We start from the raw sequence: 72,089 nt of genomic DNA on the forward strand, positions 1-72,089 counted from the left end.
ATGAGAAAATAATTTGGGAGAATTCGATATTAGTTTTTATGACAGAATACCAAAGACATCATTTTACCACTACAAGGAAATTTTGAAAATGGTGTGCGCGAATATGTGCATGGGAACACATGTACATTGAGAAGGAGACTTCAACCTACTAGTTTAGCAAGAGCATTGCTAAATGAGTTTGTATATAACAACTCTTAGAAGATGCCACATAGAAGTAAAACACTTCTAGATGGCTCAAGAGAGACTCAGTTAGTGATTCCATCAACATAAAAACACATAGGTAGTTTAAGCGAAATCAACACGACACTTGACCAAATGGGCTATGAGAAGAAGTTATCCCAGTATTCTTTGGTAGAATTTGGAACAAAGAATACCCACACGTCACTTTAACAAAGACAAGTGATTCTCTAAGTGAAATATTTATAGTTCAATTAAAGCAAGGTTAGAAGCTAAACCTTCTCTTCAAGAGAGATCTCTTCTCTTCAGAGAGAAAGAAATTCACATGGCACAACAAAAGAGTTGTAGAAGCTTATATTATGCATGACGCATGTCATAAAATCTAATATCTATCGAACCCAAATGATTTTCTCATATTAAACTGATCATTTAATGTGGGAGAATAGACGAAAACAAGGGTTAGAGTATTGACGTGTGCTTACGGGTCTATCTCAACACGGGGCCAATGGTAAAGGGGTCCAAATGAGAGATGATCTGTCAAAGATCAAGGTTAGTTAATGGAGCTTAAAGACCTTAGGGTTAGCTTCATTAGAGACCTCCAATGGTTAGTGTTACAAGTCCTTTGATGAAACCGGCACGTGGTGGGGCGGTAGGCGTTGGCTTTCACCCGAAATTGTTTACTTCACACACACAGAGCACTTTGCAAAAAGAACCTACGACGGGAATTAACACTTGAATACACACACGGCTCTGAAGATAAAATGCTCCGAGCAGACGCCGACAACTTGTAGGCCCCAAAATTGGCGCCCCTTTCGGTATTTCTTTATTCTTTGAGAGGGTAACTTACAAAGTAAGGTCCTGGGAACCCTTTACCTATATCACACTAGATACCACATGATTTGGCCAAATTTCGGCAGCATAACAGCCCCAAAAATTGCACGAAATCAATTCCCCCGCTGGATCTCACTTTCACTGGCATAAACCCTCTGATTCCTGCCCAAAAACAGTAAATTCAACATGCTGTTTTTAGTGGTTTTTGCCCTTTTTTCAACCCCAAACAGTCCCCTAAGTGTCCTCTGCCAATGGGGCACTATTCCCAATGGTTCTGGAATCCGTATGGCTGAAAAACAGTCAATATACAATGCATACACAGCGCTGAAAACACACCTGTACGGTGAGGTTATGACCCTCACTAGTGCCTGCTTTGGAGTAGCAGTTAGCTACCCCTGTTCCTGCTGATGGAGGCTCTTGCCTCAGCACAAAAGCATGAAACCACACAGTTGTACATTAGTAAAATGAAAATCCCTCTTGTGGGGCATCACATGACTGCACGTAGGGGAGAGAGAGAGAGTAGTGTGTAGTGTGTAGGGCATCACTCCTAGCACCACACTCTATATAGAGAGGAAAGCAAGCACTCCATAGCTCTTAACCAGCTGACAGGTTCTCAATGAAGCATCTTCCCAGCATAAATCCAGCACCCTCTCTTCTGTCCTTGACCTGTAATGCATCTGTGAACAAATAGATGGAAAAAGGGAAAGATTTCCATGGCTGCCAAAACTTGCATATCGTTGAAAACGCAGTAAAACAGCCCTGTAAACACGCATCTAATGCCTTCGAATGTTGAAAATGAGCTCCTTGGACCTAGGTAAAGTCATGGGAAGCTCAAAAATGGAGAGAAATGTCTGAAAATTAGAGTTAATAGCCTCCAAAACTGCTCGAAAGAGTCAGTTACGAGTTCTATTCTCCCAAACTTGGTAAATTGACCAAAAAGTGCCACTTGGCACTCATACATGCAATTTCCTCGCATTGGACTTCTTGCTTAAAAATCTCTCAACTGGTGCATCAGTTGACTTTGCAGCAGAGTACTAAAATGTTCCCCTTGTCATACCGGAGGTAATGACACGAACACATTCCACGACCCAAAATAGCAGTTCCCTAAATTTTAGGAGATGCTTCCGTTGGGCTCCCAGTGGTCATCTGACCATCTATCCTCATTGGGACCGCATCCAAAAGTGCAATGTGACCCAACTGTCGGATAATTTCTGTTGGTGATCCCACCTTGACTTTATGCCTGTATTGAGTTCACTTCCTAGTATCCACCAACTTGCTAAGCGCAACGGGGGGACCTAAATGATCTTGCTCTGAGCCTAGACATCCTCTTACTATTTGAATTCCAGTGCCGACCAACTTCCCGTCTGCGGGTGAAACTATTGTTCACATTGTCCATACAATGTCCGACCATTTGCAACTTCGGGTCTCAAAAATTAAACAAAAATCATTGGAAAGAAACCAACAACTAAGGTTAGCAGTTGCCATGTCCTCATGACATACCCCCCCTCTTGAAATCGCAAATGCCCTCGATTGCATACCATAAATACATTCCATAGATGATCTTGTGTTGTTAGCACTCTTTTAGCATTGCATCTATCCGCAAGAAAGACTGTGAAAACATGTGTACAAATGACTTAATGAGAACTTCATACTTTTGTCAAACTGTACACTGCTATTGCACTGAATCCATGAGTACATTTGATGTGATAGCTCTATCATTACCCCGCCTTTGCAGACATTGGGTTGAGGCATACATAGGCTGTAACCCAAAGGCCTCAAGGTAAAGCTGCAATAAATTTGGTTACTCTGACAGTTCATGCTCTTCCATCCACTCTGCATCCATAAGTGGATAGTTCGTGAACTTCACCACATAGCATCTTGCAACCTGTCCCTTAACTTTTAAGTGTGAAAAAGGCTCTTGCCTCTGCAAACGAGCATAATTCCACAACACTCACGTACCACCCACGACCAAGTAAGCTCAAATTTCAAGATGATTTACCAATGCGTCATAGAATCCAAGCAATCGCCTCAGAGAATCGACAAGCAGCGTGTCACCTGGCAAACCCACATCACTCCCGCAGGAGATCTAGTGGCCAATCTACCACCGTGAGACCTCACCCTATCTCATCTTGGTTCATACTTGAAAACCCTAAAAACGCACCAGAAAATGAGCCCTAATTTGACCACTTTTTGGCAGGGTGAACATGTTGAATTTCTTGTTTGTCCTGTGAAGAGGAACCCTCTTCCATAATGCCCTTCCCTTTGTCGGCCATAGTGTAATCCCGCGTTCATGTATTCTATGTCTTTACTCAAAACGACCGAGGCTCACTCTTTGAGGAGAAAGTGACTAATATCCCGGCGATGGAACCATGAAACCGGCCCGTGGTGGGGCGGTAGGCGTTGGCTTTCACCCGAAATTCTTTACTTTAGATACACACACAGAGCACTTTGCAAAAAGAACCTACGACGGGAATTAACACTTAAAATACACACACGACTCTGAAGCTAAAATGCTCCGAGCAGATGCCGACAACCTGTAGGCCCCAAAATTGGCGCCCCTTTCGGTATTTCTTTATTCTTTAAGAGGGTAAATTACAAAGTAAGGTCCTCGGAATCCTTTACCTGTATCACACTAGATACCACCTTATTTGGCCAAATTTTGGCAGCATAACAGCTTCAAAACTTGTGCGAAATCAATTCCCTTGTTGGATCTCACTTGCACTGGCATAAACCCTCTGATTCCTACTCAAAAACAGTAAATTCAGCACGCTGTATTTACTATTTTTTGCCCTGTTTTCAGCCCCAAACAGTCCCCTAACTGTCCTTTGCTAGTGGGGCACTATTCCCAATGGTTCTAACGTTCGTATGACTGAAAAACAATCAATTTACAGCACATACACAATGCTGAAAACGCACCTGTACGGTGAGGTTATGACCCTCACCAGTGCCTGCTTTGGAGTAGCAGTTAGCTACCCCTGTTGCTGCTCAAGGAGGCTCTTGCCTTAGCACAAAAGCATGAAACCACACAGCTGTACATCAGTCAAATGAAAAGCCCTCTTGTGGGGCATCACATGACTGCACGTAGGGGAGAGAGAGAGAGCAGTGTGTAGTGTGCAGGGCATCACTCCTAGCACCACACTGTACATAGAGAGGAAGCAAGCACTCCATAGCTCTTAACCTGTGAGGTTCTCAATCAAGCATCCTTCCAGCATACATCGAGCGCCCCCTCTTCTGCCCTTGACTTGTAATGCATCTGTGAACAAATAGATGCAGAAAGGGCAAGATTTCCATGGTTGCCAAAACCTGCGTATCGCTGAAAACGCAGTAAAACAACCCTATAATAAACACGCATCTAATGCTTTCCAATGCTGAAAATGAGCTCCTTGGACCTAGGTAAAGTCATGGGAAGCTCAAAAATGGAGAGAAATGGATGAAAATTAGTTAACAGTCTCCAAAACTGCTCCAAAGAGTTAGTTACGAGTTCTATTCTCCCAAACTTGGTAAATTGACCAAAAAGTGCCACTTGGCACCCATACATGCAATTTCCTCGCATTGGAATTCTTGCTTAAAAATCTCTCAACTGGTGCATCAGTTGACTTTGCAGCAGAGTCCTAAAATGTTCCCCTTGTCATACGGAGGTAATGACGCGAACACATTTCACGGCCCAAAATAGTAGTTTCCTAAATTTTAGGAGATGCTTCCGTTGGGCTCCCAGTGGTCATCTGACCATCTATCCTCATTGGGACCGCATCCAAAAGTGCAATGTGACCCAACTGTCGGATAATTTCTGTTGGTGATCCCACCTTGACTTTATGCCTGTATTGAGTTCACTTCCTAGTATCCACCAACTTGCTAAGTGCGACGGGGGGACCTAAATGATCTTTCTCTGAGCCTAGACATCCTCTTACTACTTGAATTCTAGTGCCGAACAACTTCCCGTCTGCAGGTGAAACTACCGTTCACATTGTCCATACAATGTACGACCATTTGCAACTTTAAAAAGAGGGTCTCAAAAATTAAACAAAAATCATTGGAAAGAAACCAACAACTAAGGTTAGCAGTTGCCACGTCCTCATGACATTTAACCTTAGGTAAGCTAGGGTTGTGCTTGAGGTGGAAACCCGGCCCAAGCTTGAGGTGCTTGTTGTGCTTGCTGACTAAGGTACTTGAGGTGCTTGCTGACTGAGGTGCTTGAGGTGCTTAATGACTAAGGTGCTAAGGTGATCCATGACTAATGTGCTTGAGAGGCTTGAGGTGTTCCACATAGTCAACATGATCCCTACTCTAGGGGGGACGAGCACTCATTGTAGGGGCTAGAGAGAGAATACACACACTCACACAAGGCAAGCTTGGTACAAAGAAAGCATCTAGGAAACTTGTCAAGCTTCTACTCATGTTTCTCTCATGGTGTGCCTAAATCTTATTGGTTGGCCTCCCAAGTGGTCCAATGATAATTTAGTTAATTACATTAATTGTTTATGCATTTATCAAGTCCTCTCTCTCAAAAGGGAAAGGGGGACACTTGTTCCAAGGCTATCCTTGTCGCTTGACATGCACTAAGCATGTGATTGGCCAAGCTTGAGGAGGTCCAATCAAGTGCAAGTGTGTTCCAGAAGAGGGGGTCCACCAAGGCAAGGAGGGGGCTAGCTTGAGGGGTATACTCTCCCCCCCCCCCCCCCCCCCCCCCCCCACACACACACACACACTCTCTCTCTCTCTCATTGTGTGAAGTGGAAAGTGTAAGAGCTCCATCTCCTTCTCCAAGCTAGTAGAGAAGTTGAGAGCCTACACCAACACTCTTGGATATGGAATGCAAATCCAACCAAGAGCCATGCTTCGATGCTTAAGCTTTCCAACTTCTCCATCTTCATTACTATGCTATTTTGTATGCTAGCATGAAGAGTGATGATAAGTGAGGAACTACTTCTTTCTCGTATAAATGTTTCTTCTTCCTCTTCCCTACCCTCATTCTCCGCTATCTCTCTCGACCTTTGAAGGTGTTTGAGGCCTTGGGACTGAGGCTGGGGATAGTTAATGCTTTTTGAAAAGTCTATGTTATGCTCGTGATGCATGAAGCTTTCCAACTTCATTGCATCACCTAGGTCACAAGGAACACATAGATTATATTGTACCAAGTCTCTCTTGATAGAAGAACCTAGTCCTCAACTGTTGTCAAGTTCTCTAAACTCTCTCCTCCATTGCAAAAGTATTGTTTATGCCAAGTTAATCAAGTATTATGGTTAATTTGCTACCGCTAAATAAGTTCACCCTCTATGTTATCAAAAAAATGCTTTCTCTAATTCTCCTAATTCCGCTATTCTCAAAGTTCATAGGCCATTTACATTACATTGGTATCAGAGCTATTGGTTTCTCTTTTCTTGCTTAAGAAGAGAGGTCCTTAAGTTGTCCATCAAAGGTTGGGCTTGTTTATTGAAATAGGGTAAGTGGGACAGGGATCTATTATCTTGGTTGAGAAGGACTTAGTTCGAGGTATACCGTTGGGAACTATAGTCTTAGTAATGGAGCCTCTCGGGGCTTGCCTTTGGCTTTACCATTATTGAGATACAAAAAAGCTCAACAGGAACCATAATCAAATGTGCAATGTGTTCTTTTTGACCTAGGTGATCCAATGAAGATGGAAAGTTTCATGCATCACGAGCATAACATAGAATTTGCAAAAAGAATTAAGAATCCCTAGGCTCAATCCCAAGGCCTCAAACACCTATAAAGGTGGAGAGAGCTAGTGGGGAATGAGGGTATGGAAGAGGAAGAGGAAACATTCATAGGAGAAAGAAGTAGTTCCTCACTTATCATCATTCTTCTTGGTAGCATACATAATAGCATAGTAATAAAGATGAAGAAGATGGAAAGCTTAAGCATTGAAGCATGGCTCTTGGTTGGATTTTCATTCCATAGCCAAGAGTGTTGGTGTAGGCTCTCAACTCCTACTAGTTTGGAGAAGAGATGGAGCTCTTGCACTTTGCACTTCACACGATGAGTGAGTGTGTGTGTGTGTGTGTGTGTGTGTGTGTGTGTGTGTGTGTGTGGGTGGGTGGGTGGGTGGGAGACTATACCCCAACAAGCTAGCCCCGTTCTTGATTTCGTCGACCCCCTCTTCTAGCACTTTCTAGCATTTGATTTGACCTCCTCAAGCTTGGCCAATCACAGGCTTAGTGCATATCAAGCAACAAGGGTAGCCCTGGGACAAGTGTCCCCCTTTCCCCTTTGAGAGAGAGGACTTGATAAATGCCAATAGACAATTAATTTTATTAACTAAATTATCACTGGATCGTTTGGGAGGCTAACCAATAGGCTTTAGACACACCATGAGGGCAACATGAAGAGGAGCTTGACAAGTGTCCTATTTTCCTTCTTGGTACCAAGATTGCCTTGTGTGAGGGTGTGTTTGTTTTCTCTCTAGCCCCTAGAATGAGGTCTAGTCCCCCCTTGAGTAGGGATCATGTTGACTTTGTGGAACACCTTACCCCCTCAAGCACCTTAGTCATGGAGCACCTTAGCACCTTAGTCATCAAGCACCTCAAGCACTTTAGTCAACAAGCACGACAAGCACCTCAAGCTTAGGCTAGGTTCCCACCTCAAGCACAAACCCTAGCTTACCTAAGGTCAAAGGACTTTTAACACTAAGCTTTGGAGGTCTTAAATGAAGCTAGCCCTAAGGTCTTTAAGCTCCATTGGTTAGCCTTGATATTTGATAGACCATCTCTCATTTGGACCCCTTTACCATTGGCCCCATGTTGAGATAGATCTGTAAGAAGATGTCTATATTCGAACCCTTTTTCCTGTTTATTCTCGCACATTAAATGATCAGTTTAATATGAGAAAATCATTTGGGTTGGTTAGATATTAGATTTTATGACATTACCTGAGGTACAAGAGATAAAGCCTTAGTCATTAGTCAATGTTTCTTAGCGGGTAGAGGATCCATTTTTACCCTACAACATCATTCCAAGATGGATGAATAATCCATTTGGTGCTTTGGAGACATAGCTGCCACAAGCACATCTGCTCTTTAGTCCATTTCATTCTCCCAAGTAGAGTGACAAATTGTCCTTGGTGTTTGAGAGACGTCGTCATCACAAACATGATTCTAAGTATGCATACTAGTTAAATTTGTGCACAATAAAAAGAAAATTAGTCTTATACGACAAAAACACCGGTCATTTAAAATAAATTTGTACATTTGCTTACTCTAATGTAGAATTGTAAGCAATGACAAGGTTCATACTATCCTTAAGTTGTATTCCTTGCATCCATCTAGCATCTTGAAAAAGTAATTATTGAACTTAATAAGATACCGTCGGATAATCTTACCATGTTGTAGTACCTTGTCTTTATGCAGAAGGATTGCTTGGGGTTGTAACACCTCTTCTTGGTCTTCAATTTTGGGAGGGTCTTCAATAATTGGTTCACTTGGTGGCTCTTCTTTGTAGGGCTCAAGTAGGTTCACATGAAAAGCATTGTGTATAGTCCAACGGTTGGGCAACTTGAGTTGATAATCCATCTCATTGATTGGCTTCAAAATTTGAAAAGGATCATAGTATCTTTTTGCTAGTTTAGCATAATACTTTTGTTAGTCCGTAGGATTTTTTCCCATCGTTTGCTTCAATCGAGCCTTGGGAAACTTATGTAAGACCCAATATTTTCTTTGAATGTAAAGGTCCTTCTGTGCTTGTCAGTAGTAGCATTTTTCCTTTGTTGAGAGATGGATATGGCCTCCTTAATCTTTTGAAAAGATTCTTGTAGATCACGGCTATACTCAGCGGCATCGAAGATCTTTCCATGTACTTTAAGTAGCAAGGGACTTTCAAAAGGGGATTTTCTCGTAGAAGTATGGACAAGGTTATTGTACGCATACTCTACAAGAGGTAAATACTTTTCCATTGTGAGCATTGATCTACTTCTGTAACATAAGTCTTTAGTAGATTGAGTATTGTAAGAGTGGCTATCTCACTTTGGCCATCCGTTTGTGGGTGATAGGCCGAGGAGAAATTTAATCTTGTACCTAGATTCTCCAAGAGACGTTTCCAAAAATTACTGGTCATTCTAAGATTTCTATCTAACACGATGGATGTTGACAATCAATGGTGTTTGAAAATATGAGATATGAAGAGAGTTTCCATTTGGTGTGACTTAATAGTCTTTTTGACATGAATAAAGTGTACTTGCTTGCTAAACCTATCGACTGGTGTCCATATTTTCGTATTCCCAAGGATAGACTTGGATAATCCAAAGATAAAATCCATGGATATACTCTCTGATGGTGAATTAGGGATTGGCTATGACTGGAGTAATCCAGGTTGCTTCCCTCTATCATACTTAGTCTTTTGGCATACCACACATTTTGAAACATAATCTCGTATGGCCACTTTCATGGTAGGCCAATAGAAGTATGTCTCTACTCCTCGAAGAGTAGGTTGAATGCCGCTATGCCCCGCATAGGGAGGAGCATGAGATTCATACATGAATTTCTCACGAAGGGAGTGGGTAACACATAGCCTATTTCCATGGAGAAGATGACCATCCTGCAAGGTGAATGGTTCCTCTTTCTTCCCCAAAGCAAGAGCTGACATTATTTCTTTAAAGTTAGGGTTAGTAGCATACTCATCTATCATAGAAGATAGATCATTGTGAGTTGCTATAGACACCGCATTAACTTTTGGTCGTCGTGAAAGTGCAATATGCAAATAAAATTGCGAAAAAAAAAATTCCCACCTCATTTGTTTGTCAAAAAACTTGGTTTTCATCATGAAGGACTTGAGACTTTGGTGGTTTGTTCATAAAATAAATGGAGTCCCCAATAGATAGTGCTTCCATGTGTCTAGGACATGTAGAACAGCTAAAAGCTCTTTCTCATAAATGTCTAAGACCCGTTCATCCGTATTGAGCCCTTCAACTCTCATATGCTATGGCATGCCCTTCTTGAAGCAAGACTGTTCCAAGGCAATCACCACAGGCTTCACATTTGACCTCAATTGGATTTGAGAGATCCGAAAGCATAAGGAATGGTTAGGAGGTAACCTTCTCTTTGAGCTTGTCAAAAGCATCTTTCTCCTTAGCAGTCCATGAGCTTAACGTTCTTCTTTGTTAAGTCATGTAATGGCCCTGCTATTTGAGAAAATTTTGCTATGAAGCATCTATAGTATGCACACATACCAATAAGGCTTCTTAGCTCATGTAGATTCCTTATTAGGCCATGCTTTTATTACGTCTAACTTCGATGGATCCATATGGACACAATCTTGAGAGATAATATGACCTAAGTATTGAATCTCTTGAAGAAAAAAATTGCTTTTATTTTGATTGAGAAAAAGCTTATTCTCCCTCAATGCGTGAATAATCACTTGGAGATGTTGCTTGTGTTCTTCCAAGGACTTGGATTAGATGATGATATCATCAAAGAACACTCCAGTGAATTTGCAATAGGGTCTAAAGAGTTTTTCCATTAAATGATTGAACGTGGCTGGTGTATTAGTCAAGCCAAAAGGCATGACTAGATATTCATAAAGACCAAACATTGTACGAAACGCGGTCTTTAGGATATCTTCATTCACTATCCTTATTTGATGATAGACACTTTTAAGGTCAATCCTACTGAAGTAGGTAGAGCCTTGTAGCTTATCAAACAAATATTCTACCTGAGGCACATAAATTTTCTTTTTGATAGTGATATGTTTTATGCTCGATAGTACACACACATACGGTATGTACCATCTTTCTTTTGCACTAAAAGAACTGGAGAACAAAAGGGAGAGGGGATAGGCCTCACCATCCCTTTGTCTACCAATTCTTGTACTTGCCTCATGATCTCCTCTTGTTGAGCTTGGGAAACTCAATAAGGAGGTTTGTTAGGCGATGAGCTTTGTGGTAGGATCTCAATTCGATGGTCATCATCCCCTCGTTTTGGAGGTAAGTCCATAGGGATATCCACCCATCGATGAACACATCCTAAAATCATTTTAGAAAATTAGACAAGTCTAACTCTTCTTGATTCCTACCATTTCCATTTGATCAAATATTAGGATCTTTAGGGACTCTTTGACAAAAATCATGTACGCAACAACTCAGCTCTTCCTTGATTTATCAAAAGCAGGAGGATTTACAAGTGGTATAGTATGACCAAACTTCCTAGCATCTATATACATGCTCTTTTCCCTATAGGTGAAGTAGATTCTCCTTTCAGGGAACTTCATGTTGGCAGCCATATGGTTGAACCATGGTGCCCTTAGGATAGCATCCTCATGCTGGAGAGGAGAGATGAAAAAGTCTTCTTTGTCAACATAGCTTTGGACATGAAGTCTCAACTTCCCAATCAAGGAAGTCACGGAGGCTTGCTGTCCCTTGAAAGCGGTATCGGCAGTTACAATATCTCCCATCTCAAAAGCTTGAATGTCCAACTTGGTGGCCAACTCCGTTGATATGAAGTTGTGAGTAGAGCCAAGGTCAAACAAGATGAAGGCATCATTCTCCCTTACCTTTCCCCAAGCATAGGAGCGAGGTGATCCTTTGCAATGAGCATCCTCTTTTGGAGCTTCGATAGTGAAAGCTCTAGAAGTTTCATTGTGGGCATTTCTCTTGGGGCAAGAACGATAGCCATGTCCTTGCTCCCTACACTTAAAACATTTATGGTCCTTGCGAAAAGCCTCAAGCTCTTCAAGAGAGAGTTTATTTTTACCTTTGTGAACTCACTTATCCTTGAACCGATTATTGTTGTTTTTTTTGTTGTTAGAATTGCCTTGGGAATAATTTTGGGCATTGGTTTTTCCCTTTGCATCACTTTTGTCTGCTTTCCATGGGCTTGACATTCGTTCTAGCCCCTTGTTGGAAATTGATGCGCGCAACCATAGTGTGGTTGATTAATTTGGTGATAGAACCAAGCCGTTGGGAGTTGACGTACTCGGCCATCTCTTCAGGTAATCCTGCACAGAATTGTTGCTTTTGCTCGGCGAAGTCTATCTTTTGAAAGACAATAACCTTGAGATGTAAATCCCAAAACTTGTGTACATATTTGTGGATAGACTCATGGAGAGAAGCTTTAAACTCTGCTATTTGGTAAGCACTTTGTCCTTTGCATCACTTGCAAGGAATTGCTTCATGATGGAAACTCGTAGAGGTTTCCATGTCTTTGGGGCTTCGTCATTGCCACGAAGGCTAGCCCACCATTGAGGAGCCGGTTTTTAAAAGTGCATAGCTACATGGTGTAGCTTGGAGAACTCTGTGAAGCCCTCATCTCCAAAGGCCACATCAAATTTCTCGATGAAGGCCAATACTTCAATGGCACCAAAGGTGCCATCATAGGTGAGAAAAGAGATACCCTTTCCTCCCTCTTTGAACTTCTTGAGCTTTTGGGACCTTCGCCATGCATGCTAAAATTTGCGATGTATTTCCCTCTTGTATTCTCTAGGAGAATAGCCATAGCTTTCTTTGGAAGAGGAAGAAGGTGAAGAAGAAGGAGAAGAGGGTGACCTCTTTCTTGCCCTTTTCTTCCTTTGTTTTCTCTCTTACCTTTTGGAGTGTTTCCTCTTGGGAGGAGTTGGCGATCGTCTGGAACGCCGTCTTTATGGAGCCACATCTTTAGAGGAACTTAGGGATTTATTACTTTCTTGCTCTGTGGATTCCTCCTGTCGCATGGGAGATAGTCTTTTTTTGGGGGTCTCATCAAGAGGCTCTCTCTCCTCTTTGAGAGGAAGAGAAATCCCATAAGCACGAAGTTGTTGAGTAACTTTGGCTTGCAAAGCAGGGTTTCCCATAGCTTGCTGCAACCTAGTAACAAGATAATTGAAAAACATGGGGGCATCATCATTAGCACCTTCATGTGCAAAATCATAGTTATCAATGTTCATTCTACTCTCTTGGTTATTGTCATCCATGCTTATCAAACTTATGTGTATAGATTAATTTGTGCTTTGGTACCCTCAAAAACCTTAGTTTCTACTGCTCTTTACCTTTGAAAATTAGTCCTCAAGCAGCCACACCCGTGGTTTAGACAATGTTGATTGCAAAGAATAGTGGAGAGGGTCTAACATTGCTCGGTTGATTATGGTTCTTGTTGAGCTTGCTCGTAGCTCAATAATGGTAAAGCCAAAGGGAAGCCCCGAGAGGCTCCATTATTAAGACTAACACTAAGTAATGCACTCTCTATTGTGTGCCTTGAGCTTCCTTCGTCTTCTCCAAGCTGTGTGTGTTTTCTTGCAACCCTAATTCCAACAATTGGTATCAAAGCAGGTTGAATCCTCCCGGGCTTAGTTGCCAGTAGCTCTAGCACACGCCTGCTCATTTTCTCCAATTTCACCCTTATTTCGACCTCCGTTTCTACTATAGCCAAGATTGCACATACAATTTCATCATTTTGTGTATAATTTTTGTCAGTGCCAAATACTGCATAATAGGTCCCATACAGTCTATTGCGGGTTGTGCTATATATCACGTGTTGGTCTCACTCAGTTTCTCCTTAAGTTCGGGCAGTTTTCACATCAAGTGCATGCATTTTCCATGGCTGACAACAACACAGATGTGTTCAAGATGTTTGCTACTGCGGACAGATTGCATGGGGACAATTACCCTATGTGGTCTTACATGATGCAACATGTTTTTGTGTCAAAGGGTGTCTGGAATATTGTGCAGGACATTGATGTACGCCCTGGTTTTGAGGATATAGGCGATGTTGAGGATGTGGTAGGTCTTGTTGCAAGGATTGCCGTTGTTAGAGTTGTTTTGCCTATGGGGGCAGAACTAGCTCGTTGGGATGTAAAGGATACATAGGCTCATGCATAAATTGTGTTGTTTGTGAAGCGCACCATTACTCCTCAAATTCGTTCAGCAAAATTTACAAAACAGGCTTGGGATATTTTGCATGGTCTTTATGCAAGCCGCAATGAGGCAAAAATTGCATTGCTGCATAAAGAGTTGAAGTCGAAGATTATGCATGAGAAAGATGATATGGACACTTTCCTTTTGCTGAAGTCAAGGATATCAATGAGCAACTTATTTCTGCAGGTGAAGTCATTTAAGATAGTTCCCTTGTGCAGACTGTTCTTGATGCCTTACCAGATTCTTATTAGACTTTTGCTAGTACTTGGAGACTTATGACCCAAGGAAATCTTGAAGTTGTGAAGTTTGATGCATTGTGCACATTGTTGTTGCAAGAGTCACTTTCCACAAAAAACAGGACTAGACAGAGTGAACTTGAACAGGTTTTTATTGCTTCTCAAAGAAAGGGTGGCAATAGAAATGCAAACACTTCTTATGGTTCTTCTGTGAGTGAAAAATCACTTGTTCCTAATGCTTTTTCTGACAAAAATTTGTGTTGATGCAGAATGGGCTTTAAGTGCAGAGTGCACTTACAATCCTGTTGTCCATGATGCATGCATGTCAGTTGCTACAGATTCACATGTGTTGTATTCGATAGTGGTGCTACAAAGCACCTTACCTCACAACGTGAATTGTTCACCTCTCTCAAGTGTGTCCCTCATGGGAATTCAGTCACTTGTGCCAACAATGCCTCTTATCCTGTTCACGGAGTTGGAAAGATTGTGCTTACCGATGCAAATGGCAGTTCTTTCAGACTTGTTGATGCACTCTATGTACCTAGGATCAAGAAGAATATTTTGTCTGTATCTGCACTTGCTAGACTTGGACTTGTAGTCAAATTTATGGATGACAGATGTACATCCAATTTTGGTGATGAAATTATTGCATCTGGCCTTTTGTGCCGTGGGCTATATAAGCTCACTTTCTATGACAAGTGTGGATAAAATTTTGCAAATGCAGTTGCAGATTAAACGGCTACTTCAGATGCAAAACTTTGGCATGCATGTTTTGGTCATCTGAATTTTGCCAATTTGCTGCGTTTGCAGAAATCCGTTATGGTTGCTTCTTTGCCGCCTCTCTTGAGGCACCTGTCAAACATGTTTGTGAAGGCTGTATTTTGGGTAAGATACAGTGTTCGAAGTTTCCAAAGGTTGGTTCAGTTAGGGCCACATGCAGGTTGCAGCTTGTGCATAGTGATATTAGTGGGCCCATGCAAACTCCGTCCTTGGGCAATTACCTTTACTTTGAGACTTTCATTGATGATTACTCCAAGTATGCATGGGTATTTCCGCTTAAAGTGAAGTTCAAAATTTCTGGCTATGGCTGAAAATGTCTCAAAATGTACTATGGGCACCCTCCGTTCCGATCGAGGGGGGGAGTATATGTCTCATGAATTTAATGCATTTCTGGCTAGTTGTGGGATAAAACACCAATGTACAGTGCCTTATACGCTTCAGCAAAATGGTGTTGCTGAGAGGAAAAACAGGTCACTTACGGAAATGGCATGATGTATGGTCAAAAGTAAAGCTTTGCTGCATTCTTTTTGGCTTGAGGTCATCATGTGTACCACTTATGTACTTAGCAGGTGTCCTATGAAAGCTTTGTAGTCTATTACTCCTTATGAAGCATTGCATGATAGAAAGCCTTCTATTGAGCACATGCGTGTTTTTGGCTGTTTGGCATATGCTTTGGTGCCACAAATACAACCCAGAAAATCAGACGATAAGGCTGTCAAATGTATTTTTGTTGGTTATAGTGCTAAAAGCAAAGGTTATAGGTTGTATCATCCGCAAACAAAGCGTATTCTGGTTTCACAAGATGCAGTGTTTGTGGAAGATTTTGTTCAGCCCTTGCTGTCAGAGATAGTAATGTAAGCTCACAGGACATTTATGACACTTTGTTGCCTCTTTTTACTGGTGGAAGTCTTAATGTAAATTCCAATGAGGCAAATGTACAACCTATGGCGGTTTCCAAAAATGTTAAAGATCAGCCTATTACTGATGCAGATGTACATGATGTTCTTGATGAGGAAAGGGTTGAAAATGAGCAGGCTAGAGGTATGCCAAAATGGCTGGTGTATACATTGAGTGATAGTAAATTGGATGCACCTTTGTCTAGTCGTACTCATTCAGGCTCTCACCATGCATCTTATGCATCAGATTGTTATGCTTTGGCTATGTCTAGCTTACATGATGTTGAGAAATCTTTGTCTTTTGATGAAGCACAGAATTCAAAAAATTGGATGGCTGCCATGCAATCAGAATATGATGCACTTATAGAAAATGACACATGGACTTTATGTGATTTGCCTCTTGGAAAAAAGGCCATTGGTACGAAGTGGGTTTACAAGTTGAAACGCAAGCCGGATGGTGAGATCAATCGCCATAAGGCTCAACTTGTTGCAAAGGGTTATGCCCAAGAAAAAGGCATAGATTATGAAGAGACTTTTGCTCCCACTTGTTGTATGATTACTGTGCGTTTTCTATGTGCATTGGAAGCTCATTTTGGCTGGGATGTACATCAATCAGACATTGTTACTGCTTTCTTGAATAGTGACATATTTGGGGAAGTTTACGTAACGCAGTCTTGCGGTTTTGTCAAGAGAGGACCAGAGGACAAAGTGTGCAGATGTAAGAAGTCTTTGTATGGGTGGAAGAAATCCCCTCGTGCTTGGTATGAGAAAGCTAACACTCATTTGGTCAAACCAGGCTTTCGTGATAGTCCAACATAAAGCACATTGTATGTAAAGCGTGAGGGTGATGTACTTCTCATTGTGGTTCTTTATGTAGATGATTTGCTGATCATACTGGACCAAATGAAAGACATATTGTTGAATTTAATAATGATTTAAATGCTACTTTCAAGATGAAAGATTTGGGACTGTTGCATCATTACTTGGGTATACAATTTAAGCAGTGTACCATGTACATGTGGTAGTGATATGTGTGAACACACTAGGACCTCCGGGGCATTTTTTTCCCTCTTTAGGAGGTTTTTCTCCCCTTGCATTGTATATACGCCCATCACTCTAGGGCTATCCATCTTTTCATAGCACACTAAGTAATACACTCTCTGTTGTGTGCCTTGAGCTTCCTTCGTCTTCTCCAAGCTATGTGTGTTTTCTTGCAACCCTAATTCCAACAATTCCCCACACTATGGTTGCTTCATGCATCAATTTCCAACAAGGGGCTAGAAGGAATGACAAGCCCATGGAAAGCAAAGACAAAAGTGATGCAGATGGGAAAACCAATGCCCAAAATTCTTCTCAAGGCAATTCCAACAACAACAACAATAACAATCGGTCTAAGGAGAAGGGAGTTTACAAAGGTAAACATAAACTCTCTCCTGAAGAAGAGCTTGAAGCGTTTTTCAAGGAACACAAATGTTTTACATGTGGGGAGCAAGAACATGGCTATCGTTCTTGCCCCAAGAGAAATGCCCGCAATGAGACTCCTAGATCTTCCACTATCGAAGCTCCAAAAGAGGATGTTGATTGCAAAGGATCACCTGTCTCCTATGCTTGGGGAAAGGTAAGGGAGCCTGATGCCTTCACCTTGGCTCTACTCACAACTTCATATCAACGGAGTTGGCCACCGAATTTGACATTCAAGCTTTTGAGATACGAGAAATTGTAACTGGCTGATACCGCTTTCAAGGGACAACAAGCCTCCGTTACTTCCTTAATTGGGAAGTTGAGACTTCATGTCCAAAGCTATGTCGACAAAGAAGACTTTTATATCTCTCCTCTCTAGCACGAGGATGCTATTATAGGGGCACCATGGTTTAACCGCATGGCTGTCAACATGAAGTTCCCTAAAACAAGAATCTACTTCACCTACAAAGAAAAGAACATGTATATAGATGCTAATGAGTCTTACCACTTGTAAATCCTCCTACTTTTGATGAATCAATGAAGAGGTCAATTTTTGCGTACATGATTTTTGTCAAAGAGTCCCTAAAAAATCCTAATTTTTCATCAAATATAAATGGTAGGAATCAAGAAGAGTTAGAATTGTCTAATTTTCTAAAAGGACTCAAGATGTGTTCATCAATGATATCCCTATAGACATACGTCCAAAATGAGGGGATGATGGCCATCGAATTGAGCTCCTACCATGAAGCTCACAAGCTCAACAAGAGGAGATCATGAGGCAAGTAAAATAATTGGTAGACAAAGAGATCGTGAGGCCTACCTCCTCTTCCTTTTGTTCTCCAGTCCTTTTAGTGAAAAAGAAAGATGGTACAAACTGTATGTGTGTGGACTATCAAGCACTAAACCATATCACTATCAAAAACAGATTTCCTGTGTCTCAGGTAGAAGATCTGTTGGATAAGCTACAAGGCTCTACCTACTTCAATAGGATTGACCTTAAAAGTGGCTATCATCAATTAAGGACAGTGGATGAAGTTATCCTAAAGACCACATTTTGTACAACTTTGGTCTTTATGAATATCTAGTCATACCTTTTGGCTTGACTAATACACCAGCCACGTTCAATCGTTTAATGAAGAAAATCTTTAGACCCTACCACAAATTCATTGGAGTGCTCTTTGATGATATCATCATCTACTCCAAGTCCTTGGAGGAACACAAGCAAAATCTCCAGGTGATTTTTCAAGCATCGAGGAAGAACAAGCTTTTGATCAATCAAAATAAAAGCAAATTTTTCCTTCAAGAGATTCAATACTTAGGTCATATTATCTCTCAAGATGGTATCCATATAGATCCATCGAAGTTAGAGGTAATAAAAGCATGGCCTAATCCAAGGAATCTACATGAGCTAAGAATCTTTATTGGTATGTGTGCGTACTATAGACACTTCATAGCAAAATTCTCTCAAATAGCAGGACCATTACATGACTTAACAAAGAAGAACGTTAAGTACTCATGGACTAATAAGGAACTCAAAGAAAAGCTTATCTCCCAAATAGTCCTTATGCTTTCCAATCTCTCAAAGCCATTTGAGGTCGAATGTGATGCTTGTGGTGATTGCCTTGGAGGAATTTTTCTTCAAGAAGGACATGCCATAGCATATGAGAGCCGAAGGCTCAATATGGGTGAGCGGGTCTTGGACATTTATGAGAAAGAGATTTAAGCTGTTCTATATGTCCTAGACACATGGAAGAACTTTCTATATTGGGGACTCCATTTAGTTTGCAAAAAGACCACCAAAATCTCAAGTACTTCATGACGTAAACCAAGCTTTCATACAAACAAATGAGGTGGGAAATTTTCTTTTGCAATTTTATTTTCATATTGCTCACATTGTTGGTAAGCACAATCAAGTGGCTGATGCACTTTCACAATGACCAAAAGTTAATGCGGTGTCTATAGAAACTCACAATGATCTATCTTCTATATTACATGAGTATGCTACTGACCCTGACTTTAAGGACATAATGTCAGCCCTTGATAGAGGAACCATTCACCTTGCAACATGGTTATCTTCTCCATGGAAATGGGCTATGTGTTACCCACTCCCTTCGTGAGGAAGTTATGTATGAATCCCAAAGTGCTTAAGCTAATGATTGTTACCCACTCCCATCTATGCGAGGCATAGAGGCATTAAACCTACTCTTTGAGGAGGAGAGACATACTTCTATTGGACTACCATGAAAGTGGACATATAAGAGTATGTTTCAAAATGTGTGGTATGCCAAGTATGATAGAGGGAAGCAGCTTGGATTAATCGATCCATTGCCAATCCCTAATTCACCATGGGAGAGTATATCCATGGATTTTATCTTTGGATTACCCAAGTCTATCCATGGGAATACGTGAATATGGACAATAGTCTACAGGTTTAGCAAGAAAGCACACTTTAGTCCTGTAAAAAAGACTATTAAGGCACACCAAATGTAAACTCTCTTCATATCTTAGATTTTCAAATACCATGGATTGCCAACATCCATCGTGTCAGATACACATCCTAGAATGATCAGTAATTTCAGGAAAGGTCTCTTTGAAAATCTAGGTACAAGATTGAATTTCTCCTCGGTCTATCACCCACAAACGGATGGCCAAAGTGAGATAGCCAATCTTACAATAATTGATCTATTAAAGACTTATGTTATAGAAGTAGATCAATGCTCACAATGGAAAAAATACTTATCTCTTGTAGAGTATGTGTACAATAATACTATCCATACTTCTACGAAAAAAGCACCTTTAGAAATCATTGAGGGAATACCTAAAAGTCCCTTACTACTTAAAGTACATGGGAAGATCTTCGTTGTTGCTGATGAGTATAGCCGTGACCTACAAGAATCTTTCAAAAGATTAAGGAGGCTATATCCATCTCTCAATAAAGGCAAAAAGCTGCTGCTAACAAGCACAGAAGGGTCTCAATGTTCAAAGAAAATGCTTGTGTCTTACTTAAGTTTCCCAAGGCTTGATTGAGGGAAACAACTGGAAAAAATCCTATGGGACATCAAAAGTATTATGCTAAACTAGCAAAAAGATACTATGATCCTTTTCAAATTTTGAAGACAATAAAATGAGATGACTTATCAACTCAAGCTGCCCACCCATTGGCTCAGACACAATGATTTTCATGTGAGCCTACTTAAATCTTACAAAGAAGATCCACCAAGTGAACCAATTATTGAAGACCCTCCCAAAATCAAAGACCAAGAAGAGGTACTACAACCCGAAGCTATCCTTTGGCATGAAGACAAGGTATTACGACATGGTAAGATTATCCAACGGTATCTTATTAAGTTCAAAAACTATCCTTTTGAAGATTCTAGATAGATGCAAGGAATAGGATAGTATGAACCTTGTCAATGCTTACAATGCTACATTAGAGTAAGAAAATGTACATGTTTCTTTTAAATGACCAATGCTTTTCTCTTATAAAAGTAATTATCTTTTTATTGTGCAAAAATTTAAATAATATGCATGCTTTCAATCATGTTTGTGATGATGACGTCTCTCAAACACCAAGTAGAATTTGTCACTCTACTATGGGAATATGAAATGGATTCAAGAGCATACATGCTTGCGGCAGCTACATCTCCCAAGCACCAAATGGATTAGTCATCCATCTTGGAATGATGTCATAGGATGTCATAAAATCTAATATCTATCCAACCCAAATGATTTTATCATATTAAACTGATCATTTAATGTGGGAATATAGACGGGAACAAGGGTTAGAATATAGACATGTGCTTACGGGTCTATTCTCAACATGGGGCCAAAGGGAAAGGCATCCAAATGAGAGATGATCTATCAAAGAGCAAGGCTAGATAATGGAGCTTAAATACCTTAGGGTTATCTTCATTAAAGACCTCCAATGGTTAGTGTTAAAAGTCCTTTGACCTTGGGTAAGCTAGGGATGTGCTTGAGGGGGGAACCTGGCCCAAGCTTGAGGTGCTTGTCGTGCTTGCTGAATAAGGTGCTTGAGGTGCTTAATGACTAAGGTGATTGAGGTGCTTAATGACTAAGGTGCTAAGGTGCTCCATGACTGAGTTGCTTGAGGGGCTTGAGGTGTTCCACAAAGTCAACATGATCCCTACTCAAGGGGGGGCGAGCCCTCATTGTAGGGACTAGAGAGAGAACACACACACCCTCACACAAGGCAAGCTTGGTACAAAGAAAGCATCTAGGACACTTGTCAAGCTCCTCCTCTTGTTGCCCTCATGGTGTGCCTAAAGTCTATTGATTGGCCACCCAAGGGGTCCAATGATAACTTAGTTAATTATATTAATTATTTATGCATTTATCAAGTCCTCTCACTCAAAGGGGAAAGGGGGACACTTGTCCCAAGACTACCCTTGTTGCTTGATATGCACTAAGCTTGTGATTAGCCAAGCTTGAGGAGGTTCAATCAAGTGCAAGTGAGTGCTAGAAGAGGGGGTCGATCAAGGAAAGAAGGGGGCTAGCTTGGGGGGTATACTCTCCGCCCCCCACTCTCTCTCTCTCTCTCTCTCTCTCTCTCTCTCTCTCTCTCTCTCTCTCTCTCTCTCTCTCTCTCTCATTGTGTGAAGTGCAAAGTGCAAGAGCTCCATCTCCTTCTCCAAGCTAGTAGAGTAGTTGAGAGCCTACACCAACACTCTTGGCTATGGAATGCAAATCCAACCAAGAGCCATGTTTCAATGCTTAATCTTGCCATCTTCTCCATCTTCATTACTATGCTATTATGTATGATAGCAAAAAGAGTGATGATAAGTGAGGAACTAGTTCTTTCTCCTCTGAATGTTTCTTCTTCCTCTTTCCTACCTTCCCCGCCATCTCTCTCCACCTGTAAAGGTGTTTGAGGCCTTAGGACTAAGGCCGGGGATAGTTAATGCTTTTTGCAAATTCTATGTTATGCTCGTGATGCATGAATCTTTCCATCTTCATTGCATCACCTAGGTCACAAGGAGCACAAAGATTGAATTCTACCAAGTCTCTCTTGATGGGAGAATCTATAAAACAGAAGCCTATTGGAGCCGGCTCCACATAAATCTAGTCCTCAACTGTTGTCAAGCTCTCTAAGCTCTCTCTCTTGCAAAAGTATTGTTCATGCCAAGTTAATTAAGTATCATGGTTAAGTTGCTACCGCTAAATAAGTTTACCCTCTATGTGCTTAAAGTAGCCTCACAAAAATTCTCTCTCTAATTCTCCTAATTTCGCTATTCTCAGAGTTCATAGGCCATTTACATTACAATGCACATATTTAGAATCAACCACAAAAATACGTGTGTATAATTCATGATAAGATGTATCAAAAGAAGACTGCCATTCCTCAATTACATATTGTTCCTTAGGGTGTAATTTGAGAATACAATTTGCAGGTGGCATTAATAGGTATGATAACTCATGCACATGGAGAAGGTCATTAACGATCACTTTGTCTTGCACAGCTGATCCAAATCTTACAATTGGTTCAATTGCTAATTGTTTACATAACCTAGAAAGGATAGATAAGAATCCTCTTGGTGATCCAGTAACAAATGGACTTCCAAGAAGCAGTGTTTCACTATTACATTCTTTGAACTCAAGGGATGTTTTGGAGTACCACAATTTGTGTGATGGAAAAGAGCCAATTGTGCAACCATCAAAAAACTGCAGAAGAGGAGTTAAGGTCAACATTTTGAAAGCTATCGAAGAACTTGCTACTACAGCTAGCAGAGGAAAACAAAAATCGATATCTATTTGCCTATTTGTCAATGCTTGTTGCAAGAGGGGTTTTCAAAACCATCCAACTAGGATTTTTTATGGTTGGGCATACGCATGAGGACAATAGATTCCATGTTCAGTAGGTTGTCAGAGAAGTTGAGAGTTACCTAAACATATACTTTGATGTATTTGATGGATACATTATGAAATATCTTATCTTCATCTCCAACTCTTTTCTGCTTTCAAAGGTCCCTTATTTCAAGAAATATTGTGATGGTTATCGTTATGATGGACAAGACATAGTTGTTGGCCAGTCCAAACCACTTCAATTTAGGTTTTTTATGCAAGATGAGACACTAGTGATGCAATATCAAGCACATGTAGGTGTGTCAAGTTGGAGTGGAAGTATTAGTCTTTGGAAAACAGATACAAAAGGCAAACCAATGTTACCACATGGATGTAAAGAAAGAGGATGCAAGAGAGCTACACAAGACAAGCACAAAGCACACAAAAATGGAAAGCTTCTTCTTCTTCTCACAGAAAAGAGAGTACAAAATGACTAAGTGCTAAAACTGAAAAGTAGCACATATGTACATGCGATCACTAAGTGTGAACTCACTAGAAGCGTACTAGGCTGGCACTATCAGTGTAGTCAAGCTGTAGAATCACTGGCAGACATCCTCCGTGTCGGTCACCTAACGCGCCAGTGAGTAAATGCCGTAAGCGGCCAAGACCCGTAGTGGATGCCAGCTCAAGATGTAGAGCTCAACATCTCAACACTCCCCCTCGAGCTCTGCATGTTGCAGAGTCCAAGCATAGTCCGGAAATGTCGAAGCTTCTCAGCTCCGAGGGCCTTGGTAAAGATATCCGCTATTTGATCCTCTGTGCTGGCGTAGACCAAGTCGATGTCGCCCGCCAACACTCGCTCTCGAACGTAGTGGTAATGGACCTCTATGTGCTTGGTCCTGGCATGGAACACTGGGTTCCTAGCCAACTGCATGCTGTTGAGGTTGTCACAATGGATGACAATCTGCTGGTCCACCTGCACTCCCAAGTCCTCAAGTAATGTGCGTAGCCAAGCTACCTCGCACGCCGCAACTACTGCACCTCTGTACTCGGCCTCTGTGCTCGATAAAGCAACTGTAGGCTGCTTTTTGCTTCTCCAAGTAACAACAGCACTCCCAAAAGAGAACATGAAGCCACTCGTAGATCTCCTATCAACAATGCTACCTGCCCAATCTGCATCTGTATACCCATACAATGCTAATGGCGCATCTGCTGCATAGCACAATGCGTAGTCAAGAGTCCCTTGCACATACCAAAGTGTGCGTCGTACTCCATCCAAATGTGGCTTCCTTGGAAGCTGCATGAACTGACTCTCCAAGCCTATTGTGTAGCTCAAGTCTGGCCTCGTGATAGTCAAGTAGATTAGACTACCCACAATCTTCCTGTACATCTTGACATCCTCAACAACGTCACTCTTCTCTGCACTCAGCTTTGCATTCACATCCAAGGGAATAGAAATTGGCTTACAATCAGCCATACCATACTTTGACAACATGTCCAAAGCATACTATCTCTGTGACAACCATACACCCTCTGGAGTCCTGATCACCTCAATGCCAAGAAAGTAGCGCAACTCGCCCAAATCTTTCATTTCAAACTCCTGTTTGAGAAGACCCTTCACATGGTCAATCTCCATAGCATTGTCACCCACAATAATAAGGTCATCTACATATATGGTAATGACCACAATCCCCACATCACTCTCACGTACATAGAGTGAATGATCAACATGAGATCTCCTAAAACCAATACTGACAAGATACTTGGCAATCCTGTCATACCATGCTCTAGAGCCCTACTTCAAACCATACAAAGCTTTGAGAAGCCTGCATACATAATCTGGGTAACCTGGATCGACATAACCAGGTGGCTGATCCATATACACTTCCTCTTGCAACTCACCATTCAAGAAGGCATTCTTTATATCCATTTGATGTATAATCCATCCTCTAGATGCAGCCGCTGCTATGACAGCTCTCACAGTCGTCATCTTTTCCACTGGAGCAAAGGTCTCCTCATAGTCTATGCCATACATCTGTGCATAACCCTTTGCGACCAGCCTTGCCTTGTGACGCTCAATGTTACCATCAGCCTTATGCTTGGTTTTATACACCCATTTACAGCCAATAGCTTTCTTGCCACTTGGCAATGGCACCAACTCCCATGTGTCGTTTGCTTCCAATGCAGCCATCTCTTCATTCATTGCATCATCCCAATGCACATTTCCAACTACATCATCAAAACATGTGGGCTCCACATCCTGTATCACCTTAGCCATGTAGGCTTGGTGATGTGCTAGATACCCATCATAAGTCAATTTCTGAACTGGATTTCTGACTCTGTTAGATCTGCACGGTCTTGGGTCACTCCTTTGCCCTCTAGCATCTTCTTGTACTTTCCTTACACCAGGTGTCATGACAGCGGAATTCCAAATTCCTCAGCAAGACTTTGTTCAGAACCATTTGAATCCATGTCTACATGTGAAAAACCTGATGATGCATCAGCCGTAAAGGGAGGTTCATCAACCTTTTCCTTTCCTTTTCGTGATACGTTCCCTATACCTGCTGGTGGAGTAACCTACATACGTAGTCTACCATTCCATGGCTTCTCAACAGCGCCATGAGAAGACGACTCTTGTGGTCCACTCAAAACCTGTGACTGTGGCCTCACATTTTGTACAACCACATCATCTTTTACATCAGCCCCAATAGTTCCATGTGCATTACTGTACCAGTTGCTCATCTCATCAAAGACTACATCTCTGCTCACTCGTAATTCTCGTGTAGTAGGATTGTAGCACCTGTACCCATTTTGTTCAAGGGAATATCCCACAAGAATACATTTCTCTGCGTTAGGATCCAATTTCCTATGCAACTCATCTGGTACAGGCACGTAAGCTATGCAGCCAAACACTTTCAAGTGTGCCAAATCAGGCTTTGTACCTGTAAACTTTTCCTCAGGCGTTACATCATGCACTGCAGCTATAGGTGTCCTATTCATAATGTACAGAGCTGTATTTACAGCTTCAGCCCAGAAATGATGAGGCATGTTCTTCTCATTCATCAATGCACGTGCAACCTCTGCAATGTGCCTGTTTTTCCTTTCTGCGACCCCATTGTGTTGTGGAGTATATCTGCATGTAAAATACCTGCGTATACCATGCATTCACAGAAAATCTGAAAAATCGTTGGAGAAGTACTCTCCCCCTCCATCTGACCTCAATGTCTTGATTTGCATATCTGTCTCCTTCTCAATCATGACTTTGAAGTCCTGAAAGTGACCAAACACTTCACTTTTGTTACGCATGAAGTAGACCCATACTTTCCTTGTATGGTCATCAATGAAAGAGACATAATACCTGCAACCATGGATACTTGCAGTATCGGTTGGACCCCAAACATCTGTGTGCACCACCTCAAGTGGTTTTTTACATACATTGCGCTCATGTGGAAATGATCCCTTTGACTGTTTTCCAAACTGGCATGTTGCACACACTTTATGCATACCATCCACCTTGAATTTGGGCAAACCTTTTACAATCTGTTTTGATTGCATGCTGCGCAATCTCTGCTCATTGACATGGCCAATGCGTTTGTGCCAAATGTCAACATCAGCCACAACACCTGTGCCCTGTGCAAATAATGCAGCTTTTACCTCAGGCATGTCTACATTCAGCCTAAACATTCTGCCCACACATTTGCCCTCTGTGATCAGCTTACAACCATTTTGGAAATCTTCTACATAATAGCCATTCGGATTGAAACGAACCTGCAAACCCTGCTCAACCATTTGTCCAACAGAAACAAGATTCTTTGTAATGTTTGGGACATGAAGTACATCTCCTAAGTACTTTGATTTCCCACTCTTCGTATTTAGAGGTATGTCCCCTACATGAGCAATGGGGTGAGCTGTGTCATCTCCTGTCTGCACATAGCCTGACACATCTGGTTTGCTCATATCTCTAAACTACTCTCCACGAGACGTCATGTGATTAGAGGCACCTGAATCCACATACCAAACATCATCTTGGGTGGAACTATCTGCAGTCATTGTATTCATTACATGCTGCATAACAAACATGCGCTCGTTTTTGTTGTCATCTGCATCTCTGCTAGTAGATGCATAGTTTCCCTGTTCTCTCTTTCCACTTGCTTTTTCCTTTGGACAGTCACGTGACATGTGACCTCTTTCACCACAAGTCCAACATTCTCTTCTATCTGCAGTATGTTGCTGCCTGCTTGATCCTGCACCACGACCTCTTTGACTCCCCCTGCCTTGAGACTGATTTCCTCTGCCACCTGTATTGTTTTGATTTGATTGATCTTCTTGAAATTGGCCCTTGCAACCCCTTGGGCCTCGACCACGACCTCTATCTCTACCTCTGTTGGAGTTAGAATAGAAGGCTTGTTCAGAATTATTTTCTACCATGAGAAGAAGATGTGTCAAGGTTCTTCTCCTCAAGAATAAGCATAGAAATCAAATCTTGGAACACAGGGATGTCTTCTCTTGTATTCATGGAAGACCTGAAATGTACATACTCATCTCCTAGACCATCCAAGCATGCACAGACAATGTCATCGTCTTCCACTAAGACTTTAATAGATCCAAGAGCCTCGATGATACTCTTGATCTTCAAAGCATAATCATTGATGGAGAGGTTGTTCCTCTTAACCTGATTTAGCTCCGGCTTTAGTGGAAGCTTCCTGGCCTTGGTGTTCACCTCGAACACTCTGCCTAAGTTTTTCCATGCAATGGCGGGGGTTTCAGCATCCTGTAGATAGCCCATCATGCCATCTGTGATGCTCATAGAAAGCCAATACATCACTTTTATCTGGCCTTGTTGCCAGTCCCTCAAAGCTTTTCTTTGTTCTGCTGTAGCATTTGCCTCGGGAATCTCTGGTTCCTTTTCATTGTCTCCTTCTACATAGTCCCAATAACCTTTTCCTTTTAGAAAATTTGTTATTCTGAACTTCCATGCAGGGTAGTTATTTTTCTCAAGCTTCTCAGTGACAATTTGACTGAAACCGTCAGACATCTTGAAGCACTAAGACAAAATAGCTGCAATCTGTAAAAACCTGCAAATCTGTTGAACCTGCTATCGTGGTACCTGTAACGCTTTCTACACTCAACGAGTGTCCACAATCAAGCGTACATACAACCATTGTACTTGTACAGTAAATCTCTGTGTACTGCACTTTGGAGACCTTGTTCAAAAACTTTGGCATTTGGTCGTGGATTGCGAACGAAGGGATTGTGATGCTCTTGCTCTCTTAGCCTCTCTTGCCTGCATAAGGCTCTGATACCATGTAAATAAAGAGGATGCAAGAGAGCTACACAAGACAAGCACAAAGCACACAGAGATGGAAAGCTTATTCTTCTTCTCACAGAAAAGAGAGTACAAAATGACTAAGTGCTAAAACTGAAAAGTAGCACATATGTGCATGCGGTCACTAAGTGTAGTCCAGCTGTAGAATCACTGGCAGAGATCCTCCGTGTCGATCACCTAACGTGCCAGTGAGTAAATGTCATAAGCGGCCAAGACCCGTAGTGGATGCCAGCTCAAGATGTAGAGCTCGACATCTCAACAATGGAGATCCAACTTTGGTACCAATGGAAGAGTATGTCAAGGCTCATGAAGAAGTGATTTCAAGACTGAAGAATTATATAAGGTTTTGGAAAAATTTAGGGAATGGTTCAAGTATGCTATGATGTTACAGACCTATGATAGATTATTGGAGTAAGGTAATTGATGAGATTGAACAAGGAATTATATCAGAGGGAGTCTTGTATGAAAAATTTTGGCCAAAAACTCAAGAATCTTGTCTCCTATAAAGAACTACAATGAATTAACAATAGGAAGCATAAAGGTTCCTTGTTGAATGATCATTTTTGTGGTACTCAACAAGATAGATCAAGGGAAGAGTTTAACCCTATGAATGATGTGCACCAAGGTGGCCTTGTTATGTTAGTTCCAAGCGACACAAAAATCTATCCGGTTTGGCTTGCACTGGCTTTATCCGACATTGATAATAATGAGCCTACATCACCAAACTACAAAAAAATTATGATTCAATATTGGGCACGAGAAAGAGTGGGATGAAAAATGCTCAAGCTTACACTAATTGTTGAAAAGGTTTTTTGGTTGTCAACTTTAAGGATCCACAAGTGTGGGAAATTGTAGATGCAACTATTTGGTTCTGGATACCCAGCAAAGAAGGGCCATTTTCTAAACTTAGATCCCAAAAAGGCATGCTCTAAAAGCCAAAGCAAGCCTTGATCATGCACATCAGTCATGCTTGGATCAAAGTTTGGATATGGTATCAAATTTTTAGTAGATTATGTGCAGCTTCTATTGTGACTATAATAGTCAATTTTGTAAACAAGGTCTTTAGTTGTACCTTTATTTGTTTTATTTAATCAAATAGTATTTCTTCAAATTAATGTGTTGTGCATACTCTTGACTTTTTGGTGTTTATCAACACCACAATCCTATAAGATTTTCACTCTTTTTACCAACCCTACATAAAAAACTTATCTCATTTTTTCCCACTTTAAGTGAAAATTTCCCAAATTACACAAATTTGGTCGATTTGGAGATTCCCATAATGCGGGATTTCTACCAAAATACCTACTATGGTCTTACTTAGTCAAAATTTTAGACCCTGGGCTCCTAGAGCTCTACTTATGAATTCATCAATAGGAGAATCCACTTAGCCAAGCCAAAATGTATTTAGGTCACCATTATCACTTCATGAGTGTGAGTTATTAATTGCTTTTGGTATGGGATTGAAGGAGGGGTACCATATGTACTCACGAGTTTAACGTGAAGTTCATACATGATTTATGGTTTGTTTTGGTTAGTTTATTCCACTCATCTAGTGTCAATAATATTTTGTTTTGATATGGTTATCCAACCGCTGTATAGGTTGTTTTGCATAAAACGACTTTTTTTGCATCATGGTTGTTAGCACGATTCTCATATAGATGACATGATAGTCCGTATTATAGGGCTGAGCTTCATGCATTGGCACGAGGTCAAACACTCTCTCTTGTATGTCGTATATGCATCCGAGAATGAGAAAAAAATATGTTAATTGCAGTGTGACATAGAATAAGGTGTCTTAGCTCGCTTCCAACAAAGTGAGATTCTTGTTGTCCATAACAGGAGTGGACGGATGGGTTGACCAATTGATCCCACAAAAAGCCGGTGCTCTTACAAGTCATTTTTATATTAGAGTTATGATGTATTGATTCTTATAGCATAAATTCATGGTTTGATAGTTTTATCTAGTTGGGAAACTTAAAGATTCTCTTTTTTTGTTTTTACAGTGTCCATCTATGCACTCTATTTCACCCTCCACTACTCTCTCTCTCTCTCTCTCTCTCTCTCTCTCTCTCTCTCTCTCGCAGATATGGTGTACACATATATTCATCTCCACTTGGTTATTATTTGAGTATGCTTTCGCTCATACACATTTATGATTAGCACTAATCGCTATGCACCTCTGGGTGCAGTTCTAAGGTTGGACAGTTGGCTAATCTGAAACCACAACCTCCCACTATATTATAGTGTACCTTGGACAAGTGATGGACCTATTATTGAGATCCCAATTCCCAAGGTGAACTACTATAGGACCTTGTTTCCCAATTTCCAAGTAACCCTTGCTTGTTTTGATGGAAGCAAGGTTGAAAAAGTAGTGGACCACATGATGATTCTTGAAACTAGATACCCTTGCTATATTTGAGTGTAGCTTGCACAAGTGGTGAACCTAGTTTTAGAGCTGTTGTAGGACCTTGCTTACCAATGTCCAAGTAGCCCTTGCTTCTTTCAATGGAAGCAAGGTCGGATGAATGGTGGAGATTAAAACCAATGCCCCTTTGCTATATTAGAGTGTAGCTTAGACAAGTGGTGGACCTAGTTTTAATGGCCAATACCCAAAGTAGACAACTAGAGGACCTTGATTCTTAATGTCAGCCCTTGCTTCTCAATGGAAGCAAGGTTGGACAAGTGGTGGATCTTGAAACCAAAACACATTCCCACCATTGTCCAAGTAGCCCTTGCTTCTTACAATGGAAGCAAGGTTGAAAAGGTGGTGGACCTTGAAACCAATAGCCCTTTTTTATATTAGAATGTAGCTTAGATGAAGTGGTGGACATAGTTTTAATGGCCAATGCCTAAGGCAAACTACTAGAAATAGTGTTGAAGAAGGGGTTGGACCTGTGATGGGATATTGAAATCAAAAGACCTTGGTATACTAGAATGTAGCTTGGACAAGTGGTGGACCTAGATTTAATGGCCAATGCCTTATTTGGAGAGTCCCCATTGCCCTCCCCCCCCCCCCCCCCCCAAAAAAAAAAAGGAGAGAGAGAGAGAGAGAGAAATACCACATAATTGGTGGGACTTTGAGAAGAATTCTCATCAGGAGAATGTTCTGTTTTAAACTTGGTCATATGGTGGAACAAATTTCTAAATGATTGAATCGATCAAGGATTGATAATAAAAAGAGAAATCCTCTTGCTAAAAAATGCAATGAATCAACAAATTATGCATGTTAAAACCATCAATTGCAATCATTGTATTTTCAATTGCTTTAACTCGAGGAGTTCACTAAAGTCAATGTAACATAGCATCAAAAAAAGGGATTTTATTTTCTTGTGAAGTAACAAAAACATGTGTGCATAAGGTGTGGAAGGGGTACATATAACTCGGTTTGGTAAATGAGCCTCCTAGGGGTAGTTTTTGATAATGAACTTTTTTTAAAAGTGCATGTAGTAGATGTTTAAAAGTGATTTTTAGGTCATTATAAACACATGGGAAAATTATAGTTTTATAATTTTGTATACTCTCTCTCTAAACCTCTTAGAGCGTGCCTTTTGTGTGCCAATTTTGAGCACATTAATGAAAGAATTAAAAACAGTTTTGTATGTACAAAATATAGTCCACCTAATATAGAACAACTTTGTCTCTTTTAGCGTTAAAAGAATTTTTCATTTTGGGCTCCATTTGATGCTCTAAAGTTTGGTGAAAACAAAAAAATTCTTGTATTTTCTTCTCTCTATAGAATTTAAAATTGCGGACTAGTTTTGAAGAAAATGATGTCAAAACTCAAAAAGTCTGATCTCTCAATGGTGGTAGAACTTTTCAAGATGAATGTTTTAAGGTCTCACAAACCTCTCTAAATTCTTATTAAAATTTGATATACGACTCTGAAAAAAAACCTATCCCTTCTAATTTTATGTTCGATCATGTTTTTTGTCGATTAAAACGTGATTTGTGCTTTTTAAAAGTCTCGATCAAAAGATACAAAGCACAAAAGCTATCAATATCAATATTACTATAAAAATGGTTTTGTAGTTTACGTGGCATTCTAGTAAGTAAAAACTACACGCAAACAAACGTGTGCGTGCACAGAACACAAAAACAAATAAGAAGCACACAGACATCGCACACAGGTAGAGCATTCATGCATTCATAAGGATCAACAACGCACACCACATGCAATGTATTAGGTACGAGGGCATCATCGTGCACAAGGTACAAAATCGCCATCGGGGACAGGAGGCCATCAACGTACAGATTTGTGCTAACGCATGCAGTGTGGAAGAAGCAACAGCTTCTTGAAAGGTCCATCTCTCTCTCTCTCTCTCTCTCTCTCTCTCTCTCTCTCCATGTGTACTTAAAGGTTCTTTGTCACTCTTTCTTGTGCACCTAAATACATAGTTTTTGATCCAAAGTTTTGAATGTTATTTGCATCCCTAAGTCACTCACAAGTATAAACACACACTAATGCACATATTCTCCGAGATTGACTCCCACTCTATCTTGCACATACATAAAACTATTCAAATCTATCATCCATGCTCTCTATCTTTCTCAAAAATAAAAAAGATACACATTCATGATCTATCACTCTCGCTCTCTGTGTCCTCTTTGCTCTTGATGAATCAATCAAATATGTCATTCTTGCTTGCTATCTCTCTCAAAAATCAAGAAAACACATAGTCATAATCTATCACTTTTGCTATCTTTGTCTTCTTTCCTCTTGCATAGATTCATCAAATTGCAGATGTGTGTTATCTCATTGTAAGAGTCATGCATAATATTCATAGACATTTACATCTAACCCAAGTAGTAGACATAAGTATCTATATAAATAGCAAAAATAACTTAAACATTATATTACTTGTAAACTTGAATGGATGGATGACTTACTTGTGTGATCTGTTGAGATCGATTCTGCCACAAGTGATGGAGCCCTCTTGAGTTGCCTTTCCTCTAATCCATTTGTAGTATTGAGTGTAATGTTGTTTTTCAACAAAATAATGTAGTCTTGTGATATGCCTAATCAACAAAAATAATTGAGCTTAGGATAAGTAAACAAACAATACGTGGATAGAAAGATTGTACATTATTGAAATGCAAAAAAATGATAGGGATATGCTAGGGATTTCTCCCTTTTCAAGAGCTTAGGCTAGACATGTGGTGGATGTATGATATTCGCATTTCTCTATGGGATATAGGTTGGACAAGTGGTGAATCACTGGACTTTAAGGACCTTCAAACAATACCTTGTACAGTCAATCCTTCTTGGTTTGTAGGTTGGACAAGTGATGGACCTTGTTTGAATACAACTTACTTTGATATGGTAGCAATTTTTAAATGGGATAATCCAAATTCAAGCAACTTAAGTTAAATTTAGATGATATCATTTGAAACTTAGGTGCAAATATGTAATTTCAGATTAGCCACATTGAATTTAGGCGGATAATTAGTTTAAACATGGTAATAGGTAGGATATTTTGAATTTAGGCAAGATAATCACACCTTTTTTTAGCAAGCTTGAATTTGAACTTGAATTTGGATGGGATATTTTAAATTTAGGCAATCAATTTTGAATTTGAATAGGAAATTTTATGTTTAAGCATCTAAATTTGAATTTGGGTGGGAAACTTTAAATTTAGGCGATTGAATTTGCATTTAAGTGATAAATTTTGAATTTGAACCAAAGTTTAGGCAAAAAAGTTTTGAATCTCAAACCATAATCTCCATGATACAATGTAGTGTAGGTTGGACAAGTGGTGGACCTTTAGGCCAAACCATCCATGCTACTAGACATAGTTGGTGTAGTCTTGTATGCATCAATGTTCAAATGTAGCTTGTCTTAAGAAAAGGTGGGACTTACAGCTAATGGACAAGTGATGGACGTTCCTTTTCTCCATGATTGAGTGGATTCATGCTTGGAAAAATGGTCAAATGTTGCTTCTCTCCATGCTTTAAAGGAGTTAGGCTTGGACAGGTGGTGAACCTTGAAGGCTAGGTAGGACAAGTGGTGAAATACCATACATTTGAATATGTAATATAGCATAGCTTCAAGAAGTGATGGACCTTAAAACCCAAATATCTATAATGAAATGATGTATAGGCTGGAATAGCTTGAAGAAGTGGTAGACCTTGCATCTATCTATGTTGTTATGAAGGACCTTGTTTCCCTCCATGATTGAACATAGTGACATACAGATTAGGTATATCTTGAAACCAAATCACCCATCCTGCTAGATAACAAGTGTTGGACCTTCTATTATTTCCCTCCATGATTGAACATAGTGACATACAGATTAGGTATATCTTGAAACCAAATCACCCATCCTGCTAGATAACAAGTGTTGTACCTTCTATTATTTCCCTCCATGATTGAACATAGTGACATACAGATTAGGTATATCTTGAAACCAAATCACCCATCCTGCTAGATAACGAGTGTTGGACCTTCTATTATTTCCATTTGCCTACCTTAGAAAATTGGTACACCTTTCTTCTCTAAAGTTCAAATAAGTGATGAACCTCTGGACCTCCTATTATTTCCCTTTGCCTACCTTAGAAAAGTGGTACACCTTTCTTCTCTAAAGATCAGATTGAAGTGATGAACATGTGGACCTTTTATTATTTCCCTTTGCCTACCTTAGAAAAGTGGTATATCTTTTCTTCTCTAAAGGTCAGAGTGTTGGGGTATAAAGCCCAATGTGGTCGCCCAGGTAAGTGGGCGGGCCGCCAGGTATGTACACATATTCTTCTGTAAAAACCTAATAATAACTCACTATGCACTACACATTACAGTAGAGCGAGTTCACCATATCATCGTGCTCTTCTTCTCGCACTCTCTCTCGCGTCGCACTTCCGCTCGTACTCCTTCAACTGGTATCAGAGCTCAGATCGAGGCTTGGGGCAGCACTGCAGGAGGCTACAGTCACCAGCTCAGATTGGAGTGAAATTCGACAGGCGAAGAAAGGGCCCCAAATCTCGTGGGGGAACCCGAAGGGCTTGGTGTGCTCAGAATTTCATTTTGAGGTCATCTCGGTCACCATTCGGCTTCGACAAAGGTCTGCGCAGGCCATTTTCGGCTACGTGGTCTCGGCGGGTGCAGATCCGACTCTGCAAATTTGGGGTTTTCGGCCTACGACTGTAGGTGCTGAGGATATCGACACTCCCAGAGTGTTGATTTGTGGTTGTCTACACATCGAAGGACGGCTCACAGTTCTTGGAGGCGTGTCACATACGACACGGGCGCATCTACACACAGACTGTAGGCGACATCCACTAGTTCATCAGGTAGCTTGTGTTTGCTGCTTGATATTCCAGATTTCATCCTGACATTGTAGGTACTTCCACATGGGATGTATGGTCAGATATGATGTATGTCTGTTGAGGGTTTGCTGGCTGTGAGTCACGCAGCAAACAACCGCCGCAGTGGTTACAGCATATAGTGGGAAATTTGTGGATGTATGACTTTGTGGGAAGTCTATGTACTGTCAGATTTACTGCAGCCTTTGTTGAGGGTCGAGTGAGGTTTTATTGAGCTGGGGGATTCTCGAATGTTGAGATCCTTTCGGTGATACAGGTCTTGGAGCGATCCCTCGAGCACCCTTAGATAGGCAGCTAGGATGTATTGACTGTGAGTTAGACAGTTGGGATTGCATCTTTGCTTTACTGCCGTTGAGGCATTGTCGCAGTCTATGCTTACAAGACAGTGACAGGACAGCCAGAGACAGTACAGGTGCAGGACAGGTTTACCCACAGCTTACAGTGTTAGAGAGACAGTGGTTTTTTGGTCTGTTTTTAGTACACCAGAGCCATTTTACAAAGGAGACTCTGCCAAAATTTATGCAGAATCTGAAGCTTTCTTGGTTCATTTGACAGGTTGATATTGGTTCAGAGGTCAGTTTACAGGGGAAACTCTGCCGAATTTTTCCCAGAAAAGTAAACTACTGTGAAGGGTAGCTATGGCTGGATCACAGGACACTGCTCTTTACAATATCAAGAAGCTGGATGGAACCAATTTCCCATTGTGGAAGAAGCAGATTTGGCACGTGTTGGTACAAAAGAAGCAGATAAAACCTATAAAGCTCAAGGGGATAAAACCAGAAGATATGGACGAAGATGAATGGAGCGAAATGGATGAATTAGCACTTTCTACAATTATGCTGACTTTGGCAGAAAGCGTTTACTTCAATGTAGCAGACGAGATGTCGGCTTATCAAGCATGGTTAAAGCTGAGTGATCTTTATGAGAAGCAGAGTGCAGCTTCACAGGTATACTGGCTTAAGAAGCTTGTTGACTTGAAGATGAAAGAAGGGACACCTATGTCCAATCATCTGAATGAATTCAACACAATCTATAGTCAGTTGTCAGCTCAAGGTGTCAAGTTTGATGAACCTGTTAGAGCTATGTTCCTGTTGATCACATTGCCGGAAAGTTGGGACACTTTTCGCACAGCTTTGAGTAATTCTGCACCTCCATATGGCTTGAACATAGCAGGTGTAGAAGGAAGTCTGCTTACTGAAGAAACCAATAGAAAGACAATGGACAAAGGCAAAGGAACAGCCTTAGTTGTCAGGGGAAGGACCAAAGAAAAGTACAAAGGTGGAAAGAGGAATTAGTCTCGTAGCAAGTCCCGCAGTGCTAAAGGCAAGAGTGACATAGAATGCTACCATTGTGGCAAGAAGGGTCACATGAAAAGAGACTGCAGAAATGGAAAGCAGAAAAAGGCAAAGAGAAAGCTGAAGACCATGGTGAGAAGAACAAGTCCTCAGTGAAGATTCAAGAAATAAATGTGACAAACACTGTTGCAGAGGATGACAGTCTAGTGTCAGGAGACATCTACTTTTTGAAGAATACAATGGACTTAGCTCTTCTTACTGCATCTGATGGAAATGCACTGAGTGACTGGATAATAGACTCAGGGGCATCACTTCATGTGTCTCCAAACAAGGAGTGGTTTACCTCTTATGTGACCACTAAAGATCATGTTCGCCTAGGCAATGGGCAGACATGTGAGATCTTAGGTGTTGGAGATGTTCAATTGAAGTTTTAGAATGGCTCTTCTTTCACGCTGAAGAATGTGAGACATGTTCCCGCAATTACAAAGAGCTTGATCAGCACAGGTGTACTTGATGATGCTGGCTACGTCACCACTTTTGGAGAGAACATGTGGAAGATATCCAAGGGTTCTATGACAGTAGCACATGGAGTAAAGTCTGGAGGACTTTACATGATTTATGTATCAAATGTCTCTAAAAATGTAATCAATGTAACCGAGCAGCCGAACGTTTCTTTGTGGCATAGCCGGTTAGGACATATGTCCAAGAAGGGAATGGAAATCTTGTCTCGTTCTGGTTATTTGCCTGGCTTTTCATTTAATGATTTTGAATTCTGTGAACATTGTCTGTATGGTAAGCAAACACAGCAGCCACATAAGCATAGAAGCAGTAGAAGAGATACACAGTTGGCACTTGTTCATAGTGATTTGTGTGGACCTATGCCTAACCTATCTCTAGGGGGAGCTTCTTACTTTATGACATTTATAGATGATTACTCGAGGAAAGTATGGGTTTACTTTCTCAAGCACAAGGATGAAGCGTTTAGTTTTTTCAAAACGTTTGTGACACTTGTGGAGAATCAGAGTGGAAAGAAGCTTAAATGCTTACCCACTGACAATGGCGGAGAGTATGTTTCAAAGGCCTTTCAGGACTTTTGTGAGTCAAAAGGTATAAAACGTGAACTTACTGCTCCTTACAATCCTCCTCAAAATGGTGTTGCTGAGAGGATGAATAGGACCATACAAGAGAAGGTCAGAAGTATGTTGTCTAATGCATAGCTGCCAAATGGGTTTTGGGCTGAAGCTGTATCAACAGCTGTTCATCTTGTAAATAGATCTCCTAGCAAGGTTTTGCAGAAGGATTCAATGCCAGAGATGGTATGGTCAGGAAAAATGCCCTCATACAAGCATCTCAGAGTCTTTGACTGTGATGCATATACTCACGTTCCAAAGGAATTTAGGAACAAACTTGAGCCAAAGAGTAGAAAGTGCATCTTTCTAGGCTATGGTAATTCTGGTGAGATGGGGTACAGACTTTGGGATCCCGAATCCAGAAAGGTTGTCCGCAGCAATGATGTTCACTTTAATGAATTCAAATATCATTCTAAACCAGAGAGGGTTGAGGAGATTAGAAGAGTTGTCTTCCAAGAAGATGGACCTGCACGTGCAAGACAAAATGTCAGGGCTCAAGAGGAGCAAGGACAGGATAGAGTGGAACCACAGGTTGTGGCTGAGCCTGAGCCACCTATTGTGCATAGATCTGGACGTGTCACGCGACCTCCTGATAGGTTTGTTCCATCTATGAACTATGTCATGTTGACTGATTGCAATGAGCCTTCATGTTACAAGGAAGCAGTGCAAATGAAGGACTCCGGGAATTGGCAATTGGCCATGCAGTCAGAGATGACAGCTCTGCATAAAAACAAGACATGGAAGCTAGTTAACTTACCACAGGGCAAAAAGGCTCTACCTTGTAAATGGGTTTACAGGTATAAGATCACCGCTCATGATAGTCAGCCAAAGTACAAAGCAAGGCTTGTTGCCAAGGGCTTTAAGCAAGAACAAGGCATTGACTTTGATGAAGTCTTCTCTCCGGTGGTCAAGATGACTACATTGAGATGCTTTCTTGCATTGGTTGCCATATTAGATTTGGTGTTGCACCAAATGGATGTCAAGACAACGTTCTTGCATGGTGATTTAGATGTGGAAATTTACATGCAGCAGCCAGAAGGGTTTGTTGAGAAAGGCAAGGAAGATTGGGTATGCCAGTTGTTAAAGAGTCTTTATGGCTCATTGCCTGGAGGACTTTTGAAAATGCATAAATACATGATGTAGCTTAGAGGACTCCATGAAGCCCTCATCTCTAAACGCCACATTGAATTGTTAGATAATGGCCAAGACTTTGTCCGTAGCACCAAAGGTGCCATCGTAGGTAAGGAAAGAGATGTTCTTTCCTCCCTAGACTTTTAATTTTTTGAGCTTGGATGACCTTTTCCAGGCGGCATAGGATTTCCTATGGCCTCTTCTTTTGGGTGGTTTGAGAGTTGCACCATCACTTTCTTCAGAAGAGGAAGAGTATGAGGAGGATGGAGAAGAGGGTGACCTCTTTCTCACCTTTTTCTTCCCTTGTTCCTCCTTGTTTGCACCATCACTTTCTTCAGAAGAGGAAGAGGATGGAGAAGAGGGTGACCTCTTTCTCGCCTTTTTTTTTCTCTTGTTTTCTCTCTTCCCTCTTTGAATTATGGTGAAGAGGAGTATGCGATGGTCTTCTCCGTTTAGGGGGTGTTGGAGAACATTTTGCCCGATGTCTCATGGAGCCATCTCTACCAAGGTGGCAAGAGACTCACTTCTTTCTCGTTCTTTTGGTGGGGACTCTATCATTGAAACTTGGGTTCTCCTTTGAGAGGGAGATGCCTCATCAAGTAGTAAGTTTTTTAGCCCTTCGTACGATTCCTCCTCTTCTTCCCTTATCAGAGAGAGTCCTCTTTTGGAAGTATCACCAAGAGATTTTCTAGGTACTCTCTCTTCTTGGTGGGGAGTTTGGAGAATACCATGGGTGCGCAATTGTTGTAGGACTTCACCTTGGATGGATGGATTTCCCAGGGCTTGTTGAAGCCTAGAAACAAGATATTTCACAAGCATAGGGACATCATTAGTTTCTCTTTCATTAGCAAAATCAAAGCTATCAACATTCATTTCAATCTCTTTTTCCTTGTCAGGCATACTAGCAAATTTTAGGTGTAAATTTTTACTTGTACTTTGGCACTTCAAGCCCTAGTTGCTACTCCTCTTTACCTTCAAAGAACAACACTCAAGCATCTATACCTGTGGCTCAAATATTATTAATTACAAGGAATAGAAGAGAGGGTTTAACAGAGCCGAGACATCACCGGTTCCTGTCAAGATTCTAATAGCTCAATAATGGTTAAGCCATAGGCAAGCCCCATAGGACTCCATTATTAAGACCATAGCTCTCAATAGTATCCCCGTTAACTGCACAAATCAGGCATGCTTCAAGGATGAAAATTCCCTATTCTACTTACTCTTTTGCAATTAATAACACCAACCATTTGTAGAAAGCGTGAGGACTAGTAACTTGTGTGTAGCTGAAATTGATAACATAGTGAGCATTTCATTAAGAACAAGTTCCTAATGAGCATAGAGAGAGTACTTAATTTGAGAAATCAACATAGCAAAACACACCTAGTTAATTTGGCATAGACAATACTTGAAAAGAGAGAGAAATAGAACAATTGACAACGGTTGAGGACCGGATTTACATGGAGCCGGTCCCCCCTCCATAAAGGCTTTGTATTAAAGCTTCTTCCATCAAAGGAGACTTTTGTACAATACAATTCTTGTGTTCCTTGACAAAACTCGTTGGTGCAATGAAGATGGAAGCTTCATGCACCAAATTATGCTTGAGAAACACACCTAGTGTCCCTAGCCTCAGTCCCAAGACCTCACACACCTTCAAAAATGGTGAGAGCTAGAAGGGAATGAGGATGATTGAGAGGAAGAAGATGTATCTTATGAGAAAGAATTATTCTTCTCACATAATCACTCTTAGATCATAGCTTAGCTTAGGTATTATCATGGTATAGGAGATGAGCATGCCGTTGAAGCTTTGCTCTTGGTTGAATTTGCATTCCATAGCCAAGAGTTGTTGGTGTAGGCCTCAACTTCTTAATGCTTGGAGAAGGAGATGGAGTTCTTTTTGAACACATGAGTTTTGTGTGTGTGTGTGTGTGTGTGTGTGTGTGTGTGTGTGTGTGTGTGTGTGTGTGTGTGTGTGTGTGTGTGTGTGTGTGTGTGTGTGTGTGTGTGTGTGTGTGTGTGTGTGTGTGTGTGTGTGTGTGTGTGTGTGTGTGTGTGTGTGTAACATTGTGTTAGACAAAAATGGATCCCTTTCTCTCTTCTTGGTCGACCCCTCTTGCCAATTACTCTTGCTGGCCTCCCATTGGCTCCTACATAATAGCTTACCCACTCACAAAATAGAAGCATAATCGATAGCCTTATGACATGTGTCCCCTTTCCCCTTTTGTGAGATATTTAGGTTATTAAAATAATTTATTAAACTCTCAGTGGACTTTTTAGCCGTCTGGCCAATAGGAATCAGGCAAGCCATTGGGATGCTTGATGCTCATTGGACCCCTTGTTAGCTAATAGTCTTCTGGGGAGCTTAATTTCTATTGGTTCTTCTATCAAGCATTTTAAAATAAATTAGACTAATTTTACTCTAGCCTAATTATCATTGGTCCACCTCTATGGCCATCCAATAGGATTTGTGGGAAGATTGGGGGCAACTGGGCTAGGAGTCTACCATGTGTCCATTATTCCTTTTGGGGGAAGCTTTGGAGTGTGTGTGTTTCTCTCTCCTCCCCTACTCTTAGGGATCACCCCCTCCTCGATAGGGATGTGGGAAGACTTTTGAGTCTTCCCACCACCATCCAATTTTCCCAGCTTTGAGCATTTGGACTTTTTAATTAAAATTTTGGAACCTTAACCTATGTAAGTCTTAATGAAGCTAAACCTTAGGCATTTTAAGCTCCATTGATGCACATTGATCTTTTGCATAATGTCCCCCTTTGGATCCCTATTTTCCCTCCTTTGCATCCCTACTGAGACCGGTCTGGCAGACTTACCAATATTCTAGCTTTTACTCCCGTGGTACCTCCCCATATTAAATGATCAGTTTAACATGGGAAAATCAGTTGGATATTAGTTTTTATGACATGTCAAGTTTAAAGCACATAAGTCAATAGTAATTTTTTTCTTGAAGTGGTGCTTCAAGAACATATTTTTTTCCATCTGTAGGCTCACCACATATATAGAACAAGGCAAATCTCTAGACTCAATTTTTTGCTTTTGAAGTTGAACTACCCATCACTGCATATATTTTACTGCTTCATTTGGAAAATTTGTTTTCTTTACTCCACACTTCAAGCTAGATTTGAGCCATTCTTCACATAGCGTTAAAATTGATTTATAAAGTGCATCATTGATGCTATACATGGTGGAAACTTCTTTCTAATTTGTACATGGTGATGCCACATTCAAAGCATTGAATCCCTCATAAGTGCATCTTAAATCAATTTGTCTTGGTGAGTTGCTTGATTAGATCATACATGTCAGTTACATCACCATATTTTTTGCTCTTTGATACCAAAATCTTATCATCTTTGATTTCTTGTTGAATAGTTTTTACCTCTGATTTGTCAAGACCGCAAAGGAATCTAAATACAATTGTTAGGGGTTTCCTATTCTTCTCCTCTAGCCTTTCAATGATTTCTAACCAAGAATCATAAACTTCATCAAAATATGTCACTTATGCTCTTGTTTAGCAATCCAACTTGCTCTTGCACTCATTTTTGCCAATTGAAGAAAAGCCTAAAAAGAAATGTAGCCATAATTAAAAGATTGAAGATTGTTTTACATATAAAGACTACAAGAAAGAAAAAAAGTCACTTACATCCCATCCAACATGAGATACATGTCCCTTTGCAACTCCACTTGATGCCCTTGGTGCTCATCCTTAGAAGATCCATTGACTTTGCAAGTGTCTCAATATTTGACTCTAAGGTTGCTTGACATACAATGCTTTATCCGCATCGTTTGCAATGACAGATATAGAAATTGCAACAACAAAGCATTCACAATAATGCAAGCCATTGTAAATTTATACACGTCAAATCAACCTTTGAAATATCTCTTTATTTTTTTGTTGATTGTGGAGCAATACTTTTGCAGCATAGATTGAATGTTTCCCATCAAGAATCCAATAATGATAATCTTGTAGCTTGCTCTCAAAGGAGTGCCCTCATTTTTCTTTGCATTCTGCATGGGCATCAAGTATGTACATAATGCAGGCTTAGTTGTATTGCATAAAAATCCAAATAACATGCTTTCAATATGTTTTTTATCAGAAATACGTGCATTATAGTGTTTCAGAGCAAGCCAACAATTTTGAATAGGGACATCAAACTCCTTATATTGAAATGGAAAATAGTTTATGTACTTATTAATTCCATCTGTGTCGTTTTCTTGTCCTTTCATGGCATCATCTTCTAAAACATTTAAATTCACAATTTTCATCTTTGATGTTGAACCCTATTTTGAGGATGTCAAAGATGCATTGTCTACATCCAAAATGGAATTGGTTCCCTTATGTGCCACTTTTTGTACTTTGGCGTAGGTGGTCATGAAGCTTTCACCTTTTTTCCTTATAGCATGGCAATGATGGATCTTTGAAGTTGATTTGTTGTGAGATCTGCAGCTGATTGTTCAATCTTCCATCCTTGAGAGTACATGGTCTCTTCTTTATTTTGAGACATGCGTGCAAATGCATATTCTCTTGGAGATAGTTGAAATCCTTGATTCATTGGAACTACAATGTCAATGCACTCCACCTTTGGATGACTATCAACTGCAGAGATGGATGCTTCCAACATCTTCAAATAGACTTCCATTCTCCATTTTTGCAATAAAAAGATGCACCTTATGAAATTTTCACCCTGTTGACCATGTATATCCAAATACCAATTCCTAAGATCATTGCAAGTATAATTGATTGAGACAGCAAAACCTTGTAACATTTCTTTTTGGAGCCATCTCTTCTTGAATTTTTTTTTTTTTAATTCTTATTATAGTACATATTCCACCACTAGTTCAAGCTAGATGATCCAAGCAAGTACATATAATAAGTATGTAAAGACTCCATCAAATCGTGGAAAACCCCAGCTATTTTCAACATCAAGGATTTTCTTTTTGTCAACTTAGCTCCATTGGAACATGGGGAGAAACAAAGCTCCACCACTTTTGTAAGCCAAACTCTATTGAAAGACCAAGAGAAGCAAGTTTAACCATTTGTCCAAGCTAACCTCCATTAAAACATGAAAACCCCATGATGGTTTTATTCCACATGGGGTTTTGGTTCCAAGGTCTACCACTTGTCCGAGCTAGGATCCATTGAAGCATGGAGAGAAGCAAATCTTAACCACTTCTTCAAGCTAGGATACATAGATAATATGTGGTTTACACTGAAGGTCCACTGACCTATAGATGAAAGGTGTATGCTTTTTATAAGTTGGACATGGGGAAATAATAGAAAATAACCAATTGTCCAGCCTACTTCTTGTAGGTTGGACACCCATGCTACTTCTTGTAGCATGGGTGGTTTGGTATCAAGGTATAATTGACCTATACATTACTATAATATGAAGAATTTGGTTTTAACATTGACCACTTGTCCAACTTGTAAGACTATATAAAGCTCCACCACCTGCTCCATCCATGCTCCATTGAAACGTGGAGAGAAGAAAGCTTCACTACATTGTCCAAACTAGGCTCAATTGAAGCATGTAGAGTACCTAAGATCCACCACTTGGCTCCAGTCAAACCTAGAGAGAAGAAGTCTGCATCATTTCTTCAATCTAAGCTTGATGGAAACATGAAAAACCCAAATATATCTTGTACATGATGAGTTTTGTTTCACCTCCGTCAACCACTTGTCCAAGCTAAAATCTATTAAAACATGGTGCGTACCAAAGCTCCACCACTTTTCCAACGTAGGCTTCTTTGTTAGTAGTTTGGTTAGTTTAAAGGTTCAACACTTGAGAGGTGCAAGGTAAACTGGTTGGCTAAGCTAGGTGTGAAGATGTTTGGTCTCAAGATTCATTGAAACATGGAGAGAAGAAAATCTCCACCACTTGTTCAAGCTTGGATCAGTTGAAACATGGAGAGAATAAAGCTTTACCATCTGTCCAAACTAGGCTCCATTAAAAACTGGAAACCCATGCTATGTTGTTTGGAGGTCCACTACTTTTCCAAGCTACATACATAGTCAGTAGTTTACTCTAATAGTCTAGCATGTGTCCATCCAAGCTACACCTCATGGATTGTAGGTTTTTTAATCTAATAGTCCACCACATGCCAAATGTAAAAGGTGCAGGGGTGTATGGCTTGTCTAAGCTAGGCATGCAAAAATAATAGAAGATTCATCACTCATCCATCCTAGTATCTAGTAGCATGGGTTCACTAAAACATAAGTAGAAGCAAAGATTCACCACTTGTCCAAGCTAGGCTCCATTGAAACATGGAGAGAATGAAGTTAGGTCGCATCATTAACATGGAGAGAAGAAAGGTAGGCTCCACTCTAAACATGGAATACCGAGGCTATTGTGTACATGGGGGTTTTTGTTCCGAGGTCTGCCTCCATTGAATCATGAAGAGAGTCAAATATCTAACACTTCTTCATCAAGCCATGCTACATGGATAATAGATAGTTATTCTAATACAAAGGTTCATCACTTCTCTGTGAAGGAGTACGAGCGGAAGTGCGACGCGAGAGAGAGTGCGAGAAGAAGAGCACGACGATATGGTGAACTCGCTCTACTGTAATGTGTAGAGCATAGTGAGTTCTTATTAGGTTTTTACAAAAGAATATGTGTACATACCTGGCGGCCCGCCCACTTATCTGGGCGACCACATTGGGCTTTATACCCCAACAACCTCCCACTTAAAGTCCAATGTGGTACTTTAAGTGTGAGAGAAGCTACTATACAAGCTAATATACAAGAGATGTAGAGAAGTGATGTACTACCCTACACCTAACTGCTTGCAAAAATGCGCAAAGCTTTTTGAGGGAAGTCCTTTTGTAAGTAGATCAGCAGGATTTTGTGTGGTGTGAACTTTGACAAGCTGAAGTTGCTTATCCTCGAGCATTTCCCTGATGAAATGATACTTCACATCCACATGCTTTGTCTTTGAGTGATAAACTGGATTGCGAGCCAATTGTATAGCACTTTGACTATCACAATATAACACAGGCATCTCTTCTTTGATTCCCAGATCTGTTACTAGTCGATTAAGCCAAATTGATTCTTTGCATGCCTCTGATGCTGCAACATATTCAGCCTCTGTAGTAGACTGAGTAACACAATCTTGTAATCTAGAACGCCATGATACTGCTCCACCAGCCAATGTAAAGACATACCCTGACGTAGACCTTCGGTTGTCTAAGTCACCTGCATAATCTGAGTCTGTAAAACCCTTTACACTTAGCTCCTGACTCCCATAGCATATACGCATACTCTTTGTAGCTTTCAGGTATCTCAATATTCCTTTCACTGCCTCCCAATGTTTCTTGCCTGGGTTTGACATGTATCGACTTACTACTCCCACTGCAAATGCAATGTTTGGGCGAGTAGCAATCATTGTATACATCAAACTACCCACTGCAGACGCATATGGAATCTTATCCATTTCAGCCTGTTCTTCCTCAGACACAGGACAATCTTGTTTGCTAAGTTTCACATATGGTGGCAATGGAACACTCAGTGCCTTTCCCTTCTCCATATTGAAACGTTGCAAAACCTTGTCAATATACTCTGTTTGAGATAACCAAATCAACTTCTTTGATCTGTCTCTCTCAATGCGCATACCAAGTATATGACTTGCCTCACCCATGTCTTTCATGTCAAACGATTTTTCCATCTTTGACTTCAAAGATGGCAAATCAACTTTGACTTCAAAGCGATTTTGCCATCTTTGACTTCAAAGATTTTGCCATCTTTGACTTCAAATCAACTTCTTTGATCTGTCTCTCTCAATGCGCATACCAAGTATATGACTTGCCTCACCCATGTCTTTCATGTCAAACGATTTGCCATCTTTGACTTCAAAGCTGAAATTTCTTCCAAGTGCTTGCCAGCAATCAACATGTCATCCACATACAAAATAAGGATCATCCAACTGCCATCCTTAGCTTTCTTTGTATATAGACAATGATCGAACTCACTACGTTTGTAGCCTTAAACTTGTGGAATTTCTGGTACCATGCCCTCAGTGGTGGTCTAGCCTGTGAGCAAACGGTGAAGCTCCACAAACATGGAAAGCTTTAAGAGGTTCCATCATGAAGCAGTCTTTGGCTACTGATGCCAAAGACAAAGTGCTCACCGAATGGCAAAGCTTGAAGCTCTCTCCCTACAAATCTATTCACAAATATGTAGACAAGTTTTGGGATTTACATCTCAAAGCCATTGTCTGCAAAAACAACAATTTTGTGTGGGTTTATCTGAGTATATGGCGGAGTATGCTAACTCCCAAAGGCCACGCACCATATTTGCAGTCATACACCATACCATGGTGGCTTCAAGAATCAACTTCCAACAAGGGGATAAGAAAAAACTTAAGCCCATGGAAAACAAAGACCGTAATAGGCCTAAGGAAAAGGCAAACATGCAAAAGTCTCCCAAAGGCAATGCCAACAACAACAACGAAGCTAAGGAGAAGGGAGTTTATAAAGGCAAAAATAAACTCTCTCCTAAATAGCTAGAGTGTTATCAAAAAGATAACCATTGTTTCAAGTGCGGGGAGTGCTTGCCCCACATGAATACATGTAATGAGCCTCCTAGAACTACCTTGGTCGAAATTCAAGAAGAGGGCTCATCACAAATGATCTCCTCTATGTCATGCTTGGGGAAAGGTAAGAGAACATGATTCTTTCATTCTCTTTGACCCTGGTTCTACTCACAATTTCATATCCATAGAGTTGGCCACCAATCTAAGCATCCAAGCCTATGAGATGGGAGATGTCCTACCTGCCAATGGTGCTTTCAAGGGGCAAGAAGCCTCAGTCACTCCCTTAATTGAGAAATTGAGGTTCCCGGTCCAAAGACATGTGGACAAGGAGGATTTCTTCATCTCTCTTCTCAAGCATGAGGATGTAATCCTAGGGGCACCATGGTTTGATCGCATGGTTTCCAATGTTAAATTCTTTGAAAGACAAATCTACTTTAGGTTTAGGAAAAAAGATATGTACATAGATGCTAAGGAGTTGAGTAGTACCATACCCATTGTACATAAGCAAGCTTTCAATAAGTCAATGAAGAGCTCTATTTCTGTGTACATCAATTTTGTTAAATATTCTCAAAATGAACCTAATGTTTTAGTAAAAGAAGATATAAGAAATCAAAAGGAATTAACACCATATTAGAAAATTTGGGAGTTTTGCAATTCCCACTTTCACAACAAGCTTAAGATTTGACCACATGGCCAAATCTTAGTCAAAGTTTTGAGACCACAACTTAGAGTAGCTTTTTAAGTACTACCTTGTGAAAGGCTTTGGACTTAAAAAACATTGATATTTGTCCATATTGCCCATCTTCAAGACATTGATGATTCCCAAATTGGCTCTAAACTCTGACACTCTCTAATATGGTGTTAATTAGAGTTATCCAATTTCCTCAAGGGGTTCCAAGATGTTTTTATTGATGATATCCCTTGTGAACTACGTCCCAAATGAGGGGATGATGACCATGCAATTGAACTTCTTCCAAGAAGCTCACCACCTAATAAATCTCCTTATTGAGTTTCTCAAGCTCAACAAGAGGAGACTATGCAGCAAGTGCATGAGTTGGTTGAGAAAGGCATAGTTAGGCCTAGCTCATCTCAATTTTGTTCACCAGTGTATTAGTACAAAAGAAATATGGCACATATCGCATGTGTGTTGACTATAGAGCACTAAATAGGATCACTATTAAAAAAAGATTTCCCGTTCCATGGGTAGAAGACCTATTTGATAAGCTACAAGGGTCAACCTAATTCAGTAGGATTGACCCAAAAAGTGGCTACCATCAAATAATGTTAACCCTCACGGCTCACGGACACCCTATCACCTACGAGACGGACGTTGTAACCTACGGTGGACATTGTATTATTTATTTGGTAGAGTCACGTACCGGGCTTGTCGGTCCAATAGGAAAAGGGTAAGAGTGATCGCCGATGAGAGGCGCACTCTAATTGGGACATTCAAGGGATTAGTTGGCTAAGCATGGGCGCCCAAGTGTGAATGGGGTGAGCTCATATAAAAGCCAACTAAACCTAAAATTCACTTATTCTCTCATTTGTGCAATAGAAGAGTGCTCTTGCTCCATCTCCATCTCCATCTTCTTCTTCTTCACCTCCTTGTGTGTGTGTGTATGTGAGAGAGAGAGAGAGAGTGTGTGTGTGTGCGATCGAGCATTGCGACGACGGCACGGCGGCGGCAAAGCGGTTGAGCACGGCGAAGCGGCGGCTCCTTCTTCTTCGCGTAGAGTGGTGAGTGACACACCATCGCTTTCTTTGAGCTTACTAGTTAAGCTAGTTGTGTGCTTGGAGCCGTCTGTGGCTCGCACACAGTGTTAGGCAAGTCCCTTGATTCGACAGTGCGGCAAGGAGCGCACATTTTTGGCACCGCTGCCGGGGAAATGCCCAACACTAAGTTCGGTTAAGCACCTTACGCTTTCTTGTGATGCAATTTCAATTGAAGGATTTGTGAAGAAGGAAGGTGTGTGGTTGTGTGGAGAAGATTTTTGTGACACTGTACTGTCTTTTTTGTTTTCTGTAAAGAAGGAGTTACAATTTTTTTGCAATGTATTGTTAGAATTAAGGTATTAGCTATGGAATGTTAGTTCTGTAAGGTTCAATGTTAGTTCTGTAGATCTATTAGCTACTGTAGTACTGTGTAAACAGTGTTAGAGTGTGTGTGGCAGTATCTCTATTAGCTATAAGTAGATAAGTTAGGTGTAGGTTAAGTGTGTGTATGCGTGCGTGCGCGGCATGGATGCGGCGACTTTTTCAAAAAAAAAACTTTAAAAAAATTTTATTTTAAAAAGAAGGATCGGGCTGGGGATCATTCCCCAAGCCCAAGCTCAAATCCAGACCTCAGTCCTCAGTTTTAAAGTATAATTTATACACCTTTTTATATTTAAAAACTATTTTTAGGATTTCGAGGACTATAAAGACTATTTTTAGGATTTAGAGGGCTTCACGTAGCCGAATAGGGATCTATAAAGCACGGCACGTTCCTTTAGCCAAAACGCTCGTCTTGAGCTATTACACACCATATTTTGTGGCTTGGTTACAAAAAATAACCAAGAATAACGAAAAACTTGGGTTATAAACACCACAAAAAAAAAAAAAAAAACTAAGTGAGCGGCCTTCACGGGCACTCACCAACGCGTTTAGAGTGTGGAGGTCAAATGTACCTACACTCTAGATGAGTGTTAGAGCACGAGCATATTGGTAGTGCCTCCATTTACGCGGGCACCCATTATTCCTCCACCCTAGGTTCTGGACCTTCGGCTGGGACTCAAGGTAGCGCGACCCAAGATCCTCATATCGCGTCTAGTGATTCTTCCTCTGACTACGAAGTCATGGAGGGGTATCCTACACCAAACCCTAATAGTTCAAGTCAAGACATGCATGCCATGGGCCCACGGCCCGGGTCTAGCGTGTTTAGCCGCTTAAAAGAGACCCTTAGTAGAGCTACTGCTCCGAACATGCGGTTAATGAAATAAATGAAGGGAGTGGAGAAGTAAATTCGTCATTCATGCCTAAAATAGACCCTATGCTTCTTGAGAGTGTGCATGTGAATGTTCCATCCATTGCACCTTCTAATCCTTTAGGACTATCTCCCTCTGAGGTTTTGCTACCTGATGGTAGGAGTCTTGCCGAAGTACAAGAGATCGAACGCTATATGCAAGCAACAAGGGAGAGAGAAATTGAGAACCTACAAAGGCTAGAACAAAGTCGAGCCCTGAAAGCAAAGGCTCCTATGACAACAATCATGCCAGCCAAGCAACCGAGTGCTCCCAAGGTAGCAGTCACGGAGGGGCAAGCGATGGGGAGCAATAATGCTTCCACCTTGAGGGAAACCTCCAGCACGCCAGGCCTAGATGGGATATTCCTAAACAAAAATTGGGAGTATGACCTACAAGCAGAAGCTTTAACTGATCGGTACACAGGACACACTTATCATGTGGGTTGGTTAGATGTTCTACAATCCACATCGGGTGCTACTAGCATAGATGAGCAACAACAGAAAGTCTGTGATGTCCTCCATAGGATTGTCGAGTTAGAAAGACAAAACAAAGGGATCAACATGCCTTCAACATGACTAATGAGATTATTGGATATGGGAAAGGCCAACCAACCAACCCTATCACAAATGGAGACTCCCTCAGTGAGCCCCATTGATCCTCCATATGTTGTTTCGCCAGGAGCCTCAGTACAATCTGAGCCCACAAGTGGCAGCTTTACCTTCCCAGATCTAGCTCATCTTTCTCTTAATGACACTACGGCTACCATGCATATCCCAGTGGTGAGCATGACAAGAAGTACACCATGGAGTTCATTTGTTAATACTACGCCAATGCCTAGTAGCATAGTGCCCCCAACTATACCTACATGTATGTATCAATCATGTGCACCTGTCGTACCTCAGCCTCATGTAGCTCCTACACCTCTAATTATTCCAAGAGCTTACAATCCACAATGGCATTATCCAAGCTCTTATACAAGTGGAGCCATGCCATTTAATAATAACATGCCATATCAGGCACCCCCTATGCCTAGGGCCACACCTGTAAACTTTGGACCACCGTCTGGTACACCACCATATGAAATATGGGACCCAAGAGCCGCGCGTATGCCAAGGCCAAGGCCAACTCCCATCTCACATGTGGTTCCAGGAGCACATACACCCATGAGATTTGGCAGCATTTTCTCAAACTATCGGTCGCTCTATTGCGGAAAACATGCGTAGTGCGCCTGATAGAGAGCCTAGGAGCAAGGTAGTTCAAGTAGCTAAGCTTACACAGAAATTCAGTGGAGACGGAGATGCTAGAAAGCATATGGAAGTCTTTGAACATGTGTGCGATTGGTATAGAACCTTAAGAGTAGAAGAGAAAACGATCTACTCTACTCTTAGGAGATTGTTCTTGAAAGAGCACATACGAGAGGGAGTACTTTGGGGTGTAGCCTCTCAGCTCCAGAAAGCCCAATGAGAAGAAGGTGAATCCGTGAGAGACTTCATTAGTCGCCTAAAGAATTTGAATTCTCGATGCAATCCAAACGAGCGATTCAACAACAACCAATTGCTGGATAGATTCATTAGGGGACTACGACATGAAAGTATTTATAATGGCCTAGTCATTAGAGGTATCACTACTTGGGAAGTAGTCACCATGAATGCAATCCAATTGGAGGATAATATAATGATTGTAGGAGAAAGAGTGTCTGCCGAGCCGAAGTCTAGTAGCTCGCAAGCATCAGGGCATGAGCCAATGAAGATAAAGCCAATCGTGAAAGAGCAAACGATATCTGAGATGACTTTGGCAGATCTCACCAAGGCCATCCAAGAAAGCCTTAGGGGTAATCGTGATCCACAAAACACTCATATGTATCCAAGAAGGGAGCAGCAATGGTGCTCAATCTGCTTGGGCCCACATACTACGAGTGAATGCCCTACTTTCATAGTAAAGTTTAACGGGACTTGTAACGCGTGTGTTAGGTATGGCCATCAAGCGAAGGATTGCCTAATGCTTAAACGCATCATGGAAAATAGACCTCCTATAGCTTGGGCAGACTCACCTCGAGTTCCTGCATTGATGCCTACCCCACCCATGGAGCAACAGTTGCCATTACAGCACATGGTCCCTAGAACCCAAAATGTGGTCCAAACCACACCGTTGCCACCTCCAGCGCTAGGACCGCAACCCCCTCATCCAAGAGTTACACCTATGAACCAAATAGGTTGCGAGTCATCTAGTACTTATGTAGATTGCGAAGAGGACATAGACTCTAGTATCACCTATGGAGTTGACATGCTTGAGGAGTGTCCCATGTACTATATGGAAGACCATTGGGGACAAATCAAACCGGTATATCAAGCTACTGCGCTAGCAGCAAGAGGCCAAAACATTAATAGTTTTGCCAGGAGACCACCTCTTCAGTGCTACGAATGTGGTGGACCACATCGAGTAGCTGAGTGCCCCATTAGAATGCAAAAGAATGCTGCACTAATGCAAATAAGTCAAGGGAGTGCATTGGCAATGCCAATACTCATTTGTAATCATTGTGGCATAGATCATTTGATCGCACAGTGTCCTAACAATCCAAATGTGCCGAAAATCACACCATTGAACTTAATAGAGATTGTTGATGGGACACCACCAACTATAAACATAGCACCAGTGAAAGCACTCACACGGTCGATGCTCCAAAAGCAAAATTACATCTTCGAAGAGAGAGATGTTGCATCCATTGGCCGAGCGAGAAAGAAGAAAACACGAAGAAAGAAATCCCTTAATGCTTCTAGCTCAAAACCTAGTTCAAAGACTAACATAGGGACAGGAGAGGATCCCGCGTATATGAATGACCCTGAGGATGACTCAGATTCGATAGAGACCACGGAGACCAAAACTGTTACTACAAAGGAAAAAGCCAGTGAGGAGGATCACGAGAGAGAATTACGACGAACACCAAAAGAGTATTCAAAGTTAAACCACCCAGTTGCGAGCCCCCAAGATAAGCCACGAGAGACAAAAAATGAGGATTGCAAGAGAAAGATTGGAACCTATCCAAACCCAACAGTGGAAATTGAACGAGTCCAACAACTGAGGGGTTTGGTGGAAGAAACTCAACGAAAATTAGAACCTGAACCCAAACATATCCAGATGTTGGACACAGTGTTTCCCACACAAGTTCAACCTCACAAGAACTACAGGCCGTTAGCTATACCCAGTATCATTCGGGAAGAGAGTGAGGGTAGGACATCTGAAAGTGGACACACACCTTTCCTACTAGAGACAATGTTTGGTGAGGGAATGCCCGACCCCCTTGAGGAAGTGGAGATTCCATCTTCACCATTCTCTTGTCAGGGTCCTACGTCCCACAAGATGCCATTAAATGTTGCCAAATTGATGGATTTCATGTCTTCAGAAGTTAGAACCACCATCATGTCCAAACTATATAAAGACCCCGAGCTAGTCTCAGCTCTTCGAGCCTTCCTCAATGGAGAATTACAGGCCGGATTACCACAGTTTGCACATATGAACAAACTTGAATCGGTGATGAATGATGAGGAACATTTAGCACCACCATCTGACCTAGCGGGACATGAATCTGTAATTGAAATACCCGTTAACAAGCTGGGGCAATACTTTGAAGGTGATGAATCTAATGCTACTCTACCAATCACTACTAAAGGATTAACTGTAAAGGGGGTCCTTGACGGTGGTGCGGGAGTCAGCATGGTGACAAAGAGTTGTTGGGAGTCTATGGGGAGACCTCACCTTGAAGCCACAAGCGTAGTGGTAAAAATGGCTAATGGATCTATTGTTACACCTATTGGAATGCTAAAGGATCTCAGGATCAAGGTCTTGGGACACAAGGTAAGGCAAACTTTCATTGTTATGGATTTTTCCAAGAATCCTATGTCATTTGAGATGATCTTAGGGCGTCCATTCATGAGGGAAGCAAAAATGGTGCATGACTGGTCAAAAAACCACGTCTACTTACAGTTCCAAGACTCTGTCATTCGAGTTGATCTTTTAAGTGGTCGAACGCATCCTCTAGGAAATAAATTCATCATTGATAATCGATCAGACACAACAATTCACTCAGCTCCATTACAGTATTGTTACACGTGTAACGACGACACGGATATTGGGGAGAACTCTCCTTATATGGATATCCTACCAGGAATGGTTGAGTCCGACAATGTCGATTGGGTACACCTAGCGGCAACTATAGATACATGGGGAGCTAGAGGAACAACCTGGGTAACACCAGATGGGGAAGAGATACCACACATTGCACCAGTAAACATGTTAGGTGTAGCGCATGTAACATCCGATGATAAGAAAGAGGCACACCTATCTGAGAGTGAAACCGATGATTCCTCAAAGGCTTCAGGCCAATACACATTAGAAACGGAATCTCAGCGAGAAATGGATTCAGAACCTGAGGAAACATCGAGTGAGCCAAGTATAGAAACTAAACACTCAAGGCCTAGTACGACCATCTATGGTAATTTATATGAGAGTGAAGAAGATACAAGCGAAGACCTATCAGGCGAGTCGAGTTCAAACATTTACCAAAATCAAAACCTTAACAAGAAACAAAGGTCATATAAGAGACGAAGATATCGAGGTGAGAGCTAGGATAAACAAGGAAAGATCTACTGCAGAATGGCTTAACTATCTAGGGGCATGTGATGCTCATCGAAAGCTAGTAGGCAATTGGGGTGAACATCTCCAGAGTGTCATGTGGTGCAGCCCGCGACCCATTGACCTCGCTCAATTGGAGGTTACAGAGCCGAAATTGAGTCGAACTATAAGAAGACGTCAAAACCGAGAGTTAGCTCAACAACAAAAGGAGGCAGAACTAAAAGAAAGGTCTCTGTCAGGACAAGAGCCTGCTGACTTACATACAGCTCCTGAACATTTTAAATCTTATACCACGGGGGAGCAAAAGGTTGTGTATGCCAAAGCCCAACGAATACCTACCAATGGAAGCAGGGGAGTCTATGATGGTCCATTGGTAGTTAAAGAGATAGAATTAGCAGAACCAGGTGAGGAGTCTAAACCAGTCTTTATTGCTCAAGACCTTACCGAAACTGAAGAGGCTGTACTTAAGGAGCTCCTCAAGGAATACAAGGATATCTTTGCTTGGACATATCATGACATAAAGGGCGTTCCACCTTCTGTGGTGCAACATACAATTCCCATGATCAACATTGCTAAACCCGTCCAGCAACAACCCTATCCAATGAATCCTAAGTACGCCAAAATTGTACAAGAGGAGATTGAAAAACTTATCCAATGTGGATTCATATACCCTATTGAGCACTCAGAATGGGTTTCTCCAATAGTCATTGTGCCAAAAAAGAATGGGAAACTAAGAGTGTGCGTGGACCTCAAGAAAGTTAATGCAGCTACTAGGAGAGATCATTATCCCTTGCCATATTCAGAACATGTGCTTGAAAGAGTTGCGGGCAAGGAAGCTTATAGCTTTTTAGATGGGTACTCTGGTTACAATCAAATCACAATTTCATTAGAGGACCAAGCTAAAACTGCTTTTATCACAGAGTTTGGAGTGTTTGCATTTCGTGTTATGGCTTTTGGCTTAACAAATGCCCCTGCTACATTCCAACGATTAATAAACACTCCGTTTAAAGAATTTCTAAGGGAGTTTTGTGAAGCTTTCCTAGACGACCTTTGTGTTTATTCTTCTTGGGAGAAGCATTTGTTATATCTACGAAAAATATTTGAAAGGTGCAGATTTTATCGCATCTCATTGAACCGTTTCAAATGCCAATTTTGGGGTTAAGCATGGAGTCATTCTAGGGCATATAGTGTCCAAGAACGGGATATCCACAGATGAGAGTAAGATTAAAGTCATTGCCGATTTGCCACCACCTACTAACTATAAAGGAGTTCAAAGATTTATGGGCCATGTTGGTTATTATCGAAGGTTTATTTTAAACTTTGCCGAGATAGCGCGTCCATTGTACAAGCTTCTTATCGAGTTTCACTGGACGGAAGAATGTCATCAATCTTATGAGTTATTAAAGAAGGCCCTAGCAAGTGCTCCAATCCTGCAAACACCTGATTGGAATGTACCTTTTCATGTGCATATTGATGCATCAAACTTTGCTATTGGGTGTGTTCTAACTCAACCAGGAGAACATAAATTGGACTACCCTATTAGCTTTGCAAGTCGCCAATTAAATGATACCGAGATGAACTACACTACTACAGAGCGCGAAGGTCTAGCTATGATTTACGCAGTAAAGAAATTTCGCTATTACCTTCTTGCTACCAAGTTTGTGTTTTATGTGGATCATCAAGCATTGCTATATTTGGTAGACAAGCCGTGTTCCACAGGTCGAATTACACGATGGTTGTTAATTCTTCTTGAGTTTGACTTCACCGTTGTTGTGAGGCCTGGGAGAAAACATGTCATGGCGGATCATTTATCTCATATCCCTAATGGAGAAGCTCCTACAGGGGTTGATGATGAATTGCCTGATACTCCTTTGTTCATTGTTGAGACAATGCCTGAATGGAGTGAAAAGATTGTTAACTTCTTAGTTAATGGTTTTCCACCCAAAGAGCTGCGAAAAGATATAGCTCGAAAATTAATCAAGGAATGCGAACCCTATTGCTTACTGGCTGGAACTCTCTATAAGAGAGGAAAAGATGATGTTCTTAGATGCTGTGCCCGCGAGGATGAGTATTTATATATTCTACAAGAGGCACACATGGGCGTAGCTGGTGGTCACTTTTCAGGAAAGTTGACTACCCGAAAGATCTTACAGTCAGGCTATTGGTGGCCCACTCTGTTTAAGGATGCATCACTTTTTGCAAAGGGATGTGATGAATGCCAACGCTTCAAGAAGCCACAAAGAAGTGATAGGACGCCTCTACATCCCATCAAGGTAACCCAACCATTTGAAAAGTGGGGCTTAGACTTTGTAGGACCGATTAGTCCGGCTGCACGTAACACGCAATCACGATATATCATTGTGGCTACCGACTATGTAACCAAATGGGCTGAAGCTAAAGCAACATGGAAGGCGGATGCAAAAACAACAGCTAAGTTCCTCTTTGAGAACATTATCACACGTTTTGGATGCCCCTTTGAACTTGTGAGTGACAATGGAACTCATTTTATAAATGAAGTAATAAAAGAACTCACATCAAACTTCATGATATCTCACCACAAGTCTACACCCTATTATCCCCAAGCAAATAGCCAAGCTGAGAGTACCAACAAAACTTTCATCTCCATTTTGACAAAGACAGTTGAGGCTAATCGCACTGATTGGGACCTAAAGCTTACATCAGCTTTATGGGCTTATCGTACGGCGTATAAAGTTGCTATTAATTGCACACCGTTTAAGATGGTGTATGGCCAAGAAGCAGTTATGCCATGGGAGTTTGTCATTCATAGTCTTCGAGTAGCTTCTCAAGAAGGTTGGGATGGTAACCCCTTAGTTGAGCGATTATATATCCTGGAAAGGCTAGATGAAGAGAGGCAATTAGCTGTGCGAAATGCTCTAGTGGAGAAGGATAGGAGAAAGAAGTGGTTTGATAGCCATTTAAAGGATAAAGACATCAAGGTTGGTGATAAAGTTCTTATGTACGGGGTACGTAATGAAAAGAAGAAATTGAAATACGTTGGTAAGGGACCATATCGAGTGTGTGAAATTACCCCGCAAGGTACCATTCGTGTGGAGACTCTAGATGGAGTTGAAACCATTGGATTCCTTAATGGGAGTAAATTCAAAAGATATTATGATCCTCTAAGCCAGGAAGAGTTGCAAGCCATCCATCAAAAGAAGGCTGCCAAGGAACAAGCAGAGCTTTAAAAAATCAAAGCAAGAGTTGAGGCTTGAGAACGACAACAATGTCTTAGACGCCAACGAGAGGCTAATCTGGGAATCACGCAAGCATTTTTCGAGGACACAGATGACGACTCATTAGAATCTGAGCCACCGCTACGATACCCAATTGAGCTAAATAGCCCCTATGGGAAAGTACTATACAATGCCTTATTAGATACGGGAGCTAAACACAATTTGTTATCCTATGGAGTTTGGTGTCAATTAGGGAAACCGACCCTATCCCCGAGTACGATGCAAGTCAAGGGCATTAATAAAAAGAAAACTGCTATTCTTGGAGTCCTTCAGACCCCTGTTTTCTATGACAATGGAAGCATAGTGCAGAGGTTTCTAGTCATGCCCGCGAGAGCTATGGAAAGGCAACGTAAACCTGGGACGCACGTGGATGTTGGCAACCAAATGCACTATTGATTGGGATACTGGTAGTGTCACGACGCGACCACCGACTCTTACCCCTATCATTCAAGCAAAGTCACCTACGTTGCAAAATCTAGCAAAGTTGAAGGATAGCCAACATTCACAAGCCAAGGTGGTTAACTCGTCTTTGCCGGCTACCCATGAACCTAGCACTTCAACACTTGTAGTTGCAGCAAGCAGTAATATTGCAAGTACTCAACCTGCACGACCTAAGAGTACATATCAATGGGTCCCCAAGGCCTTACTTCCAACTACCTCAACCCTCCCATCCATTTCAAGAAAAAATTTCCCTGGAGAACCAAGAGCGCGCTCTAGGAGAGTCAAGACCAAATCACGATGGATTCCAAAACGACTATTAGAAGCCCAAGGCTACTATGATGGAAATGAGCAAATTTGGGTACCTAAACGTAAAATGTGTCCTTCCCTATCGACAGCAAACCCATATGAGTCAAACAGTGTAACGCTAAAGCCAATGGCAGACCGTGGGAAGGGAAAGATCACAGAATGCTACACACCTAGTCCAGAGCTAGTTTGGGCTCCAAGGCAAAACCAATTTATTCCACCTAGCTCAGGAAGGGGGGAGTTCCATGAAGCTTCTAGCTCCTCATGTAATACATCCATAGAGGTAAAAGCTTCTACACAGCCTCCATCTATAGTAATGGACCTCCATGAAGCTACAAAAGAATCCACACCTCCCAGTGTTCAAGAATCACCTGATGAACCACTTCAAGTTCGATCCTGGGAGAGTACCTTACCACCCTTGCAACTTGACGAGGCACCTAGGGTAATAGAAAACTACTGGCAAAAATCTTCACCTATAACAACTGGTTTCAAAGGGTGACGACATCATTTCAAACGGTATGATCTACCCAAGGAAGGGGGGAGTGTTTGTGGATATCCATTATTCACTTGCTTCCCTCTAAACCTTTCTCCCTGACCTCTTAATCTCCAATCTTCGGGAATGTATATATAAAGCCTTATACTCACAAAAAAAAGATAAAGAAGTAAAAGAGCAAGAGCCATAACACAAAATCATAAAAACAAATTATGCACAAGAACATGACCCTTGTAATATTTGCACTCTAACCATCATCTATTTGCGTGTACAGATTTGGCTAGTACGCTAGAGTCATCCACTCCTGCCTTGGGCGAGAGGTACCCTCGTTACTTTTCACAAATATTTCACATGGTCTTTCCAATGCTTGCATGTGAATGGGATTTGATAGGTACGCTAGCATGTGAGAGGAATTTTGAAGAGTTAGAATGGCTGGTACGTCTCTTGACCACGTCTGATCCATACTTAGTAGAGAGCGTTTCTCCCATTGCACAAGCCTACCCTTTTGACCAAGATGACTATAGGCGTCTAGTGACCTTCTTAGTAAACATGGGCACCTATGATGAAGAAGAAAATTTACAGGACTACACAGATGGCACATATGGTCTCATGGATGATGACTTTGTTTATCTCGACGACGAGGATAAGGGTTTAGCCTTAGGGTTTCCCCCCAACCTCTACAATATCCTATTCCCTTGACTCTCTAGGGGGAGTGCAACTAATTAGGTTAGGGTTCCTTATGTTTTTTGTTGTGTTCAATAAGTGTTGGTACCTTTTCCCACTAATGTGCCTCCTGGAGGTATTCCTTTTGTTTCCTAGTGTGTACATGAGCGTGTTGCTATTGATATTATTTGGACCTTCATGGGACCTTTCTCTCGTTCACACTTCAGATCAAGCGCCACCATCAACACAAACAAGTGTTTCTTGTCCATTAGCATTGTCCCTTATCTTTTTTGCATCTATGATTGTCTGCTTTGATTGTGATTGGTAGCATAATATCCAGCACATTTGCTTAGTATCAAACATTTAATTCAATGTCTTTTTTGTCATAATCCCTTGTCTAGGTTTAAACATCAAGCAAGTCCGACTAAGCTAGTTTGACCAAGTTAGGTGTTAGAGATCTTCTCTTAATACCATGGGGAATGCCTTCCTAATAATTTATGGTTACTTAGGTTCTTAATCCGATTTAGGCAGCATTGTGTGAAATGTACTAGGGCTTTCTAGTGGGCTTGACCCTATTGACCTTTAGCTTAAGTATTATAAAGGGAGTTTACTAGTGTGATGAGCCTGGGGAGGTGTATCAGTGTTATATGACCCCCCAAAGTTACAAAATTAAAATGATGAAAATGAACAAACAAAAAATCAAAGTGCCACATTGTAAAATCTTAAGCTGGAAGAGAAATCTCAGCTTGATTGGGTACTTCACTCACATGTATCGCCTATGGTACTAGAGCCCTAGAGGTTCCCAGTATGGGCGCTTTTTCTTGAAAAGCAAAAAACCCAAGGCATACAAAATAATCACGCACATCAAAATTGAATCACTGTGAAAAGAATTTGGGGGGTCAAAGAAAAAGTAATCAGTCAGGCAATGATTTCATGAGAAATTCCTTTTATGGTAGCTTAACTACAAGGTCTTCTAGATATAGCCTCTAGTCATCCCTCGAACATGAATACTTGGCTCTCGCGATTAAACAACTTAATTGACCATAGAAAATTAAGAAGCTTACCCATGGTATTAATATTCGATCTCTAGTGCCTTTCGACCGTCAAATTAGCGACCCCAGACTTGTTTAATTTTTTACCTTTACATCTGTTTATGCATTTGATTACATTGCAACTTAATGTTCATTGCTGACAAATTGTTTGAAATTCTTTTACCAATCAATTTGTCTGCCTAAAATTGCATATGCTTTTTAATCGCTTATGAAAATGCAATTACTGTGCAATGTTGTTTGATTTTGCAGTGACTAATGAAGGCTAAGGACATTCATCTCAAATGCTCTTCCACCTCGACCAACGAGCTTCAACTCAATAGCTTCCGAGGATGGAATCTACATCAGGAAGGGGGGCATGTTAACCCTCACGGATCACGGACACCCTATCACCTACGAGACGGATGTTGTAACCTACGGTGGACATTGTATTATTTATTTGGTAGAGTCACGTATCGGGCTTGTCGGTCCAATAGGAAAAGGGTAAGAGTGATCGCCGATGAGAGGCGCACTCTAACTGGGACATTCAAGGGATTAGTTGGCTAAGCATGGGCGCCCAAGTGTGAATGGGTTGAGCTCATCTAAAAGCCAACTAAACCTAAAATTCACTTATTCTCTCATTTGTGCAATAGAAGAGTGCTCTTGCTCCATCTCCATCTCCATCTTCTTCTTCTTCACCTCCTTGTGTGTGTGTGTATGTGTGTGTGTGTGTGTGTGTGTGTGTGTGTGTGAGAGAGAGAGAGAGAGAGAGAGAGAGAGAGAGAGAGAGAGAGTGTGTGTGTGTGTGTGATCGAGCATTGCGACGACGGCACGGCGGCGGCGAAGCGGTTGAGCACGGCGAAGCAGCGGCTCCTTCTTCTTCGCGGCGAGGAATCCTCCATGAAGCAAGCGTAAAGCGGTGAGTGACACACCATCGCTTTCTTTGAGCTTACTAGTTAAGCTAGTTGTGTGCTTGGAGCCTTCTGTGGCTCGCACACAGTGTTAGGCAAGTCCCTTGCTTCGACAGTGTGGCAAGGAGCGCACAAATAAGGACAATTGATCAAGACATTTAAAGACTGCATTTTGAACTACGTTTGGTCTTTACGAGTACAATGTCATGTCTTTTGGCTTGACCAATGCACTAGCCACATTTAACCACCTGATGGAGAAGCTATTTAGGCCTCACAAAACCTTTACTGGTGTTCTTTGATACTATAATCATCTACTCTAATTCATTAGACAAACACAAGCAACACCTCCAGTTAATATTTCAAGTATTATGAGAGAATAAACTTTATATCAATCAAAAGAAAAGTGAATTTTTCTTACAAGAGATTCAGTATCTAGGTCACATTATCTCTCAAGATGGCATCCAAATGGATTCATCAAAGTTGGAGGTAATAAAAGGATGGACTAATCCAAGGAATATGCATGAACTAAGAAGCTTTATAGGTATGTGTGCATACTATAGATGCTTCATAGAAAAGTTCTCACAAATTGCGGGACCATTACATGACCTAACAAAGAAAAATATTAGGTATATATGGTCCACCAAGGAGAACAATGCTTTTGAAAATCTTAAAGAAAAGCTTATCCCTCAACCTGTGCTTACACTGTCGGATCTCTCAAAGCCATTTGAGGTCCAATGTGACACCTGTGGTGATTGCCTTGGAGCTATTTTGCTACAAGAAGGGCATGCCATAGCCTACAAAAGTTGAAGGCTCGACCCTATTGAGCAAGCTCTAGGGATATATGAGAAGGAACTCTTAGCAGTTCTACATGCTCTAGACTCGTGGAAGCACTATTTATTGGGAACTCCTTTCATTCTGCAAAAAGATCACCAAAGCCTTAAGTACTTCATGACACAGACCAAGTTCTCCAATAAAAGAATGAGGTGGGCAAATTTCCTTTTGCAATTTCATTTTCATATTGCTCACATTTCTGGCAAGCATAATCAAGTGGCCAATGCACTCTCAAGATGACCAAGAGTGAATGCGGTATCCGTAGCAACTCACAATGATCTATCTTCTATGATAGATGAGTACGCTATCAATCCCAAGTTTAGAGATGTGATTTCACCCCTTGCACTAGGGAAGAAGGAAGAACCATTTACCCTACAAGATGGTTATCTTCTCTATGGCAATAGACTATGTGTTACTAACTCACTATGTGAGAAAGTAATGTATGAATATTATGCTCCTCCTTATGTGGGGCATACAGGGATTCAATCTACCTTAAAAGGGATAGAAACATACTTCTATTGGCCTGCCATGAAAGCAAACATATAAGAGTATGTTTCAAAATGTATGGTGTGCCAAAATACAAAGTTTGAGAGAGGGAAGCAACCTGGATTGCTTCAACCTTTACCAATTTCTAATTCACCATATGGGAGAGCATATCCATGGATTTTTATCTTTGGATTACCTAAGTCTATCTGTGGGAATATAGGAATATGGACAATAGTAGACAGGTTTAGCAAACAAGCACATTTCATACCTATTAAAAAGACTATTAAGGCCCATCAAATGGAAATCCTCTTCAAGTACCATGGCTTTCCAATGTCTATAGTGTTGGGTAGAGATCCTAGAATGACCAGTAATTTTTGGAAGGGCTAAAATTCTCTTCGGCCTATCATCCCCAAATGGATGGACAAAGTGAAATAGCTAACCTAGCAATTCTTGATCTACTAAAAGCTTATGTCACTAGAAGTAGATCAAAAGTCCCAATGGGAGAAGTACTCACCTTTAATGGAGTATTATGACAATAACACTGTACATACTTCCATGGAAAAAGGACCTTTTGAGGTAATAGAGGAAAGTCCCTGCTACTTAAGGTACATGGGAAGATCTTTGCTGCAGATGAATATAGCCACCGAGACTTGTAAGAATCTTTCCAAAAGATTAGGTATGTTATTTCCATCTCTTAGCAAAGGTAAAAGGCTACTGCTGATAAGCACATAAGAGCTCTAGCCTTTTAAAAAAATGATTGAGTCTTGCCTAAGTTTCCCAAGGCTCGATTAAGGCACACAACAGGCAAGAATCCTACAGGACACCAAAAGCACTATGCTAAGTTAGCAAAAGGATGCTATGGTCCCTTTCATATTCTTAGGCCAATCAATGAGATGACCTATCAACTCAAGTTTTCCAACCATTGGCTCATACACATTGCTTTCCACGTGAGCCTACTAAAGCCTTACAAAGGAAATCCACCTCAAGAATAAACCATTGAAGACCCACCGAAGATTGAGGACCAAGAAGAGGTGTTGCAACCCAAGTCCATTGTCCGACAAGAAGACAAGGTATTGAGAGGCGATAAGACTATCCGACGGTATTTTATCAAGTTTAAAATTATCCTTTTGAAGATGCTAGATGGATGCAAGGCATACAATTAAAGGATAACCAAAACCTTGTCAATGCTTACAATGATTCCCTAGAGTAAGAAAGTGTAAATAGATATAAATGAACAAAGTTTCTTTCTTATAAGAATATCTTTTCTTTATTGTGTAAAAATGTGAATAAATATGCATGCTTAGGATCATGTTTGTGGAGATGACGTCTCCCTAATAGCAAGTAGAATTTGTCACTCTACTATGGATGATTGATACAAACTAATGTGCAGACATGCTTGTAGTAGCTAAGGCTCTCAAGAACCAAATGGACTAGTCATCCATTTTGGAACGGTGTTGTAGGGCAAAATAGGGATCCTCTACTCGCTAGCAAACGGACTAATGACTAGGCTTTATCTTCACTATCTCATAGTCAAGGACGACTATGATTTCAAGAGAGAGGTAATGTCATAAAAACTAGTACCTAATTCTACCAAATGATTTTCTCATGTTAAACTGATAATTTAATATGGGGAGGTACCAAGGAAGTAAAAGCTAGAATATTGGTAAGGATGCCAGACCGATCTCAGTAGGGATCCAAAGTGGGACAGTCTGCAAAAGAGCAATGTGCATCAATGGAGCTTAAAAGACCTAGGGTTTAGCTTCATTAAGACTTCCATAGGCTAAGGTTCCAAAATTTTAATTAAAAAGTCCAAATGCTCAAAGCTAGGAAAATTGGATGGTGGTGGGAAGACTCCAAAGTCTTCCCACATCCCTATCAAGGAGGGGGTGAGCCCTAAGAGTAGGGGAGGAGAGAGAAACACACACACACTCCAAAGCTTCCCCAAAAGGGAATACTGGACACATGGCAGACTCCTAGCCCACTTGTCCCCAATCTTCTCTCAAATCCTATTGGATGGCCATAGAGGTGGACCAATGAGAATTAGGATAGAGTAAAATTAGTCTAATTAATTTTAAAATTCTTGATAAAAGAACCAATATAAAGTAAGCTCCTTGAAAGACTATTGGACAGTCTACCAAGGGGTCCAATGAGCATCAAGCATCCCAATGGCTTGCCTAATTCCTATTGTCCAGAAGACTAAAAGGTCCAATGAGAGTTTAATAAATTATTTTATTTATCTAAAGCTCTCACAAAAGGATAAAGGGGGACACATGTAACAAAGCTATCCATTATGCTTCTATTTTGTAATTGGCTAAGCTTTGCAGGAGCCAATGGGAGGCCAGCAAGAGGGGTCGACCAAGAACACACACACACACACACACACAGAGAGAGCACTGCGTTTTTATCTAACACAATGCTACACAAAAGAACACACACACACACAACTCATGTGTGCAAGAAGAACTCCATCTCCTTCTCCAAGCATTAAGAAGTTGAGGCCTACACCAACAACTCTTGGCTATGGAATGCAAAATCCAACCAAGAGCCAAGCTTCAATGGCATGCTCATCTCCTCTACCATGCTAATTACTAAGCTAAGCTATGCTCAAAGAGAAATTATGTGAGGAGAATACTTCTTTCTCGTAAGATATGTCTTGTTCCTCTCAATCATCCTCATTCCCTGCTAGCTCTCACCATTTTTGAAGGTGTGCGAGGTCTTGGGACTGAGGCTAGGGACACTAGGTGTGTTTTTCAAGAATAATTTGGTGCATGAAGCTTCCATCTTCATTGCGCCAATGAGTTTGTCAAGGAACACAAGAATTGTATTGTACAAAAGTCTCCTTTGATGGGAGAATCTATAATGCAAAGCCTTTATGGAGGGGAGATCGGCTCCATGTAAATCCGGTCCTCAACTGTTGTCAATTGTTCTATTTCTCTCTCTTTTTAAGTATTGTCTATGCCAAATTAGCTAGGCATAAATTGCTATGTTGCTTTCTCAAATTAAGTACTCTCTTTATGCTCATTAGGAACTTGCTGTTAATGAAATGCTCACTATGTTATCAATTTCCTCTACACACAAGTTTCTAGTGCATTAAATGTCACATGACACAACACTATGGGGGTAGCTTGTAGTGGAGTGAGGAGACATTTAACAATGCTTTGGATGGGATCTTGGCTATTGCTGGAGAGTCAACAGATCCCGAGTTTGTCTTTCTTGCATTTGTGGATTTCACTAAACTCACAAATTTGCAATATGCATTCCAAAGATTGGGAGATAATATAAGCTACCATTGTTGTGGTTCCTTGCATCACTTTCCATTAGCTCCTTGTAAAGGAGCAATTCAGTTCCTAGCAGTTATTCCCTTCTTGGTACAAGGTAATTCTTTTGATGAAGAAGAAGATCAAAGGAACATCACATGCCAATTGATTGTTAATTGCTTCAAGTATCAAATGAAGGCATGTCAAACTTACAATATTTGAAAGCCAAAAAAGTTTGATTAAGCACTACATTTACTTATATTGTTTTGAAAACTGCAAGCTTTTTGCTCTCTTTGATGATGGCTCCTTGGTTTTATAAGAAGGACTACAACAAAAAAAATAAGTCCTATGCTTGGTTGAGAGAGTGGATGAGAAAACAACCTTAGCAATCAAGCTTCTAGTCTTTGCTAAGGCCCATGGTGATATAGAAGAGTGGGCTGGCCTTCAAACCCAACAATCCTTGTTGCAACCAGATGATAATGTGCCTATTGAAAATGAGATTTCTCCACAAGAAGAATAAGAAAAAGAGCGTCATTTATCATTAAATGACTATTTGGAAATGAAGAGACATACGTTTTGAACTTCTTGTACATGTCAATGTCTCTTTTTGGCAATTTGATACTCTTAATGCTAGATTTTGTTTTATATAGTATTGCTTGGATCTATCTTTCTCATATCAAGTATTTAATGTTTGAATGGTGAATCCTTAGATTAAAAATATAAAAATATATCACCATTACACATTCTCTCTAATTTACTTGATTTAATTTAGCTAACAAACATGTCATTCAATGCCCCTCCACTATAAGAAATTACTATTGCCAAAACGATATCGATTAAACGTTGAGTTGGAGCAGGACTACGCTACTGTGCGACTTGGCACATCAAATCCCAATGCTGCAGATTAGCTATGGAGCATTGGGTACAAGGAAATCAACTTATGGGTTGATGCCCACATTTACCCAAGTGATCCAATGAACAATGCACCACTACCCTTTCGTCATGTCATTGAGCTTCTGCGTTTTATTGGATATGGAAGAGACGGATTGTTTATTGGCTACTGATGGAGATTGCATTCAACTTTCAGCAATTCAATGAAAGGGAAGCAAGTAAACATCTCTTTGTTGCCTATTCATCATTGCAAGAGAAGTCCGTGAAAGATCTACAACATGTTAGAGAGGAAGACAACAAGAAGACGAAGCAACTGAAAAACTAGATGGTGGATCTCAATGACAGCAAAAGGAAGACCAAGAGCGGTGACTAGACAATTATGTTCAGCTACAGCACACTTCACAAAATATACATCAGCCAATTGATCATCTCACACACGATCCCCTGGGCTACCACATTCATAAGTGCAAGATACAAGCAATGTCCTTGATATCGTCAAGTGGTGGAGCTCGAAAGAAATGTGTCCATCAAACTCGGTAAGAATATGGATGCAAGCTTTTGATTTCCTACATTTTTTGCAAGTTGGTGTAATGTTAATTCAATATGTAGAAACTTGGATCAAATGATAAGAATACGGATGCAAGCTTTTGATTTCCTACATTTTTTGTAGGTTGGTGTGTCGTTAATTTAATATGCAAAAACTTGGCTCGAATGATGATGGGAATATATTTCGATGCTCAAACAACAGTACGTGCTCTACTGTAGTATATCATCAAGCCAAAGGAGTTGGTTGAGCTATTGGACAATCCATCCAATTTTGGCATTTCTAATGTTTTGTGGCAGAAGTATTTTAGTGAGCTAAAGAGCATTGTGTCTCCTCAAGAGATGATGGAGGTGTGTGACAACGTAGGAATAAAGTTCAAGGACTATTAAGTGTTGTATAGAAGTGTCACATGCGGTCATCGACAGATAGAAGGTTTGTTTAGGTTTTTGCCAACACCTTACAATGTCAGTGTTGCAAAAAAGTGCACCAATAATGATGTTGGAAGCTTGTTGGGCGGAGTTTAGTATGTGGAGGATGGCATGCTATTAGAAGACAACAAATCCTTCTGCTACAACGAGTTCAAAAATGTGTATGTTGACTTGATGACGCTCCAAGAGTCAATGAAAATATTTTATGGGTTGACACAGAAAGAGTGTGATGGCAAAGTGATATTTGATATGAAGCTTGATGTGCCAGGTTGTCAAAGATCAACGGCTCAAGAGGGTAAACAAACGTTGATGAGCAGGGCCTTGGCAGTGTGTTGATGTCGAGCTAAATGCCGATGAGAAGGGAAACACATGTTTAGGTGTTCAGTCAAAGAAAAATATTTGGTGGATGACAACTTTTCATCTCCCACATGAGACATATGAGGCCCTGAAATGGTATTTCAATCACATCGGAATTGTTGACGTTATTCAGCAACAACAACAAGAAGGACAAAGATTCCATGTTTTATGTTTTGAAATGTTCCAAGTTGAGTGTCGTTTGGCAAGAGACTTGAAAACACTCAAGTGTATGTTAGGGTGCAAGCAAGGTGCAATGAACCTCTTTCCATGCATTTATTGTTGCCACATTAAAGTCTCTTTAGAGTGTGCAATGGATCAAAATACAAAGGGCAAAGCTTATATTAGTGAAGTTGTATACAAGGGATAAGATAAGCTTACTATGAGATATGGAAGGACTCAACTTGAGAGAGTAGTCTCAAGGAAGGACTCTAAGACTCAACTAAAGATGCACTCAGTCGAAGATGGATTTACAATGAGGCGTGAACTCCTTAATATAGAAAAGGCTTGGTTTGAGGCTCAAGGTAACACCTTGGTGGGTAAGGTAGTGGATGTCACTTTACATGAGTGGGAATCACTTTACATTAGTGGGTGTCACTGTCCAGGGTGTTTTATTGCTTTACAAAGTGGACAAGTCAAAAGGTAGAGAGAGGTGGAGGATAAAGCTTCGTAGGTGGAGAATCTTATTGCACATGCTTTTTTCTAGACACTGAGTGCTAGTACAACCGTGTGGTTAATGACATAAGGGATTGTGTCATCAATAATATTCCTCTCGCTTAAGTAAGCGATTATGTCATCCCACCCCGCCTCTAGAATGAGATGACTCAATCCGTAACATTGGAAGTAGAGATCTTCGTTGACTTTGGTCCAGCGACTTCTCCTTTCGATTTTTATATTTTTTATTTTTGAAGGATGTGCTCCCGTTAGCCTGATAAAGATTTTCTTGGATTAGATTTGTAGCTTCCTGTTGAATGGCTGCATTGGTTAGGTTGGATTCTTCTTCATATACCTTTGGCCATTCATGTGATGGAATGGTATATTGGATTTGATGTAGGATTGTAGTAAAGCAATCTATTTCTTTCCATCTAAGTTTGAAACATCCATTGTCAAATGTGATTGGCTGCAATTTGTTCAAAAAATCATTGCCAAGACAATCATATCATAGCTTGGTTGAAAACAAAGATAGGCAAAGATAGGAATTCTGGCTTTTCCAAGCATTAGCCATAGTTTAGCCCGATATTTTATTGGCTCTTCTCATTTGTTACCACATATGATAAGAAAGGGTTTTTCTAGATTTTTCCAATAATTTTCAAGAATGAACCTTTCGTTAAGGAGTGCTAAGCTATCGTCTGTATCGAGAATGGCATTGAAGGAATCATGAAATTTTGCAGGATAATAGAAATGGAACTCCTTTTAATGGTGATAGATGGTTGTCTCCATTAATCGGTTCTGAATCTCCACTTGTTGTAACAGGATGTGTTACCATATATATGTGGTAGTGATGTTTGTGAACACACTAGGACCTTCGGGGCATTTTTTCCCTCTTTAGGAGGTTTTTTCCCCCGTGCATTGTACATATGTCCATCACGCTATCTATCTTTCCATTTCACACTAAGTAATACACTCTCTATTGTGTGCCTTGAGCTTCCGTCATCTTTCTCCAAGCTGTGTGTGTTTTCCTGCAACCCTAATTCCAACAATTGGTATCAGATCAGGTTGCATCCTCCGGGGCTTAGTCGGTAGTAGCTCCAGCACACGCCTGCTCACTTTCTCCAATTTTAGTGAGCTTTGGCGAGCATTTGTAGGTCGACAATTTTTTCTTGATTTAAGCTCATTTCGGCCTCTGTTTCCAGTACAAACAGTACCGCACTGGCTATTTTGTCATTTTGTGAAAAATTTCTATCAGTTCCGTTTTTTGCATAACATGTGCCTTATAGTCCTCTACGGTTTTTTCTACTTAGCATGTGTTGTTCCCGCTTTGTTTCTCCTCTTTTCAGATAGTTTTCACATTAGGTGCAACATATACCATGGCTGACAACAACAAAGATGTGTTCAAGATGTTTGCTGATGAGGATAGATTAGATGGGGACAATTACCCTATGTGGGCTTACATGATGCAACATGTTCTTGCGTCAAAGGGTGTCTAGAATATTGTGCAAGGCATTGATGTACGTCCTGGTTTTGAGGATGTAGGTGATGTTGAGGATATTGGAGGTCTTTCTGCAAGGATTACTGCTCTTAGATTGTTTTTCCTACGACAGAACAAGTTGGTTGGGATGTAAAGGATGTGCAGGCTCATGCATTGATTGCATTGTCTGTGAAGGGCACCATTACTCCTCACATTCGTTCAGCAAAACCTACAAAGCAGGCTTGGGATATTCTGGTTGGTCTTTATGCAAGCCGTCATGAGGCAAAAATTGCATTGCTGCGTAAAGAGCTGGAGTCAAAGATTATGCACGAGGAAGATGATATGGACACTTTCCTTGCTGGTATCAAGGATTCAATGAGCAAATTATTTCTGCAGGAGGTGAAGTAATTTCTGATAGTTCCCTTGTGTATATTGTTCTTGATGCCTTGCCAAATTCTTACCAGACTTTTGCTAGTACTTGGAGACTCATAACCCAAGCAAATCCTGAAGTTGTCAAGTTTGATGGATTGTGCACATTGCTATTGCAAGAGTCACTTTCCAAAAAAAACACGACTAGACAACGTGGAGTTGAACACGCTTTTATTGCTCCTCAAAGAAAGGGTGGTAACAACAACGCATCTACTTCTTATGGTTCTTCTGTGAGTGGAAAATCATTTGTTCCTAATGCTTTTGCTGGCAGCAAT

Source organism: Adiantum capillus-veneris, chromosome 17 (assembly GCF_014529385.1).
Source record: "Adiantum capillus-veneris isolate H3 chromosome 17, ASM1452938v2, whole genome shotgun sequence".
Lineage (NCBI taxonomy): Eukaryota > Viridiplantae > Streptophyta > Polypodiopsida > Polypodiales > Pteridaceae > Adiantum > Adiantum capillus-veneris.